This window comes from Brachypodium distachyon, chromosome 2 (genome assembly GCF_000005505.3).
Source record: "Brachypodium distachyon strain Bd21 chromosome 2, Brachypodium_distachyon_v3.0, whole genome shotgun sequence".
Lineage (NCBI taxonomy): Eukaryota > Viridiplantae > Streptophyta > Magnoliopsida > Poales > Poaceae > Brachypodium > Brachypodium distachyon.
In genome coordinates this window covers 21,961,792-22,030,997 of record NC_016132.3, presented here as the reverse complement: position 1 = coordinate 22,030,997, position 69,206 = coordinate 21,961,792, and the positions used below count along the sequence as shown (strand labels likewise).

The 69,206-nt window shown below is 46.7% G+C and overlaps 6 protein-coding genes and 1 long non-coding RNA gene across 9 annotated transcripts; 4 read left to right on the top strand and 3 right to left on the bottom strand.

Annotated features, from left to right (window-relative positions):
* Positions 1-5,556: 5,556 nt before the first annotated feature.
* Positions 5,557-10,186, top strand: LOC100837870 (protein S-acyltransferase 8). 2 transcript variants are annotated; one of them, XR_002963224.1, is made up of 6 exons: positions 5,557-5,820; positions 6,125-6,310; positions 6,412-6,705; positions 8,130-8,363; positions 8,846-9,749; positions 9,943-10,186. XR_002963224.1 is itself a non-coding variant. In XM_003568330.4 (5 exons), the coding sequence occupies exons 1-5, from the start codon at positions 5,776-5,778 to the stop codon at positions 9,365-9,367; spliced, it is 1,281 nt and encodes a 426-aa protein (XP_003568378.1). In that variant the 5' UTR covers positions 5,557-5,775; the 3' UTR covers positions 9,368-10,186. The 2 variants fall into 2 exon arrangements, 1 of the variants encoding a protein (XP_003568378.1); XM_003568330.4 differs by having other exon boundaries at positions 8,846-10,186.
* A 12,854-nt stretch (positions 10,187-23,040) lies between these two features.
* Positions 23,041-25,255, top strand: LOC100822735 (ethylene-responsive transcription factor ERF110). The gene is made up of 2 exons (XM_010233027.3): positions 23,041-23,426; positions 24,269-25,255. The coding sequence occupies exons 1-2, from the start codon at positions 23,102-23,104 to the stop codon at positions 24,979-24,981; spliced, it is 1,038 nt and encodes a 345-aa protein (XP_010231329.2). The 5' UTR covers positions 23,041-23,101; the 3' UTR covers positions 24,982-25,255.
* Positions 25,256-28,105: 2,850 nt separating this feature from the next.
* LOC100837254 (protein LIKE COV 2) lies at positions 28,106-33,307 on the top strand. Of its 2 annotated transcripts, none has more exons than XM_010233026.3 (8): positions 28,106-28,357; positions 29,378-29,430; positions 29,511-29,620; positions 30,089-30,256; positions 30,797-30,894; positions 32,488-32,614; positions 32,778-32,903; positions 33,013-33,303. In XM_010233026.3, exons 1-7 carry the CDS (start codon positions 28,238-28,240, stop codon positions 32,882-32,884), a joined length of 783 nt encoding a protein of 260 aa, XP_010231328.1. In that variant the 5' UTR covers positions 28,106-28,237; the 3' UTR covers positions 32,885-32,903; positions 33,013-33,303. The 2 variants fall into 2 exon arrangements, with proteins under 2 accessions (XP_010231328.1, XP_003568376.1); XM_003568328.4 differs by having other exon boundaries at positions 28,110-28,357; positions 33,004-33,307.
* On the bottom strand, positions 33,154-34,817 carry LOC112270819. The gene is made up of 2 exons (XR_002963294.1): positions 34,707-34,817; positions 33,154-34,489 (listed from the first exon to the last, which is right to left on the bottom strand). It is a non-coding gene; the product is annotated as an uncharacterized LOC112270819 (long non-coding RNA).
* Positions 34,818-35,487: 670 nt separating this feature from the next.
* LOC100836949 (polypyrimidine tract-binding protein homolog 3) lies at positions 35,488-41,501 on the bottom strand. Its single transcript, XM_003568327.4, has 14 exons — positions 41,106-41,501; positions 40,869-40,940; positions 40,696-40,772; positions 40,284-40,365; positions 39,448-39,580; positions 38,614-38,678; positions 38,487-38,536; positions 38,352-38,393; positions 38,095-38,146; positions 37,964-38,012; positions 37,854-37,867; positions 37,584-37,691; positions 36,329-36,472; positions 35,488-36,189 (listed from the first exon to the last, which is right to left on the bottom strand). Exons 1-14 carry the CDS (start codon positions 41,160-41,162, stop codon positions 35,800-35,802), a joined length of 1,335 nt encoding a protein of 444 aa, XP_003568375.1. The 5' UTR covers positions 41,163-41,501; the 3' UTR covers positions 35,488-35,799.
* Positions 41,502-46,833: 5,332 nt separating this feature from the next.
* LOC100836638 (protein YIPF6 homolog) lies at positions 46,834-50,057 on the bottom strand. The gene is made up of 3 exons (XM_003568326.4): positions 49,354-50,057; positions 47,485-47,559; positions 46,834-47,367 (listed from the first exon to the last, which is right to left on the bottom strand). The coding sequence occupies exons 1-3, from the start codon at positions 49,855-49,857 to the stop codon at positions 47,107-47,109; spliced, it is 840 nt and encodes a 279-aa protein (XP_003568374.1). The 5' UTR covers positions 49,858-50,057; the 3' UTR covers positions 46,834-47,106.
* Positions 50,058-51,834: 1,777 nt separating this feature from the next.
* Positions 51,835-55,524, top strand: LOC100836332 (bZIP transcription factor 12). Its single transcript, XM_003568325.4, has 4 exons — positions 51,835-52,654; positions 52,778-52,849; positions 54,054-54,083; positions 55,103-55,524. Exons 1-4 carry the CDS (start codon positions 52,094-52,096, stop codon positions 55,181-55,183), a joined length of 744 nt encoding a protein of 247 aa, XP_003568373.1. The 5' UTR covers positions 51,835-52,093; the 3' UTR covers positions 55,184-55,524.
* Positions 55,525-69,206: the final 13,682 nt, after the last annotated feature.

Genomic DNA, 69,206 nt, shown 5'->3' with positions numbered 1-69,206 from the left:
TGACTTATCTAATCCTTTATGCTTCTTGGAAGCATTGCTCGATATCTTGTTGGATAAGTCATTGTAGGGTTCATTCAAAATTGTTATGCCTTGTGGAGGTATGATCTATATCTTCTTTATGAATGAATCCTACATATCCTTGTAGAGCTTTTAGTGAAATACCTTTAATCCTTTGCAAATGAGTTATTGGTTTATAAAATCTAGGGGGAGTGTTGATCCTAGTGTATGTGCACTTTGCATGTCAAGCAAATCAAATTAGTGCATACAACTAGGGGGAACCCGTCTATATTTTATATTCCATGCATCAAGTCTTAATTGATTATTCTTTATGCAAATCTTTGTGTTGTCATAATTCACCAAAAAAGGGGAGATTGAAAGGGCATTTCTCTCCTAAGTGGTTTTGGTGGTGATGACAACGTGTTTTGTTATCTAATCTTGTGCTAAGCATTTCAAGGTTTATAAAGAACTCGACACAAGATGAATTGTGGACTCTCAAAAAGGAAAGAAGTGTAGTGGTGTTTAGCGGCTTTTTCGGTTGATTTGAGTCGCAGGACATCCGTACTATTAAGAGGGGATTCACAAGGGAAGGTAACGGGTGAATCAATTTCACGTACACATCTACACCAAATTGCACCCACTAAAAAGCCTACCCAAAAAGGTGTGAGAAGAAAACATTTTTCAGAGTGTGTTTCTGGCATCTCAGGTTTCCAGGCGGCGGAAGTTCTGGGTGAACTTCCGCACGAACCTCCGGGTGCTCTCTGTTAGTCCCGGAGGAATATGTAGAACTTCCGGTGAATATTCGGAACTTCCGGTCAGCCGGAAGTTCCGGCTATTCAGCGGAAGTTCCGGCCTACCCCGACCTATGCCTAACGGCTCGACTTTTGGGAACCCACTTATATACCCCTCGTCCCTAACGAGCCAGTTGACCGAGCAAGCAGACAAGAACACCTCAACTCACCTCAAGCTAAAATCTCCAAGATCTCCCTCCCTAGCCACTCATAACTCTTGATTCTTTGAGGATTGGAGGAGAAGATCTTGTTCTAGGGTTTCACCAAGTCAAAAGTTGATTCTCCTTGTTTTCTTTGTGGATTTTGTTTCTCTTGGGTTGTTGGGAACTCTAAACGGAAGCGGTCACCTCGAGCTCTCCCTTGGTGTGTGAGGAACTCGGGGCTTGGATTGGGAGCCTCCAATTGAGTTGTGGAGTTTTCCCCGGTCAAGTTTGTAAGGGTTCGGCGTTCGCCCTCAAGGAAGCCATTAGTGGAACTCACCTCACCTTTGTGGTGTTGTGAGAGCTCATCCCACCTCTGTGGTATGGTGAGTTGGAGAATAGAGTGAGCCTTCGTGGCGTCTCTACCTTTGTGGTAGAGCACTCCTCCAAACGGAGACGTACACCGATCCCAATAGGTGGAACTCCGATGAAATCTTCGTCTCCACGTGTGGTATTATTTTCCCCTTACATACTTGCTATCTATTGTTGCTTCGGCTATTCCATTTCATTCTAGGGTTGCATTCACTTTAGAGAATCTAGTAAACCCTAAGATTAAGTGTTTGTATCTTTCAAGAAAAAAAAAGGAAAAGCTAAAATTTGTTAGTCTCCTATTCACCCCCCCTAGTCGACCATACTGATCTTTCAGTGATGACAACATATTGTGTTATCTAATCGTGTGCTAAGTATTTCAGAGATTATAAAAGGATTGGCACAATACCTAATCGTGTGCTAAGTATTTCAGAGATTATAAGATTGGCACAATACGATGCATGGACTCTCTAAAAGGAAAGAAGCGTAGCGGTGTTAGCGACCTTTTCGTTTTGATTTGAGTCGTAGGACATCCGTACAATTAAGAGGGAATCCACAAGGGTAGGTAATGGGTGAATCAATTTCACGTACACAAACTCATGTTTTGCACCCAATAAAAATCCTACCTAAAATGAGAGAGAAGAAACAAAACTCAGAAATTCATTCCTGAACTTCCGGGTGTACATTCGGTGCTCTCGGTTACCCCTCAGGGAAATAGCGCAAGTTTCGGCTGTGAGGAAGAACTTCCGGTCGGCCGGAAGTTCCGGTTGTTTTCCAAAGTTCCGCCTTTGAGCATCCAGTGCACATCGGCTCGATTTTGAGGACCCCATATAAATACCCCTTCATCCCCAATGGGTCTTTTGCCCGATTCCAGCAAGGAAAAATCCCCTCTCTCACTCCAAGAACAAAATAGATTAAGAGTAAAATACACCACTAGTCCATGAACTCGGCAAAAATGAGCACTCTGATCCACGAACTCAGAAAACGCACACTTAAACCCCTGAACTGGGACTACTGTGTCACTTCAGTCCAAAAACAGTTCGGCGAGGCTTAAACGCGCCATGTGGCCGCCACGCCGGCCTCGGCCAGGACCTCGGGCTGCTACCCGATTTTCTTAGTTTTTTTTGGCAAAATCACCATGCCCGAGCCGCCCTAGGCGGCTGCGCCCAGACAGGGATCCTGGGGCCTTGAGAACCACGCCGTTGCCGTCGCCGTCTCGCCTAAAGTTGCTTTCAAGTCCACAATGCTCAATTATGACGAGAGGACGACGGTGAAGGGGTCGCTGAAGCCGACATGGCGGCCATGTGGCGTGTTTATGCCTCACCGAACCGTTTTTGGACTAAAGCGACACTGTTGTCCCAGTTTAGGGGTTTAAGTGTGTGTTTTTTGAGTTCGTGGACTAAAGTGTTCATTTTTGCCGAGTTTATGGACTAGTGGTGTATTTTACTCATAGATTAAATCTCCAAGATCTCCCTCCCTAGTGCTTTCCCACTCCTGATTCTTTGATGATTGGAGGAGAAGATCTTGATCTTGGGTTTCACCAAGTCAAAAGGTTGAATCCCCTTGTTGTTTTGTGTATTTCATTTCTCTTGGGTTTTTGGGAACCCTAGACGGAAGCGGTCGCCCCGTGCTCATACTTGGTATTGATGAGCTCAAGGATTGGATTGGGAGCCTACAATTGAGTTGTGGAGTGGTGTCCCGATCAAGTTTGTAAGGGTTCGGCGTTCGCCCTCAAGCAAGCCACTTAGTGGAGCTCACCTCGCCTTTGTGGTGTTGTGAGAGGATAATAGAGTGAGCATTTGTGGTGTCTCTACCTTTGTGGAACTCCGGAGAAAATCTTCGTCTCTCGTGTGGTATCATTTTCACCCCTTTACATGTTTGCAAGTTATATTGTTCATCTTGTTGCTTCGGCTATTGCACTTCATTCTAGGATTGCATTCACTTTAGATAATTTAGTTGGCCTTAGGATTAAGTGTTTGTATCTTTCAAGAAAAGAAAACGAAAAAGTTAAAATTTGTTTGTCGCCTATTCACCCCCCCCCCTCCCCTCTTGCTCTAGTCGACCATATCGATCTTTCAAGGTGTGCGCCGGCATGCCTCCTACACAACACCATGTGAGACATGGCATCCTCACGAGGGGAAGCCTCTGACACTGTTTTTATATTATTTTATTAGATGTAACATTCAAAATGTAATATATTTGAACTGAGCATAAAAATAATAGTCTATTCCCATCGTTGGGTTTTGTTGCGAGATATTTAATATTCCTCCGTCCAACAAAAGATGTCTCAACTTTGACTAAATTTGAATGCATCTATACACTAAGTCATGTCTAGATACATCCAAATTTTGACAAACTTGAGACATCTTTTGTTGGACGGAGGGAGTACTAGATTTAGCGTTGATATATTTCGGTGACTATCATTTCGTCAATTCTGTACTCTACTTTCCTTTTATTATACTACCTTAAATGTAAAAGGTGATAATGCTGCACATACAAGAACTTGTCAGGTGCGAGCATTTTCATACAAAACTTGTAAAACCTAAATTGGGCATCCACCAACTTGATAAGCGGGAGCAAATTAGTACAAAAGTGCATAGGCGCGAGAGAAGCGAATGCGGTGGTGGTGGAGATCGGACTGGCGCGCCAGATGTCGGAGCCCGAAACTCCGACACCGGGGATGTTGGACACCCCCTTTTTGGTTCGGTGGAGGGCGAAGGGGATCGCTCCGGCGATTGCCGGCGTGACCAATGACACGAAGCGTAGACAGTGAGTTTACCCAGGTTCGGGCCACCCGAAGGTGTAACACCCTACGTCCTGCTTTGTGTTGTATTCACGAGTTGGACGGCGAAGAATGTGCGTATGCGGGAGATATTGAAGCCTCTAAGGTGTCCTCCAAGTGACATCATACCCGCAAGATAGGTTTTTTTGTGTGTGGGATGATAAGAGCATTTGTGGAAAAACTTAAGGTTATTTGGGGTCGATTATGGATCCACGGGTAGTGGGGAAATCGTCAGGGGAGTGGGGAGCTAAAGTTTGAGAGACGTAGGAGGTTATGATGAATTATGCGACCCTTTTTTTATATATGAAACTGTAAGGCAGACCCCTACAGTATAATAGGAATCTAAATTCGCATCCATGAGGATTTGAACTCAGGTGTTGTGATTGTACACCCAATCCCTAAGTGTGTCATTCCATAGTGGTGCGATTTGTCTCCCAAATCGGCTTTTGTACTTATCCGTTCCTACTTGCGAAGTTGATGGATGGCTAATTCGAGTTTTACAAGTTTTTGTGTGAAAATGCTCGCACCTACCAAATTCATCTATGCGCAAGGTCATTACCTCATAATAGTAATGCCATGAGTGCATTGTTTTTGGTTGTACAAATACATAAGCAAGGCAATTTTGAGACACATGACAAGATGATAACACAAGACATGACAGACAATTGTGGTGACATATAGGTGGGATGATAACTGTGGACCATAAATGCCGAACAATTGTGCGACGGATAAAGGCAAGACTGCTGCGTGACAGATAGAGGCAAGACAGCCACATGACATAAATGTTGGACAGTTGTGCGACAGATAAAGGCAAGACAACTGCACGACGAACAGCTGCACCACAGATAAAGGCAAGACAACTACACGATGGAGGACAAAGGCAAGACAGCTGCGCGACATAGCGCAACATAAAGGTAAGACGAGAATTAGACACCCGGCCAATTGCAACAAGGCAAGGCAAACATACAAGACATGACATGAGACATAAAGTAGGATAAAAAAAATCACCGAAAAACATGGCATACATGGGATTTGAAATCAATTAGTCATCATCTCTTCAACCTTGGTCAAAATTAACTGAAACTTTAGCCATGCAACAAGGAGAGCATTTATGTTTTTTAGAATTTATAGAAACTTCAAATTTTGGGTTCAAAATTGAAAATTTTGATGCTTTGATTGCATAGTCGGCACAGCCCAAGCAGCCTCTAGAGGGGGTTATGTGAATTTTGTTCTAAAATTTATGGTAAAGTGAAGTTGAGGCAACAACGATGGGGGTTTCTTGACATTTAGTACTCGTGTAGAAAAAAATATAGGAGGACTAGCATGTTGCCCGTGTGTACCCATGAGTCGTTTCTGCAAAATCCAAGGAGTAATCTGCAAGAAGAGGACCTTCTCCCGTCTCCATTTCCCTTTGCCAGCTTGTACCTCCCAATTTCTTACCCTCTCTTAATTATTAAGAAAGAAAAAGGCAGCCGTTTTACACCTCACCACCCACCCCACGCACAAAGGCAACGCAAGCAATAGCAGCCTTTTCTCGCTCAGACTCGCCTCATCTCCCCTCTCAGTTCCTCGCCCCACCACCTCTCTCAAAATCCCCCTTTCCGTGTGCCCGTGTCGATTCCTTCGTGCTCGTCGTCGATTTGGAGGCGCTTGGATGAGGCGGCTGCACTGACCTGAGCCGAATCCACCGCCGCCCATGGCGCAACCGCAGCGAGTCTATGAAGCTTGGAAAGGGAATAATGTAAAGATCCTACTCGTTTCCTTCACTTTACTTTGTTACTCTGGCTTATACTTCCAGTTCCTGAACTGGTAATCTTTGTTTACTGTTTCTACCCGGTCCTTTCTTCGGCAATTCCACTTCCTGCTCTTTATTTTGGTGGTCTAGTGTCTGTATGTGTTTTACTCTTCCTGACGCTTCCAGGCTTGAACAGTAGATTGCTTAGGGAAATTCACTGATTTGGTTGGTTACCGTGTGTTGAAGATGCGAAAAATGCAATTCATTGTTTTGCTGTTGATGTGACATGGTTGGTTTTGGCTATCTGCAGAGGTTCTTCCTTGGAGGGAGGTTCATATTCGGACCCGATGCCAAGTCCCTGCTTGTCTCGGTTGCGCTAATTGTGGTACCGGTTTTTGTCTTCTGCGTCTTCGTCGCGCGATACCTTCTCCATCGATTCTCCGTATACAATGCGGGATACGCGATTCCTGCTGTAGCGATAGCGTTTATGATCTATGTGAGTTCATTGTAGTGATTCCTGCAGACAGTAATCAGTAATAGCGAGCATTTAGGGCACTCATCTAAGTATGGCATGTTGTCCTTGTTTGTACACTATAGGTGCTTCTGTTGCTGTTGATCACCTCAGCTCAGGATCCTGGTATTGTTCCTCGCGCATCACATCCACCGGAGGAAGAGTTTTCATATGGCAATCCATTAGCCGGGGAAACACCGGGCAGGCTGCAATTCCCCCGTGTAAAGGAAGTAATGGTTAATGGGATGCCTGTGAAAGTAAAGTATTGCGATACCTGCATGATTTACAGGCCTCCCCGGTGCTCTCACTGTTCGATATGCAACAATTGTGTTGAGCGCTTTGATCATCATTGCCCCTGGGTTGGACAATGCATTGGACAGGTACACTAGCTAGCGCAATTGTCATGAAAATAATTTGATAGTTCAGAAAAAAAAAACTCAATGATCTTGAACAGACTACTTCCAGATGGATATGCCTTGACACTTTGGAAAAGTCACATTCTGAGACACGTTATAGGCACATTATTATATATATATACTGACTGAGTTCAAAATTGCCCCTGCTTGCTAAATTCAATTTCTTTACTTTCAACAATATATGCACTAATGTACAGTAAGAAATGTCTTATATGTACAATAAGATATCTTTCCTCTGGCTATGGCTTATGAATTCGATTTCTTAATATACTTTTATAAAGTAAAACTTTAGGCAGCCTGTGTGCTGGTAAGGGAATTTCAATTTCTTGAGTGCACAACAAAGTAATGAGCAAAGTGGATGCAATTTCAAATAGTTTCAAAGAGCCGGAGCGAAAGAGAAATAACTTTATATGGATGCTGTCAGATAGTGTATGTTTCAAAGAGCCGGAGCTCAATTATTAAATGAAATGGGTTTAGATACAATAAGATCACATCATGATTGCTGACATAGGTAACACAGCACATCATGACATGGTGTGTTATTATCCATGGTGTCTAGTTATTCATGAACACTAATTATCTTCTGGTAAGAGATATAGCTCAATGCAAAGAACTACAGAAAGTATTGTTTTACTTCTGCTGAAGTGTGTGGCCACCTTAGAACTCACATGCCTTATCAATTGTGTGGAACTGCTTTGCATGCCTTATCAATTGTGTGGAACTGCTTTGCTAATGTAATCTTTGCTGAACAGTTGTGATATTTTTCCTTACCTATTCTTCAGTTAATTAAGCATGGAGCCATTCTTGATTACAATATTTGACACCACTAGGGGACAAGTTTCTGTTTGAACTTTAATATGCTCAATATAAGCCTGTTGTTTATACTTTAATTTGGTTGAATTTGGTCGTATTCCATCCTGATTTCCTCACTAGTTTTAGACTAATGCACAACCTGTTGTTATTATTTTCTCAAGGACACACATGAGGGATGAGCATTTATTTCCATTAAGGAAGGAATTGCTCCCTCTGATTAATAATAATATACTATGGACCGGAGGAAGTAATATACTAGGTTACAAATTACAATCCACACAGCCTCGAAGAGATCTGCAGCCTCCATCTTCCACGGTCTGCAGCACATTTTATAAACCACACACCATATTTGTGCTCTAGAAGAGTTTGTATAGGCTTGGCACATGCCAAAAACCACTGCTTTGCTACTTGAAAAATGTACATGAAACTAAGGGATACTCAGAATTTTGTTCTTGTAACTGTTAAAGGAAGGAATGATTCTTCAAGTATGATGGAAATTTCAATTCACTTTGATTCTTACCACTTCAGCACTTCTGTCTCCTGATCTTTTATTGTTTCATTTTTATGTTGTGCAGCGCAATTACCGATACTTCTTCCTATTTGTTTCTTCCTCGACTCTTCTTTGCATTTATGTCTTTGCCATGTCGGCATTACACATCAAGTTTCTCATGGACGGGGACTATCCTACAGTATGGAAGGCTTTCAAACACTCTCCAGCTTGCTTGGTTCTTATGATATATTGTTTCATTGCTCTCTGGTTTGTTGGAGGTCTCACTGGATTTCATTCATATCTTATTAGCACTAACCAGGTTAGTTTGCTGATACAAGATCACTTTGATAGTAATTTGTTTCAACCATGAATGCAAGATTTTGTTAGTGAATATAATTTTAGCTACAAGTGTTATAGAATGCTAAATTCTAATACGGAGTATAAATAATAGGCTTGTGATGTCTTATGCAACCTCTGGAGTAAAAGTGAGGTACTTTATGTTGTACGCTCAACAAGTTTCAGGACGGCCATTATTTCTTATCGCTTCTATGGAAAATGCAAAACAATTATGGCCTTATGAGTTTATCTAACAATCTGGTCTTATTCAGATCAACTACCCAGAATTAAAAGTTCAAAAGACAGTCAACCCAGAACTTGTTGTCAACCTCCATATATTGTAAACTGAATTAGAATGTGTCGTGAATTAGAATGACTTAATGCCATATGTTTGAGGCCTCTTTTCTGTCCAAAGCTTGTTGAAGTCACAGTGCATAACTCTGATATGATGCTTTGCTTTTCCAGACCACATATGAGAATTTTCGATACAGATCGGATAACAGGCCTAATGTCTATAATCAAGGATGTCTGAATAATTTCCTAGAAGTCTTGTGCAGCAAGGGGAAACCTTCTAAACACAGGTTCCGAGCCTATGTTCAAGAGGAAGTACGGGCTCCAGTAGTTAACTTTGGTAGGCAGATGGAAGAGGAACCAACTGGTGGCTCTCGAGCAAAAGTAGAAGATGATCTTGAGATTGGCAGTGATCTCTTGAAGATCTCTCAGCGGCGCAATTACGAGGATGTTGATGTCGAAATGGGAAACCAGGACCACAGTGAGATGGAAAGCATGGCTAATGCCAAGCTTGTGATGGGTTCGGAATCACAGATTCCTGCAGTTGTAAGTGAGGTACGAGTACGACACTCAAGCTGGGATCAGAGAAGTGGAAATTGGGACATGTCATCAGATGTAATGGGAAGGAGTGCATCAGATGTAATTGGAAGAAGTGCTTCAGTCTCTGAGGTTGCATCTCAAAGAGAAACTCACTAGCCAATTATGTGTGAATTCAGAACATGTGTGGGCTAGTTGGATTCTGTGGTTGTTTACTGATGGTGACAAACACACCTGGAGAACAAAGAAGAGCAATGACAATGATACATTTTGACTTTTGACTGCCATATTTGGTATTTTCGATCCTTTTTCATGTATGGACTTATTGTAGTCAAAGTATTGGCGGTATTGGGGGGGTCATATATTGGTATTTTGTGCCATTGTCATCTGACGGTGTCTATATCATCGTGTACATTACTAGTGCAGGATACTCATCCACCTGTCGTTCCTCTCCGTCTCTTCTTCTGTGAGAATGTAGGTAGCACTAGTGCGCATCTCAATTACCATTTGTCATGTCTTCCTCCTTCAGTTCTTCTAAGGGGTAAGGAGATACCAAATTAATTGGCATTGCTACTGGATTTGACATCATCATTCTATAGTAGGTCAAAGCACATCCACCGACATGTTGTCATCATCTCTTTGTATGCAAGCAACACAACGCACTGTTTGTTCTAGAATTAGCTGTTTGAAGGTTGACAGTTCTTTCGTTTTTTTTGTGGAACACCGTTCTGAAGGATGAGAGCATCTTCTGTTGGTTTCTGAGTGTCCGACTACTGCAAAGGACTTAACTGGAAGACTAGAGCATGAAGCCTGATAATGACAAACCAGAAGACATCAGAATTCCCAGGTCCATTCTTCAGACCAGAGCACTTGGATTGGGGACTACTAAGAAATGCTTTTGGCTTTTGCAATCAAACTTCAAAGAGTACTTTTACACATGTGTAACTCATATGATATTTGGGAAGTCAGTGCTTTTAATCATTTGTGCACCTGTTGTATTTTTCTCTGAGAATGACTTCCACAGTCCTAGACTTGCAGATCTTTTTGAGCCACTTGTAAGTCCACTCGACAGTCTTTAGATGGTATCCTTTTGATCAATCCACTTTCTGCAGTTCTGAACCGGGTCGTTGCTTACGCGCTGGTATGCTCCAAGAGCCTACTAAATGGAATGGCAGAGAGATCACATTTACCTTGTTTACCTATTGAAAATGTATGCACATTCGAATTTATCCTTGTGTGCTTGTTCTTATGCATAGTTGCCCTTGTCTGGTCCTCGTGTATATTTCTACATGTATTGTGCTTCGTTCAGGCTTCTTTCTAAAAACAAATTGTCCTTCTTTCAGGCTTTGTGCTTTTTTTTACAGCAAACTTTCAGGCTTTGTGCTATACAGCCCTGGGTAATTCACAATGCTATTACCTCACCGTTGTGGGCATTCTGTCGTGAAAAATCTCAGGGTCCCAGATACAATTTGAATCTTTCCTGCGGTTCTATTACACGTTCCAGCCGTAAGAATCTATTCACTCAATCATATTTCTCAAGTGCCTTTTCACCTTTCCTCGACGCGTTTTCGTCAACATACTGAGCTTCTTGGAGTGATCATTCCATGAATGAAAGCTACTTCCTTCAGTAAAGAAGACTTTACATGTTGGAGTACAACACTTGCAATGCATTGTTCATTTTGCATCCATGCCGTTTGGTTTGCAGTCGCACACCCAAGTTTGCAAAATTTCCATGTTTGACTGTATATATTCCGCAGAAGAGATGGGCAATATTGGTCGACATATTACCATTCCGGAGGTCATAGATAGAATAGCGTTCAATTAATGCGTCCTCCATATTTGTCCATGTAGGGGGCAAAGCTATTACCATCTTCCCTCCCGGGTCGTCTCGCGCGGGGCGACTCCGGAGGCGACTCCACCACCCAAACCCTAGCCGCCGCAGGTTGAATCCTCCCCGGCCGCTGCCGCCGCCTTGCGCTGGCGGAGGCGGCCTCGCCTGGCCGTCGAAGACGGGGGGCGACGGAGGGGCGCCCTGCCTCTCCCCTTCGCGCGAAGGCGGAGATTCTTTTGGGCGCTGCTGGTGGCAAGGAGGCGGCGGCGCTCGGCACATGGCGGTGGGAGCCGTCTGGTGGGCGGCGGCGGTCGGCTGGAGCGGCGGCGCGGCGTCGGCAGGGTCGACGGAGGCGCCCATGTGGATCTTGGCGGAGGCCGAGAGCTTTGGGCCCGCGTAGGGCCCATCTGGTCCTGGGCGGGCCTGTGGATCTTGGCGCTTCTCCAGGTGCGCGTGGAACCTGTTGTGTTGGCACCTGCACCGTGGTGGTGCCGGCGGCCGGCCAGGCAGCGGTGGGCTGGGTCCACACCGCCCAGTCCCCGTTCGGTGGCGTTGAGACGGTGCGCAGCCTCCTACTCCTCTGACGATGTGGATCTCGATTCTCTAAGGCGGCTCCTTGTTGCGTGTGTAACATTCCGATTTTCAAAACTCTCCATATGCATTGCATTTCATAAGCATCATGCCACCCTTACATTTAACCACATTTAAAAACCCTAAAATTAACCCAGAAAACCCTTTTACAAAAGTACTTTTATTTGAATTTGGCCTTTGTTCTTGCTTTTGAATAATTGCATTTTAATCCATGTGGGTTTTGACATAAAAAGGGATTTAATGTATATATATGCCTATCCCATAATTTGGCCTTTGAAATTGTTTTGAAAAACAAATTATTTTGATAGTCTAAAAGGCCTTAAAGGCTAATTTTATAGGGAAAAGGTATTTTTAAGTATTTTATTTTGAGAGAAATCTTGTCCCAAAAGTTAGATCATATGAAAATATGATTTTTACAAATTTTGTTGCAATTTATTGAGAGTGATTTGGAGCTTTGAATCAATTTTGGTGTTCAAAAACAGAAAATAGAAAAAGAAAAAGGAAAAAAAAAACCGCGGCCGGCCCGGCCAAATGGGCCGAACCGGCCTGCTAACCGACCAAACTGGACCAGCCCCGCGCGCCCGAGCCGCCTGTGCCGCTGACATGCGGCCCCGCCCGTCATCTTCTCCAACTGCCCGGCCGAAATCTCCGGCCACGACCCACGAGCACGCCCACGACTCCGCGCCGTTTCTTCCGCGCAGAGCCCCCTTCCTCAAACCTGTGCGCGTCACCTTGAAGCCCCTCTCTTCTCTCACTTTTCCCCCAACTCCCACGCTCAATTTCGCCCTCGCTTCATCGCAATTCCTCGCTGGAGAAAGCTCTCTGCCGTCGTCGTCGTCCCGGTGAGCTTTTTGCACGGCCGACCCCCTCTTCCTTCTCCTCTCTCTCTCTCTCGCGCGCACCGTGTGACGCGGTCGTTTTCTGTTTTGGACCGCCGCAGACCAGAGGCCGTCGCCGCCGGCCGCCGCCCTTCGTCGTCCTTGACGTCGCGTTCGAGCTCCCCGAGCAAAGCCGCGACCCCCGCTGGGACCGCTTCGCCGAGCCGCACCCGTTCCCCTACTTCCCCGAGCCGAACTGCCGCCCGAGTCGCCGTGCTGTCGCCGCAGCAGTCTTCCTCGTCTTCGACGAACCCTAGCGCCGCCCGGTGAGCCGTCTCCCCTCTCTGCCGTCGGATCTCCATGAACGGCTGAGATTAAAACCCTAACCGAACCGGTACCAGCCTATAGGATAGCTCCACGTGTCCCGTATAAAATTAAAATTTATTTCTCGGCCGAATTAAAAAGTAACTTTGCAAAAAAGCCCCTGAAACTTCAAACCATCATATCTCTCAAACCGTTTGGCCAAATTTGAAGTTCTATACCTTTATGGAATCCTCATAACCTGCATAATCTTTTGGCATAATATAATTTTAACTTTGAATAACTTTACCAGAAACAAATTACAGAATGCTTAATTATGGTTTAATATTCAAATGAATTATTTCAAACTAGTTTTGAGCATGTTAGCTTGCTGAAAAATAATTTGAGTATGTTCTCTGTCCATTAGGACCAGAAAGGAAATTATTTTGTAAATGATATGGCCACACAAATTTATCTTGCTCCATGCTTTACAAAAATCATATAAGCTTTTAATTAAAGCCCATCCTTGTTTCATACAAAATAAGTACCTCTTTGTTATTGTATAATCTGTCCAAATCTTTTGTGAAGCTTTTCAAAACAGAAAACTAAACATGTCACATTTAGAAGCAACCTATGTGTGCATCGTCATGACATATGCATCATAGCATGTTTTGTATTGAATGGCATGTTTATTGTGTGTGTGCTTTCTTTTATTTTAGATTGTGTGGATTGTGAACCTTGTTGTTGCGAAGAGTGCGAGAACTACCACAACCTTGGACAAGGCAAGTTCACTTTGATCATCTCCCAAATATTTTTACTATGCACTAGTTGTTTTATTAGATGCATTAGGAATATTACTCGTACCTCTATGCTAGCTATAAATCCCAGGTAGTATAGTTTACCCTTGTCATTACCCTGCTACCAAATTGCCATCGATTGTAGTTGAATGCTAGGCTATGATAGTATCGTGGGGGATATTAATACATTATGATATTATTATGCCTATGGAGAAAAGAAATGTTTTACAAGAGTAAGGCAAAACAATTAATTCAATGAACCATCCTGGGTGGGCGGCTTTGAGAATTTTGAGGATTAGCGGCGTCAGGTCCATTTCTATGGGTCCCTCTGAGTCGACTTTCCGTGGATTCGGAAAGGGATCGTCCATGGACGTATCTCCCGTGGATTCGGGGAGCGCCTACATTGCAACTGTGGAATGCCGCCTGAGGTAACTGAGACTGGACTAGTTTCCTATTTAGTAGCTTCCAGTACAACCACAATGCTATATGAGCTCTGGCGAGACAAGAGTAAGTTGTATGAACCTAGACCCAAGGAATTGTACTGAGGTAGAATGTGTAGGGGGGCATGATTCTCTCGTGGTTTAGGGAATTACCTCTGAAAATCTCGTAATCGACGCCGTTGCTACTCTACCCCGAGGACAGCAAGAGATTAACCTGTCGGTTTCTTGTGGGGAATGTGTACAAACTCTCGAGAGCGTCAAAACTAAGTACTTAGCCGTGTCCTCGGTAATGGACAAATTTTGAGCAACTGGATGTGGAGCTGTAAGGAAAATCTCACTCATTCTAATTTTCAAATAAAAGGAATGGTTTGAACTTGGGTTTAGGAGCATTGATGTGTCTACTCAATGTCCTTAGTTTAATAAGAGCATGGGTATGTCTACCCTATGTCCAATAGTGATAAAATTCTATTTGATTAAAAGATAGGACAATACAACTAAGCTTTTATGCAAATAGCCTTGAACCCCACTTTGCCACATTATGCATATACTTGGTAAATTTTGATATAACCCCTAGTGATCTTACCAATACATTCAATGTATTGACCCTAGTGGTTGCATCCTTTAATGATGCAGGAAGCTCCAACGAAGAGTAAGAGTACGCTTTGCTTGTTTGGGTTACGGGCCTATATTCCAACACGCTCTCACCATGATGTTGATGTAGCCCTTGTATCTTCCGTTTTTCCGCTGCTAAACAATTGTTTTATTTCCAGCTAACCCATGAGGTTATACGAGCTTGTAAGTACTTTTAAATTCTGGATGATGCGTTGTAATATTGAAACCTTTGTTCTATGATATTACATCTTGAAATTGTGTGTGCTGGTGAGTCGATACAGGGACTAGTACTAAAAGCACAGAGATCGAACCCGCGTACGGGGGCGGTCTCTTCAGTGTGATGGGCGTCGGGGCTGACGGCAGGGTCAGGAGAAATCCCTGCGTGATGCTGACGACGGCGACGCCCACGGGCACCGTCACCTCCTTGGAGGCGTCATCATGGCGCTGCCCGTTCTTCCCCGCCTCGAGCACCGAGGGAAACCTTTTATCCGCTCCTTGGATTAGGCGGCGGCGGCACAGCCATGTCGTTCCTTTCTTGGGGGCGTCGTCTTGGTGGCTCGTGGAGTCCTTGGTGCAACAGTTGGAGTCGGTCAGCCACCGCTCGGAGCATAAGCTTCTGGGGCGCTATGTACGCCGTCGTCGAAGCTTCTTCTGGGTCGAAGCCTCCTTTGGTCAGGTTCGGTCCCGCCGTTCTCTTGCCGACTCTTAGGCGCTTATGGGCGGGCGGTGCATTGGCTTATGCCTTCCCGGAGTTGGAGTTGGTCTCGGGAAGTTTCCCTCTTCGGTTGTGACGCGGCTTTGAAGCTCGGTGTATCGCCCCCTCGCCATTCGTGTCGGGAGACGATACAACGCGAATCCTTGCCGTCGGTTGTGGTAGGATGTGTTGTAATCCGTGTGGCGTTGCGTTTGTATCGTGTAGCCTTTTTTGCGTTGTACGGCCGTCTTGACCTCTTGGCCACTCCGTGACGTTGTAACTGGCTTTCTGGCCATCTCCTTCTTTAATTGATGATGCGCCCGCTAGGTCGCATTCTTGAAAAAAAAAATTGTCCATGTACATTGTGCGCACATGTCATTTGAACTAGCCCATGTATTTTTCCAATTTGAATTTCCATTGAGCTATTTTCTGTTACGGCATTGATGCCCCATAAAAGGTGAAAACCCCAGCAGAAGGGAGAAGAAAACAAATTGTTTCTCAATGGAAAGGCAACTGTATTGTTTGACCGGAAGACTTTTCTGTCATGTTCAAGCTCCAGATCTGTTTTCTTGCTTCGCAGATGCATCGAACTCTACAGGATGTGGTTTGATCAACAGGCTGGCGTTGAAGGCGCACTCTACATGTGCCAACGGCGGCGGCGCTGAGTCAACCCGGTCTTCCTTGGTTGATGAATGCGACATTCATCTGCAGCTTTATTCGTTTTGGAAATAGTATCAACAGTCATTTCTTTCAGTTCTTTTTCTGCTAGATATTTTCCTGTCATGTTTGTGGAATGAGACACCATTTAAGTGAAGTAATGTGTTTCAACAAGCCATGAGTTTTTTCTTTAAGCATCCAGCATCCGGACATAAGTTAGTTCAGTTTTTGTACCAGAGAATTTCTTATACAGTATATGTCACTTTGGTAAAAAGCCGCCTCATCCATTGAGCTGACCCGGAGTCTTTCCCCTTCCCCTCCCTCTTTCTACTGGTCACCAAGCTCCTCCAAGAAATCGCCTGGGGCTCGGCCCGATCTCATCCCCTCGTCGCCGGCGAGGCCGGTCTGGAAGGGGATGGGAGAGGAGTCCGGAGCCCCGTTGTATCTAGGGTTCCCTTAGAGGGTTTCGGCTTAGTGCCGGGTCGTGGCGTGATGCCGTTAGGGAGGTGGCCGTGGCCATGGTCGAGCCAAGGGCGGAGCTAGAGGGAAAGTCATCCGGGTGCACTCTTTAACGTTCACACTCCTGGGACCCATAGAAAGCTTGGCCTGGCTCACAATACCTAATAATTCCTAGTGCACTAGCTAATTGGAGGATATAATTAGCATTAGATTTTTTTTTTACCCTGGTGCATGTGACCTAGGGACACAACAAGTAGCTCCGCCCCTGGTTCGAGCAAAGGCCGGTGGCGACTAGCGGCGGGGATCCCTGTGGTGACCGGAAGTTGGCTGCTGCGAAGATGCTTGCTGGCGACTCCATTAATAAGCTCGAAGTCTCGGATTTGCAGGGGATTTGGTGGCTTTCTTCTTGTTGTTGACACCACCGTGGCGGTGGCTCTTCGGCGAGGAGAAGCCAACGGGGTGGATCATCTGCTTCGCGGTTGAGCACATCACTGTCGACTACCGTGGAGGAGCTGCGGCGCCGGCAGACGGCAGACGACTCCCACCGTGTCGCGGCATCTTCAGGCCAAAGGGCGGCCACTTCTTTTCCTCATGGCCATGGGGCAGTATAGAAGGCAGTGCTTCTTCCAACTGGTGGCCATGGAAGCTTTCCGTGGCAGCTTCGTCCTCCCAAGGGGCGTTGTCCCCGGTGATGGCAAGGTGATCGCTGGTTGGGGAAGAAGGACCCGATTGCATTCTCCAATCCATGTTCCGAGTCTTTTCTGCAAAGTTCAGGGACCTGTCTGTAATTTTAGATCTTTACTGGGTTTGGTTGTAAGCTGTGTTACAACTATTAAATAAACTCTGGATCCTTCCGGATCCTGCTTTTACAAAAAAAAAGTAAAAAGCCGCCTCTACAGAGAGCTTATTCCCTAGCCTACATACCACTAGACTCTATTTTATTTATTTATTTGTTTTAGAGTTCCCCCATGTCATCATCCACTAACTTTTATTTAGAGACACATGGGTTTCATCGTAGACGCGCTCTGACACACCCACACATATCACCACATGTATGCAACCATACAATGTCTATATAAGACTGAACTCACACATCATCTTGAGATTGACGAAGTCGCCACTAACGTCTCGCTGTCCATGGGTACGTTGGTTACAACTGAAAGGATAATCTTTTGTCAACCTTTGGTTAGTCGAGCTACATTAAGACGTGAAGAGGATATCTGTATTTAAAAAGAAAACAGCAAAATTACTCCTATCTGTTGTGCAAACTAGAAAAAAACCATTGACAAAAATCAACACTTGTGCTAAGTACTGAGTGGCACGGAGGGAGATATTCTGTTCTTCGGATCCCCTGCTAATGCTAGACTCCGCAGTTGCTAGATAGCTTCGTGCATGATCAATGGATCTTACCTTTCCGGTTTGGTCCTTTTTTATCTTGATTATAATAAATGATGTAAAAAAAAGGCTATATGCACTTTATATGCAGAGGCCAGGTAATAAAAGTTTCCATTTACTAAAAAAATAATAGGGCCTTACATAACAATTTACAAGCACAATAAAAAGGTAAAATGGTCTTTGTTCAATAATATAGTATAGAGAAAATTTGAGAATAAGACTTTTGAAAGTGACATACAGAGAGAATTGAGCTGCTTACCAACGGTATGCGTGTAAGGAATCCTCTTTTTTTCTTGTGAATTGTGAGTTCATGTCCACCCCTTGCGACTGAGTTGGCTTTTGAACTTCCGGTGTTCATGCTCTAATAGAAATGGCGTCTACAGTCTCCGTTCAAAATTTCATCAGGAGGGCCCTCACATTGAAGTTATTTTTTGACCTTAGACTTTATGCCTTGTGTGAAAGATAAATCTGCAGTACAAGGAAACATGCATAGTGTCTTTGTCAAGGAGGCAGCACGAAACTTGCTTGCAGGATAGACCATGTAATACCACGGATTGTCAAAAAAGGAATGTAAATGAAGCTTTGGTTATATTAATTTATTTGTCGGTGCCAAAAAGTCAAGTCTGAACCTGGCTTCAAAAGTTTCAACTCCCAAGTGCACTTTAACAAACCAATCATAATAAACACTCGCAGGCCATCTATTTGTCTCCCCTTTTTCTTAAGGTCCTAATTCTGCTATATATTTTGCATTGCCTTTGCTTTGCTTTCTAAAGACAAGGACAAGTAGTGCGTTTTTCGTAATATTTTTGGGGCCACATGTTCTAATTGGATTAGAACTTCATTGTTCTTGAAACCAGTTTGTCCAAAATATTTCAAAACATTATATACGGTGTGGACATTGGCATCTTGATTCTGTAATATCGGCATAGGCAATTCTCACATGTTAGGTACATACTCTCTCCATTTCACAAAGAATGACGCCCACGCTTTTCGAGGTCGAACTTTGACCAACGATTAGATCAATTGTATGTAGATTATATGTTACAAATTTTATATCGTTGGAAAGGTTTTTAAAATATGAATCTAATGATATAATTTTTGTAACACATAAGCCTCAAATCATTAGTCTAATTGTTGATCAAAACAAAATTTTGAAATGCGTGCGTGCCATTTTTTGTGAAATGGAGGGAGTATCATGTATCCAATTTTCTAAACGACATCTAGCCGATGTTTTTCCATTTTGCATCATGATGCCCTGGGAATCTTGGATGATCAAATGTCTGCAGTAAGGCGTCAAAGCTCTGTGTGCGTTTTTCTCCGTGAAATGGAGTTCTTTAACTTTTGCTCCGTACAGATCCCGATTTATTTTAGTAGAATCCTCAAATTGATTAGGCGAATTGGCCAGGAGCCTCAAAGCGTTTGACGAAATGCAGCTGCTCGCTTGGCATGGCACGCAGGCCTTCTCGAGCAAACAAACTTGACTTTCCGATCCCCATATATAACTTTGCACGCACCACGCCTGGAAGAGACGACCAGATGAGGCGTGTCAGGAGTCTTGATTAACCCGGGTTCTGATGTTTGCCTTTTAAATCGTAAACTAATACTGTCCATGAAAACTGTGACCACTGATATTCTTCCCATTTCAAAATAAATAGGCGTTTCCTTTTACCGAGTCTTTAACCGACATTTAGTCCATCAATATATTTTTGTATTCAAAACTGATATCATTGTGTTCGTATTGAAAGTAGTTGCTTATGGTTATGATTTGTATAACATAAGTCACAATATTATGGAATAAATCTTGGTCAAAGAAAATGAAAATGTACCTTATATTTAGAACGGATGTAGTATTTCCTATGTTACTTCACACTTTACATCACCAAATTTACTGATGTTTATCATAACATATTTACAAAATCAGAAAGAAGATTAGTTATGAAAAAAAATTCATAGACTCGTAGTTTTTAAGTGTCAATTCTAAGTATTTAGAGGTTTTTGGCAGTAGAGTACTCAAAAGTTTTATTTTGCCATGTGAAAACAACAATTCTAGGGAACATGAGTTTTATTTTATATTAAAAAATCATTGCATCCGGACCTTGCATAAAAAAGTTGTGCACAGCCGCAAAAGTTTATCAACATGAAGTGTAAAAAATACAAATTACATCATATATAGTTAAGAAAAACCATCTACTCCCTCCTTTCTGATATACAAGGCCAGTAAAGAATTTATGACAATTTTGATTAATTATTGGACAAATATTATTCGACATGTGTGTATAAAAATTATACCACTTGGTAATGTTTTTCAATAGGAACCTAACAATACCACATTTGCAACACAATAGCCACACACTACTAATCTAATAGCTGATCAAAGTTTGACATAAAGTTCTATGGTAGCTAGCTTTCAATATCCGGGTTGATGGAGTACCTACTCCCTCCGATCCCAAATTATTGTCGAAATATTACATGTATTTAGACGCTTTTTAAGAATAGATACATCCATATTTGGGCAAATTTGAGTCGAGAATGGATCAGAGGGAGTACTACATATGTTGGGACATAAATTCTCTACCAATTGGCTCTAATCACCAGACCCACGACCACAATCAACTGCTCAAAAGAAATTATTGTTGATTTTATTTGTATTGAAAATGAGTGTCAAACAAATGATGTTTTGGTTCGTCTTGCAAAATCCTTTCTCGGTCATTTGCAAATTCATACCATATACTCCTTCCGTTCCAAAATACATGGTATATAATTTTTATTAATGGTCCCGCTTTATAAACTTTGACCAAACTAAAATATGAACACCTAATATTTAAAATGAATTATTTATGAAAATATATCTCATGATAGATCTAGTTATCTTGATTTGGGACTTTAAGTGTTGTTGGTTTTTTCTACAAACTTGGTCAAACTTAACAAATTTGACATTCCACAAAAGTGTGGCTTAGTTTGGTCAAAGTTTAGAAAACGTGATACTATTCCTTATGTTTGGAACGGATGGAGTACTAATACTATTCATTATGTTCCATAGTGTAAAGTATATAAAGATTCGTTAAGACAAGAACTGCTACGATAGAAAGTGGTTTATATGAAACGAAATGGATAACGCTAGATTCATAATAAGAAACTAGTCTGTGCGTGCTTTGCTCCAGAATCGCCATGAAAAAATTTATAGTTAAAAACAACATGGTAGTCACGTTATGGAGCAATCAACAATGACATGAAGCGTGATGATAGGCTTTCCTGAATTTTAACTATGGACCCAGACCTATGAAGATTGAACACGAGATTCAGCGGCAGAGACTATGAAACAGAAGGTCATGTTCCAATTCATGTGTTTGCACAATCTACTTGTGAGAGGTGAGAGGTAAATAGCTGGGAAGAAATGAATGGACGACCACCAAATCCAAAATTCATAAGTAAGAAAGATACTAACTAATTAGGTTTTATATCTTACAGAACATATATTAATAGAGTATTTGTAATTAAAAATATTTCTTAACAAAAACTAATACGAGTACCATTCAGGATCACATAGTCAACATTCGGCATCGGACACCAGAAAGAGATAAATAAATAAAATATTTGTAGACAAAATAGGATACTTTTGTGTGCACGCCTTTGTTTACTCCAATTGTTTCGTCCAATGTGATCCGGGTCATCGGAGGCATGAGCTCCTCTGCGACGGTATATGTGTCTGCTGATGCTTGGTCAACCTCACTGTCGGATCGGATCAGAGATCAGGAGTGCACGAGGCCTTCAGCAAATCCCCCGCTGTAACACGAACGCATTTGTTATTTTATTTCTATATACCAGTATTATTGTACTGTACAACAGTGTATGTTGACCGGACGTGGACCAGTCCACCACCGACCACCACTAGTACGTGCGTCTGAGCTACGCTCGAAGCAGATTGGAAAAATTAGGTGCAAATTAAACCAGGTACTCCACCAATAAATTTATAATTACCAGCAAGTTGCCTTATTTTAATCATCTGTAGGCCGAAACTGTGTTTCTTCGATCAGTAAATTTATAATTACCATCTTGAACTTTATTAGTTAATTAATCAACTACCTAAGCAATATGCTTCCGTGATGCTCCTAAGACTTGATTTAAGTTTACGTGTTGCGGTAAAGCACTACTCGCCCACTTGTATGTGGCAGGTTAAGAAAGCCTCGGATTATTAGTGTACACGCACGGGGTAATAAGAGTCAAGTCGCATGCAGTCCTCCAAGACATGTATACGTGCATATATGTAACCTCTCCAGAACTTTCCGGACGGCACTGCGGCATACAGACAGAAGTACTACTGTACTAGCTAGGTAGGCGCGCGTGCCCGACAGAGCCGGAAGATCCAAGGGGCGTGCCCGGCGACGTGGAAAATCTGCCGGACAACACGTCGAGTCGACGAGAAAAGAAGGCGAATTCGGGACGTGGCCGGAGAACATTCGCATACCAAACGGGGAAACTTAACCCGGAAGGGCATCCCATGCTCATGTGCTGGAGTACCGCAGAAGCAGCCGGAGAGAAGATTTGCGTGCCAAACGGAGAGAACTTGGGCACTTCGCAGCCTCGCAGGGGCGCGCAGCATGCGCACGGCGGCGGGCTAACGAGGCCAGCGCGCGCTAGCTTGACCCGAAGAAGAAACCTTAATTTTGGGCGCATGCATGCACGCACGATTGCACGCCCTTCTTGGAGCACGTCACTCGGTCTTTAGCGACCAAGTGAAGCGGCAACTTCTGTTTTACAGACGGATGGCATACTTTGACCCACGTACGCACATATACGCGCTGGCTGGCTCGTCGGCAAAACGCACGAAAGGCTGACACATTTGGATGCATGTGAATCATAAATCGTAATCACGATCCTTGCCGTGTGCATGCAGCCAGATCGAGCCACCACGTGATCGATCGCCAAGTTTTGCCTAATTTACACTGCTAACGTTTGGATGGTACACTTGATTTAGGGAGCGTTTTAGTCTCCCGAGCCCGATGGGTCGTTGCCTACTTGCCTTAAGGAACACCGGTCAGCGCAGCGCAGAGACCCGGTCCAACATCTGAACCCCACCTTTTTTTGGCGGCGGCTGCTGTGGTTTTGAGCCAGCTCTCGCTAGCTAGCCTATCTCTCCTTGTTGCCTGCCATCCACCTCTGCATGTTCTCCTTTTCCGCCTTTGCCTTGTCTAGTCATCTGAATTCTACGTGTATATATAGCCCCAAGTCTGCCCGGCCCGTGTGGTTAATTCGGAGAGTGTGGTATGCTTTGAAGTCGAACTACGACCCGCATTGCTGTATGCGAGCGGAGGTGGCATTGCAAGCGTGGTACTACGAGATGGCGGCCGACCCTCATCGGCTTGGCGGTGGCCGCCGGCTGGCGAGGTATGATGAGGAAGATGGCGGTGGAGATGATGATCGGGGCGAGCTCGAGGCCATGGCGAGCTCAGTGCTGTCCGGGGAGTATCAGGCGCAGGAGATGTCGACGATGGTGTCGGCCCTGGCAAGGGTCGTCTCGGGCGGCGACGACGACCGCTGGGCCGGCCTCCCGTACGGATGGGCAATGGGGGGAGCTGGACGAAGCTATTCTGGGGGCGCGCCGACACCGGATCAGCTCGCAACAGGTGAGGATTGGTTCGTTGTTCTTTAGTACTACCGTACTATTTATTTTTTATTTTGTGAGAAGAGAGAATGTTTGCGTTGCGTTCTCACTTCTCAGGTCGGCGTCGTGCTTTTGCTTCTTCCTTTTCTGGGGAGAGAATTGTTTTTTCTTAATCAGCATGTGTTATTCATGCACAATCTCACGGTTTGTTGGCGCTAGCTGGTCTTAAACTGTTCATGGAGTGACGTGTTCCCAATACCAATAGCTAGTACTGTGCTCCGATATATGATATCCATCGAATAGCACTTTGCTTGTAACACGAGGAGTGCCTAGCTATTCCTCCCGATAAAGCTGGGGAGAGGAGGGGTATATAGTACTACGTCAGAACTAAAACCGTGCATGCATTACACGCAGCTAGCGACCGTTATGGACCTACTAAGCATTTCCCAAACCAAATTAATTTCAGAATAGAAAAAACCCGGAAATGGGAGGATACCAAACTACGTACGGATGTCCAGTGCACTCGTGCAACACAACAAATACACCAACCTAGCCTCCCATATCAGGAGGAGTTGAGAACGAACGGTCGGAACGCAGTCCACGTGCTTGCACGTTGTCGATTTGCTAGCTAGAGATCGATGGATCGACGCATCCTTTTGTTTTCCTCCATGGAAACCCAAAATAATAAATAAATGAAAATGCCTACGCAGCTGCAACCGTGCAGCGCTTACCCGCGCGTGCGAAACAACGGAGGAGTCAAACGTGACATGCTGCTACGTGTCGCCTCCGCCGCGCATATATATCACCTCTCCTCGTGGCCTGAGTTCCTGATTCGTTCATATATATGACCCTTGTACTACGCAGGTCTACAAGAGCGGAGGAGCCCGACGGCCATGGGGGAGGAGCAGCAGCAGTTGCCCACGTACGGCGGCGAGCCGGCGTCGGCGGAGCAGCAGCCGGGCCGGCGGTACCGGGGCGTGCGGCAGAGGCCGTGGGGCAAGTGGGCCGCGGAGATCCGCGACCCGCACAAGGCGGCCCGCGTGTGGCTCGGCACCTTCGAGACCGCCGAGGCCGCGGCCCGCGCCTACGACGAGGCCGCGCTCCGCTTCCGCGGCAGCCGCGCCAAGCTCAACTTCCCCGAGGACGCCCGCCTCACCGCGCCAACCCCAGCCCCAGCCCCTGCCGCCGCGGCAAGCTTGGCTTCTTCCCCGACGATGTCTTCTTCTGCTTCTTCGACATCAACGCCCTACGCTGCCGCCGTCTCGGACTACCTGCAGTACCAGATGCTTCTGCACGGAGGAGGAGGAGGATCAGGCGTCGGGGGTTTTCCTCCGTACTACGGCGGCAGCGTCAGTAGCTCTTCGGCGGGGGCATACTCTTTCCCTGAGTCCTCGGTCACCGTGGCCTCCGTGCCGTCCTCTGCTTCCTCTGCTTCGGGGTACGGCGCGGCAGCGGCTGCAGAGCACGGGGCAGCGCAGTGGGCGTGGCCGGAGGCTGCACCGTGGACCTACCCGGCGACCACGGGCTCTTGGTCTGCCTCCAGCCAGTATCCACCGCCACCTCATCATCCTCAATAATACGGAGTAGTTGTTTGTTTGTTTCTCGTTTCTTGTTTTAGTTTCGTCCCGGAAAAGAGTTGTTGTAACGCTGGGAAGTGTTTAGAGCTGCTTGTTTGCTCAGATGTGCAGCAACAATATGGTGTGAGTTCAACGTGCGCGCGTGCAGGGAACCAAACGAGGGTGCACGAGAGCATTGTTTGTAATCTTCGTTCTTTCGCTTTGTCGATGTCAATAACGTGGCAATCTAATCATGTTCCTTTTGCATCGGAAAGAAGGATTTTTTTTTTCACCACTAGCTCCATGCAGCCATGACTCGACCTCTCACTGGCATTGGATGCAAACTTGCGCTGGAGTAGTATGCAATTTTACCGGACATAGAGTATTGGAGTATTATTCTACCACCATGTCTTTTGAATTGTTGGGCTGCATAGTGAACCAAATGCACACTACCACATTAAAAGCCCAGTTGTGATTTACTTTGTTCTACCCATGAGCGGCCCACTGTTTCCTTGCATATTATGCGGCAGTTTTAAGCAATTCTTTGTTGTCGACGTTGACTATGTGTGTTGAAATGGTCGACATGGGAAGTGAAGGCCTAACAGAAACCCTCTAGCCGTCGTCTTCAAACTTCAATTTCCAGCGGTTTCTCTCGTTTCTCACCGTCGATCTGGCTTTAAGAGACGAGGGGAACCACGGATTAACGTCTGGCATCAAGTTTTGTTATCTTCTTTTGCTAGGTTTTTGTGTGCTTTTCGGTGCCGTCTTGGCGATGGAGATGCCGTTGTCTAGAAAATTGGTGTCATGTCTCCTTCATTGTCCTGGCATAGGCGTTGCAACCTATGCCATGAAGTCAGTGGTTCTCACGACACGTCTTTTCGGGTTGCTGGTTTTTTTCCTTGTGGATTTATCGACGGAGAAGCAGTTTTACAGCTTGTCTCGCAAAGGATATTACCCTGGCCATGGTGCGTTCATTGATCTTACGTTCTCACCGTTTGAGGTGGACGGCTCATGCGGCTTTTCAAAACTTCTGAGATTAGTTCAGCTTGTACAAGTATGATATTCTGTAATTTTGTCAACGAATACGTGGAGAAGTATCAAGTTGCAAAGGATGGATCAATAGAAGTTTACTTCGAAGGACTACAATGAAGCTTTTAATTTTGTTGAGTATCTTTGTTATCTGTGTTCGTTCGTGTATCGATCTTTTGTACTTCGTTGCTTGAATCAATAAATCCTGGTCGTTGCTCTAAAAAAAGTAATTCTTTGTTTCCTGCTTTTGCACTTATGGCTCATTCGAGCTACTACACTTACCTTAGTCCTAGATCTTACAAGTCCGTAAGCACCTCTATTTCATCTCACTCTTTTGATGCATTATAGCAATGTAATATCAATATCACCAACATTGACAAAACCAAAATGATATTACTAAGTCCGTCACTTTTATATATGGATTTTTATAAGAAAACAATATATTTCCAACGAAATTGATGGTCAAAATATCTTGTTGAAGACCGTGCCAATAAACATATTAAAGGACACATGCTGTCACATGGACATAATACCTTTCTGGCTGGGCTATAGCCTATTGTGTGATTTTCCATACCCGTTCTCGTACTCAGGTGGCCAAAAAAATATTAAAACTTTTCAAGTTGGGGACTTAATTTGTCTCCATTCATACGTTGTTGTCTACAAAAGATATACTTACTAAGAAAAGAAAGTACAAATCATTAGAATGCATGGACTTTTCGACGATATGAAAACTTCGGAATAGAACTTGTTTGAAGTCGATCTCTTTCAAATGATCTTTCTTGAAATATTGTGCAGGCCTTCAGTCCTCCAGGGTTAGAGTAGGGGCGTGGGTGGGCGGGTGGGTGGGTAGTTTGCTTAGACATTTTTTTATCCCGCATAGTCACCACACCTCACACAAGACTGTCGACAAGACCTGTTTTGGATCCGTAGCGGGAAATATATATAAATGATCTATCGAGACTATTTTCATGATTTATACTGATTTGTTTTAGGAACTAGTGAGCATTATTGAATTAAATTAAACACCATAGGAGTACAATGGTGAAACTGTGGCGCAAAAACCAGGACTTACACCCAAGCATTCAGTAGGAACCTCATTAACCCAGACATAACATGCGCACTCATGAGGCTGAATTGGTTGATGGACCAACAAAACTAACAGAAGAACTAGCAAAAGACTCACTAAACTCACTAATTTCGGTAATGGTTGCAGCACCGCGTGGTGGCTCCTCCTATCCTGCGACAACCGAACTAGCTCCAAACTATCACTCTCAAGGATGATATTGTCAAAGTGTTTGCCATGAGCAAATATTACTCGCATCCCGCATCACCAGGGGCTTCGATAATGAGAGGTTCTGTTGTGCCCTGTTACCAGTGACACCATGCTCCTCAAAATCGTGCCGAATCTCTAGCCACACCTCCTGTAACTGCACAACCATCTTCCACCCGGATTGCGCCGTCTGAATTCAATTTGATCGTCTTGGTTTTCGATCCATGCCAAGTGCACCAGAGGTCGAGGTTATTTTTCCTTTCTTCTTCTTGAGATTATTCGACATGAAAGTTTTCGAAACAAACTCAATGGAGTTAGCCAAACTAATCACCATGATTCCACTTATTTTTCGAGTCCCACATAACCGACATGATCGAATGATATTTGCTTTTTCCACTTGAGCGAAAGCTGGATCACACAAAATATGCAGAACCCATGAACCAACGCAAACACGTCTCGGAGTCAGATTTACAACCCGGACAGGTCCGTGACATGGGACCTAGTATATACGATCATGACAAGTGGACGTATTTTTTGCATTGAAAAATTTGGTAGTGAACAAACGGAGTATCATCTGAAACAGTACTCCCGGGCGAACCGAGGACGACCAACGACCGACCGCGCGCGCGACGGATTTGACCATGACCCGCTGCTCCTTTCATCCCGCGACCCCCGCCGTATCCTACGTTCTCGTCCGTCCTCCCCGCGCCTCATGCCCTCATGCCACGTGACGGCTCACGGCCCCCACGCTCTCCCCTAAACCCACTGACATCTGGTCCCACACGCTCCCCGATACGGTAGCCGGGGGGCAGTCCGGTCACTTCACGCGGCGTTTCCCCTCCGAACTCCGGCACCAACTCCAACTGCCCTTCCTTCCTTCACTAGCAAACAAGCCTTTCCGCTCGTCCTCTCCCCACACCCACCTGCCTCCCTCGCACGGCCGCACCCGCCCCACCGCGAGAAGCATCAAAGCTCGCAATGCCGGAGGAGAAGGAGTACGTGGCCGTGCCCGTCGGCCAGGCGCCGGAGGCCGCAGACCCCGAGGACCCCGTCAAGTCGCCGCCGCGGCCCAGCTCGCCGGCCACCTCCACCCGCAAGGTGCGGATCAACCTCAGTCCTTTTAACCCTGCTGTGTACCCCCCGCGGGGCGGGGCTTAAATTTGACCCTCAGTAGTTGGATCTGGCCGCGCCTGTGCTGCTGCTGTTGCCTTTTGATCGGAAGGCTTCTAGAGTACTCCTTGTCTGGAAGGGTTGACCTGGCCTGACCTCGGTCTAATTGAGGGTTTGATGGTTGCATTGTGAGTGCATCAGTGTTGATCCTATTGGAGGCTAAGATACTTGTGCTATTGCAAAGCTCCAGCTCGTGCCCAGCAGATGCTTGTGTTTGAGAAACCTCCTGTTCATGATGCATGTGTAGAATTTTTTTTACCTGGCAAAATTATCATCTGCTACACTGTAGACTGATCTCTGCCAAGTTCTGACTTCTGAGCGGATTTAGTCACTGATTTTAAACGGGGGGCTTTAATTGTCCTACAGCTAAACCATACATTGCTGTGTACTGCATACAAATTTAAAGTTTCGATGGGTCTCGGCTCGTCTAGTTGATCTCCTATAACATCTGCCAGTGCTATGTGCTTGGCTTGATCTTGATTTTGAACATGCAGTAAGCACATTTATTTTTCTCATAAATAGCGAATGCATACGATACGAGTACTAGCCCAAGAGGCTACCATTTTGTTAAGAGGATACACATCTAACAATAGGACTTTGAGAACTACAATTAGTTAACTGCCCATCAGTGGTGGTCTTTTGAAACCCAAATTCATTGGAGTGACTGGAATTTTACACCATTCACTGAAGAATCATGTTGGTTAAATATTTTGGCAATCTGGTCATATTTTCCATATTGAGTTTTTATGTAATAAACCATCGGTTATTTTAAAGTCATTTAGGTACTAGAGAAAAAAGTTTAAGCAAAGTAAACAACACTTGGACCCACCAACCAATAATGTTATATTATGTTATTGTTTTACTTTTCATTTTACCAAAATGAGCTACTTCATATGCTAGATTTTTTTAAACCCGTAATTTCATGATTAACCTGCTACACTTCAATAGGCATGCTTTGCTGTTCTTCAAAGCTGGGTGTCAAGAAAATTTATGACTGGATGGTATGTTTCAAAAGAAGAAATTTGTTGATATTGCAAGACCTATGAATTATCCTTCCCTAATATCCTCCTTTTGTTTGCAGTGTAGTTATTTTCCCTATTGCTGTTACATTCTTCATTACATGGTGGTTTATTCGATTTTTTGATGGCTTCTTCAGTCCACTCTATGCAAAACTTGGAGTCGACATATTTGGTAATTGTTTCACAAATACTTGGTCTTGCCACTTGCTAGTTATGCTAAAAATGCAGTATTACATATATGGTAATATGTATATTTACTCCTTTTGTATGTTTTAGTGGTAGAGGTTGTAAGTAGCCTACTTTTTTTTTTAATTGGATCATTGCTTGTATTTGACCAAGATTTTAATGTCTAAAAGGAACTAACAAATGCAAAATTGAGTTTAAAGAGAAGTTGGTGTGTTTTTTAATGGCGATGGTGAGGTTATTTAGGTTTTACTGCTCTCTTTGTTTGTTCGATAAAAAATTGGTATTAAGCTCCTAATGGTGCCAGTAGCTGAGATCCTTTGAAATCGTTGAGTACATAAAGCAGCTGCTGCCTCGGTTTATTGAAAAATGAAAATCCGTCCAATGCTGCTTGAATCTGCCGACAAAATTGCATGGTTTGTTCAGTGCTGAGTACTGTAATTTTTATTTATTTCAGGCCTTGGGTTTGTGACTTCCTTGGTATTCATATTTATTGTTGGAATTTTTGTGTCTTCATGGGTGGGCTCAACTGTCTTCTGGGTTGGAGAATGGTTTATAAAGAAGATGCCATTTGTAAGGCACATATATTCAGCATCAAAGCAAGTGAGCACTGCTGTTTCACCAGGTAATTCATGCTCATCTACAACTCTACGTGCTCCGGAATATTGAACATCTATATTCGTTCTTTTCTTAATTCTGTCATTTATAATTTCATTGTCAGTGCAAGACTGGTCCTTCAAAAATATTGTCAGTGCATGACTTCTATTTTAATTGGGTAAAACTTCACAAGTACAGAAGTACTAGCACTTCATAAAGAGTTTAACACAATCCATAGGCCACGAGTTCATTTCTGAAGTTACATGAGCTTATGTACTCCCTCTGATCCTAAATTCTTGACTCAAATTTGCCCAAATATGGATGTATCTATTCTTAAAAAGCGTCTAGATACATGTAATATTTCGACAACAATTTAGGATCGGAGGGAGTAGTCAGCAGGATAACCACATGTCACATGACCTTGAATCATGTGGCAAAACCATGTTCCTATTCACTATTTTTTGTGTTTCCATAATATTGACGAATTGGTATCATTTAAATTCTATAAACTTCCTTGAAATTCTGTTTGACCAAGATAAATTCTTATAATGTATTTTCCATTTGACAGATCAAAATACAGCAGCATTTAAAGAGGTGGCGATAATTAGCCATCCCCGGGTTGGTGAATACGCGTTTGGATTCATAACATCGACCATGATTCTTCAGGTAGTTGCTTATACATATCAGTTGCTACAGATGGCTTCATCGAGTAGATGGTGACTTTTGAATGCTTCATTCTAGATAGTTTCTCCATTAATATGATTTCAAGGATATTTTTTTGATGATTCTTGTAAGCTACGCAAATGATTCATCTATCATATTTTTGTGCTCTTTTCTCTGTGTTACCTCATTCCTGAAATAGTTCCCTTAATTTTAGGTAAGTGGCAGCATTTAGTCTTGATTTGCGACACCCAAGCCCCTTTTAGTTTCAAATATGCAAAGATCCACCAAAAATAGTTGAAGATTAGGTCTTGCACTCTTAGACTTGGGCTTATCTTGTCAGCCACCTTATAGCTTGTTAAATCGGTCTCTGAGATGTTTACGACAATTTGTTGCGTCAGTCCTGAGGCCAGCTAGAGCTGGCTTCAGGTTATGGGCAATAGGGGCTTTACACGTTAGATTAAGGTCCAAGAATAAACTATTTTGGCTCCATCTCAGAGAATGTTTACTGGTAACTTAAATAAGGTCAAACTAAACTTGTCCAACCAATCTGAAGAGATACCAAAATCTTTGGAACTTTAGGTCCTAACTGTGAGAGTGTATACAGCTTTCATATATTTGTTGTGTATTTTCCCCATTGTATAAGGGTTTCCTGCATAATTACCACACCTGTGCGTGTATATGTACTGGCCCTTGGGCTACAGGCTACAGGAAATACAAGTCGCATATCTCCTGACACCAACTTCTAGAAAATGATGAAAAATTCTATTTATCAAGTTACATTAGGAACAGCTGTTACAGAGAGTCAAGAGACCCATATTTGATCCATTCTTGTTATCTGTTGTTCTGTTCAGAGGGCATGTTTGGTTCATAGCCTAAGGTTGCCACATGTAACCTTAGTCATGCCACAACATCTTAGACATGTGTTTGGTTCATTGCCACACTTACCTTTTTTTTTTTTCAGAAAAGACACCCAAAGGGCATCTCATATCTTAACGACCAATAACAAACAAAAATACAAAGAAAAACATATTGCCCGTCTTTCCTAATCATATGGTCCACGTATCATCGGGTCATTTTCTTGTCAAATCTTGCCACACTTGTGGTGGCCATTGTGGGCGTGTTTGGTTCATACCCACACCGCCGAACTTTGCCACAGGTGTGGCAGCTCAGTTAGGCTGCTGTTTGTTTGACTGCTACAACTGTGACATTCAACACTTCCTTATCAGCCTGTCCCACATGTCGTAGATTCATACTTCTGCCAAATGTTATCTAACTTGTGGCAGGCAATTTCTTCGCACACTTTTTGTGGCTTGCCACTATTTAGTAGAAAAGGTGTGTCAAGGACTCAAGGTAGGGCTACCAACCAAACATGCTATTTGTCCAGCTACACTTTTTGTGGCAGCCACAATCTGCCCTAGGTTAGTTGTGGAAAGGCACTATGAGTCATGACCAAACTTGCCCAGAGTTCACATTGACAGAGGCGATGAACTATGTGATGCCTAGTTGCGTACATCCACATGCTTGCCACATTAATTTTGTATTGATGTACTTTGTTATTGTTGAATTCCAAGATGACCATCTACAATTGATTTGCAGACTGACAAAGGTGATGAAGAGCTTTGTAGTGTCTATGTGCCAACCAACCATCTATATATTGGTGATATCTTTCTTGTGAACTCTGAGGAAATTATAAGGCCCAACCTGTCCATTCGAGAAGGAATAGGTTAGTTATTTGACTATCAACCTTTAATGTGCTATGTACTTTCCACTATCCTGTACAAAAGAGAATGATTGAGCTCTCCTATAACAACTCCGTTGAATAGCATTTCTTCATGTATCATCTGATTTTCTAATATTATACTTCTGCTATTATGCTTTGTGTACAGAAATAATTGTTTCTGGAGGAATGACCATGCCACAGGTGATTACATCGCTAGGGCCAGCCCCTCATAAGATCCAGAGTACGCGGTTAAACAGAATGATGACTGCATGAGACTTAAAAACAATATCAGGTACAATCTGCAGCTGCAATCAGGGCTTAACCTATCCCCAGCCTTCCAGTAAACTTCAGTCAGGCCTTTGAATTGAGCGTGCACTGATATTCGCATTCAGCCTTTGTAGGTTTTGCCAACAGTTGCAGGAGAGGCAAAGTCGTGAACCATGCTCTGCATGTTATGTATAATCTGTAAATTAGAAGCTGGAACGACACAAAGACTGATGAAACAATAAGCCTTTGTAGATTATTAGGTGTGTCAGAAATCAAAAGTGGGTGTTGACAATCATCGTGCACCGCACCCTTTTTCTTACTTGTGGTGGTTTGCTTAGATAATTAGAATGGTCTTGTCAGTTCTTATACACGCTGCACACGCACCAAATGTATTCCAGTGTTTAGCTCTTACTCGCATTAGATCACTACTGTGTACTAACTTCGGCTGAGACGGGATGCCTTTTGCATTTTGTTGCTTCCAAAAGAAAAGAAAAAGTATTTTTTCCACTCCACTAAGCAAAAGTTTTTTTTTTTGCACTATTGTTTTTCCACCTCTCATTTGAGACACCTTTTTTTTGGCAGCATTTGTGACATCTTCCTTCCTGGGAGGAAGACCCAAAATAGCTGGTTCCCAATAGAACATGATAACACAGGCTAATAAAAAACTAAACTGTATCATTTCTTATTCCTGCACGTCTTATCGGTTGGTGAGATTTCTATTTTATTGAAATAACTGCCGGCTCAGTGTTTCGGAGGTGCTCATATGGGTAGGGTGTGCGTGTGCGTTCGTAGGGATGAGTGTATGCGCGTGTTGTGAGCGTCTGCGTTTGTACTGTGTTCTAAAAAAAAGAGAGTAGGTGTTTCATAGATTAAGTAGAGATTTTCATTGTGAATTTGTGATGTTCAATTCCCCGGGGATTGTGGCGTTCACTTGGTATCTGATTTTTATGTGTCCATGTGTAGAACAAAAATACAATTGTAGCTTAAAACTACTTTTTTTTTGCAAAAAGGCCCACCGATTTATTAATAATCATCAACAGAAGTACAAATTGCCCTAAAAGTACCTAATGGACGACATAGACTAGAACGAGCCAAAAGCGGGCCATCGTCCTCGCCCTGCCATTACTGGAACCGAGCATTGACAAAGGACAGCTTGTTGTAGTAGGCTGTGAGCCAAAGATGAGAACCGTAAATCGTAAGAGTCGGATTTGAAACCACACCAATGAACATGAAAGCCGAACATATCCCAAGGGATTTGCCGGAAATCTAGAAAAACTGACCGGATCACAAGAAAAACTATTCATTCATCTAAAAGAAATACTTCCTTCGTCCAACAAAAGATGTCTCAAGTTTGTCAAAATTTAGATGTATGTAGACATGACTTAGTGTATAGATGCATTCAAATTTAGTCAAACTTGAGACATCCTTTGTTGGACGGAGGGAGTATAAAAAACCCACTTTCCAATTGAAGCAACACACTATGATTGTGATTGGGATACATGAAGAAGACCGGAGCATGAGAGTTCGGCACACCTCATAGTCTTCTGCAACAGCAATGCAACTCCATTCCTCATCGCCGTATGCTAACATTGCATCTAGAACTTAGAAACCCTGCCCAACAGTTAACAAACGAGCACACCATAAATATAGTAGATTATGGAGTTCGAAGAGATTTCTTGTCAAAATATGATCCGTTCCTAGATATGAAGATAGCCCAACATACTACCCCTGGCCCTGCCATAAAGAAACCCTTGGAAATTTCCCCTAGCCCTGTGTGGTGGGGGGTGGGGGGTGGGGGGTGGGGGGGGGGGGGGGGTAATCACATTACCTAGATGATGAGCGCCTGCAGTCACCCAGTTTGCTGCCTCCACTTTGATTTTTTTGTCAATAATCGATGGCATGTTGACATATTGCGAAAATTCTCGCGTTTCGATGGATACAGCGTGGTCACTGCACTTCTGAGACCTCAAAATGATAACTTATTTTGAGGCTCAAGAGAACCACGTGGACTAAATTGTGCACACTGATCAATTTTAGTGATAGCAAATGAACTTCACCACAGTCACCAGCCTGTCTGAGCTGAACAAGTTCAAGCACCTTATTTTGAGGCTTAAGAGAACTACGTGGACTAAATTGTGCGCACTGATCAATTTTAGCGAAAGCAAATGAACTTCACTCAAATCTTATCATTATAACAAAAGAAATACTTAGAGTCTCTGGTTCACAAGATCTCAAAACACTTAAGGGCTCATTAAGTTAAAGTTTTTTCGTTCGTAGAAAATCTAAAAGATTGTTCCATAGAAAAGTTCATTGCAGTTGCATTCGTTTTGCAGGAAACTAGAAACATGATTTCTTAGGAATTTATTATTTACTATGTTTTAAAGAAAAAATAAACAGTATGTCCAATCTCTTTTTTCCACACGAATGAGACGAGACAATTACTTACCGAATGAGCCCTAAATATGAAATCTTTCCAACTGAATCCTCTACGAATCAAATTTCCAAAAATATTCTTTGAATTAAAGTGGCCCTTAGGATCGCCAGACCAATGTCGTCTCACCATATCACCCTAGTGAGACCAGAATGAAAAACAAATGCCACACGAAAAGTGAATCAACCAACCACACGAACAAAACCATCATTTTAACAAGCTGGAATGATTTGTACCGCACCACAGTTGAGCGTGCGGTCACTCTCTTTAGCTCACAAGTCATAACAGCACAACACGCAGTAAAATCCTTTGGTTACATAAAACCGAAATGAGAAAAAAGGGAGCATAAAACCGGTCCACATAAAACCCCTATGGTGGCCAGGCCCCAATGTCAAGGCCACAGGCATTCTGGGAGAAACAGAGCACGGAATTCACATCTTAGGGCTCAACACTTCCTAAAAAAAGCTGGTCTACCCCTGGAAAGGTGTTCCTATATACTCTGCATCTGGGAGAACGAGATCCGGATGGTATTTCCCTCCAGCGAGCTTGCATGTTTCGATACAAGGGCCTCCGTAGCCTCCTCTTCGGTCTCAAACAAGACGAGAGCCTGCCTCTTGCCGTTCACCTCGAACAGCTTTGTGCCGACAACAGAACCGTGTTCAGACACATGAGTAAGGATTGTGTCCTCAGATATATCTTGTGGGAGGGCAGAAATGTGGATCATCTTGGTCGGAGCACAGCAATGTCGGTAGTTCTTGACCACATTGCTATTGAACCTGTTAAGGCTTGAATTCGTGTATTCATGTGCGTCAGGGGCAGGTGTTATAGTGGGGTACTTTGAGTAGTTAACTTCCAGCTTGTTCCCAAATAGCATTGCCCCCTGTGGGGAAAAAAGAGGGAGCGGCATCACGAATGTAAGAGGTAGCAAACATACATGTGTAGTTGCCAAAAATAAGGCTTAATACAGACAAAATGAACAGAGAAATCTGATACATTGATGCCAGCAAAAGTGCACGTACCTTCAGATAATGCACAGCTAGCTCAGCCTGAAACCCATCAGCCATTTCTACGAGGGCATGATCTGGTTTGTTGCGCAGTACCTTGATTCGAACTATGTTCCCATATAAAGAGAAGAGATTGAAAAGCTTATCCTCATTGATTTTCTGCACAGAGATCAACAATGAAAGGTGAATATTTAGGCTTTATAACCTCGGCATAAAAATCTTAAGAAACACTTAACACCCTATAAGTTGGCTCCACTACTGTAGAATACTCTTTTGAAGGGAATTAATGATCACATTTATTCCGGAAATTTTGTTTACTGGTCAGTCTGATACTTTAGAGGAAAAGAAAGATCCATGACGATTCAACTTTAAAAGACATAACATGCTGAAAATACTACTTTTATCAAGCGAACCAACAATTCAAAACTCGGTGCAACTAGACCAAAACAAAGGATCTCACCAGCGTTCACTCTGCCTCCTGTACTCTAGCTTCAAGACAAACAAATACCAACTAACAAAGCACTGGGACCCCAGAGGGGCAAAAGACTTCTAGTTTCAACCCTTGCTAACAGTGTAAGAATACACAAAAGCTGAGTAGGACCCAACAACCATGTTTTCTTTACATAATCAGAGAGGCGAAGGGTGTGTTTGATTTAAGCCCAAGTACAAACCACTGAAAATTTGTCTAGCCAATATTTTGGTTAAGGTTTTGGTTGCCCACGTTTTGGCCAATGTTGGCAAGAAAAATGAAGAGTTAGCTAAGGGGAATAGACATACCAAAATTTTGGTAACCATCCAAGCAAAATCCAGAATTCGGTCATGACCATCGGTGTGGGTTAATGTTGGTCATGAACCAAACATAACAGAGTAACCTATTTTGCCCATGTGTTCCAATGAGCTAATACTTCCTGAGATTGGATCAACTAGATCAAGAGTTCAAGATAGAGCATCTCACCAACATCCACACCTTTTTACGTTAGCTTGATCATAATAAGTAACTTCTTAACATCCAGCTAGTCTAGTTGACAGCATGTCAACTGGGATTAGGTCCTTAGGCCCAAAGTCTAAAAACATAAGGATCTAGTTGGCCTTTCAAAACATAAAGAACAAAGGCGACCTTAAAACTTCAGGGACCAAAGTGCCCATTAACCCTTGAAGAGCAAAGGATTAGAAATCCAGGCACAAAGAACCAACTTCCTTGCACTACCTTAAGCTAAGTGATGAAGGTAAGAAAGGAGCCTACAAAGGTTCAAAACAGGTGAGAACTTACATCTGTGTTCAAATTACTGACTATCAATGTGCACCGTTCATTGGTACCAGTCACTCCAGGCGGTAATGTTCCACCAAATGCAGCTGCAATCATCGCAGCTCTTCCCATCTGTTATGAACCAAAAGCAAATGCTTTTGCATGAGAACTCCCAGGGTTACTTACTTAAACAAGATGTGACAAGTAGTACAAGTAGTAAACATGTATATACAGCTAATAATTTTTTCTGCAAATTAAACAGAGAACACCATTTGAAGACAACCAAACACCGACCTGTGCGTATGGAGCTGTACACCAAAAAGGAAAGTAAATTAAGACATTTTTCAATGATCAACAATCGGTTATCAATTTAAACCACAATAAAGCATGTAGTTAAATGCTACCTCCAGGTTGTTGGAAGGCATAGAGACCACCGGGATCTGGATAACCTTGCTGTTCCAATAAAAAAAAACTGTTTAGCTTTAGAGCATTAATATGTCCGTATAACAAGTCAGATGGCAGAGAATCGCTCAACCTGAGAGGACCTTGGACGTTGTTCTGTAGGTAATGATGGATTTGTGAAATCCCTGGTGCAAAAAAAGGAATTCACAGCAAGTGACTTTCATGTCTTGAAAATGATTAAAATAAGTTTGGAGAAAGATCAAGCTGTACACTCAAGCTACATGACAACCCTACAAGACGTTACAAACCCTCAAAGCGCACTGACATGCACACACATTATTATCTAAAAATATCACTTGTAGGGATGAGAATTGAGAAGTCAAATCTTACCTAGACCGATCATTGTTGTAATGGACTTGCAATTCACTGAGACTGAGATATTCACGCAAAGCAAACAAAAGAAAGTCATATATAACAATTGAAGAAAAAAAACACATTGCAACTAAGATTAGTCACAGCTCATACTTTGAATACTGGATGTCTAGCTGACAGCAACCATCATATATGTTCCTTCCCTGTAGCATTGTAGGTTTGTAAGAATAAATCAGAATTGTGTGTAAATTAGGACATTAAAGGAGCCGTAAATAATTACATGCAAAGCACCAAATGCTTCCACAGCTTCTTGACGTGATTGATACTGGATAAGAGCTTGAAAACCTGCACCACACAGGCATAATGTATAGAACAATCTTTTTCTGGAATTAAAGAGAATCAACTATTTATCCGCAGCAGAAGAGGAATATGCAAAAGTGACTGAGAGCAGAAAATGGCACTCCCTCCATTTCATAATATAAGGCATATTATGATGCCTTAGGGAGAAGGGTTTGACCAAGAATTACTCTATTAATATGCAATTTATGTGACATAAAAGTTACGCCATTGGATTGGCATTCAAACATACTTATGATTACAATTTGGTATCACATAAACTACATATTAACAGAGTAATGGTTGGTTAAACCCTTGTCTTAACGAATCATAACACACCTGATATTATGAAACGGAGTAGTGCAACAGAAGCTCTAGGCCTATATCCAGGGGCCAAAATGTGAATTTGCATCCACTTCTTCTGTATAACTAGCATATAAACTTCAACAAATTGGATGACAGGTGTAAATCTGGACCAACCATGCCCATGAGACTAATTCTGTTTTGTTGCTACAATTATTAGCACACACGTCTTTCGATTGTGCCAAGTTGCCAACATATAGCTACAGAATGTTATATCTAAGGAAATCAATTTCTATGTCATACAACAGTTGTTATACACTTGCTAATTTGTATCGACATTATATATTAGAAATAACAAGCAGGACGTTGATAAATCAACATTACTATTCACACCCAATCTGGAAAGTGAATCTGAGCATTCATATGCAGTGCAAGTGTGTACGTGGGTAAGAGAGAAGGAGAGGCGGAGTCTGACCAGCTGACTTGTTAAATGTGACAATCTTCTCCACATATCCATAAGCTTTGAAAACTTGATGTAGAACCTCCACCGTTATAGGATATATCATGTGGTGAATAGTAGCTAAGAGGATTCGGTTGGGTTCTGAGTCCTGAGGGCCAGCAGCAAACGAGCACCGAGACAGAAGAACGGGAGAAAGAAAAGAATAAATAGAGAGGAATAGGGTATATCTAGTTGGAAAAATAAGAGCCAGTACAATATAGTATGCAATTTAACTCAGCCATCTGAAAAGAAATGATGGGAATATATTAAATATAGCTAACCGTCCGTCCAATTTCGATATACAATCTTGTGTACCTACCATCTAGTGGCATCTTTATACATTTCTATGGTAAAATAGTAATTCAAATTTACACTATCATATCTCAAACTTTTAGGCGACTTTTGGAAATATGGCAACACACCGAACCATTTGATCCAACTGAGGGAATTAGATAGCCCATTGAATAAACCAAGAAAACAAAAAGGAGAGTTCCTGGATGCAGTTGAGGTCACAAACAGGTCAAAGGTAGTGTTTGATAACTTAAGAAAGCATGTCATTATTTCAATCTTTGGTCCACAACCTGAACATAGGAGATCTAAAAACCCATTTTTCTTAAGTCAATGTTCAACTGCTACCACAACTAAGTGTGAGTTGTAGTATCATATAACTGATTGCCAAATTGGAATCTACAAGATAACAACTGACAGGATATAATGAATAATCCATGTGCAGATTTCATAGTTAATTAATGATATTGAACATCTTAAAAAAGAAATCTTTAAAAGTTGGCTGTGTGATAGGACAGGCATACCTGGTCAGAATTCCGTCCATGAGAGCTCTGGTCAGTGGTAAGTTCTTGGTGAGATGAGAATTGCATGTAAATATTCCTTCCCCTAAAATGGCATAAAAGGGTGAGAACATGTGCACAAGCGAATAAGAACGTAACTAAATGAGAGATCAAAGTCAATGAGAAGTATGGTTGTCTTTTAGGTAAATAAGAATGTAGCATATAAATGTGTTGTGTGTTATGTTTTGACATAGAAAAGCACAGCACAAAGCGCAAACCCTACCACTAAGTAACCAGTATCGGGAAGGAGCAGTAACTATGCACTAACAGCTAACGTGGCAGAAACAACATGAAATACACAACTGTGAAGTAGCAGCCGTAAGTAACTATTGAGCTCCTGGCCTTAAAAAAGCATCACAGCCAAGAACCACATCACCTTACGCTAGGTTGGACCGTCGTGTAGTATTGTAGCGCGCTCACAGAGGAATGAATGTCTTGCATCTGGAGAAGCGCCTGCACCGCCAAAACGACCGCAATGCAACTTTAGCAACAACATGTCTGCTTCATTGCTCAAAACATACAAGTGACCAAAGGAAGAAAATAGCTCACCTGATTCTTGGCACGCAGCATGACGATCTTGGAGACCGCGCCGAACGGCTGCAGCAGCTGAAGCAGATCAGCCTGCGAGAAAACAACGATAAGAAAAGGCACGCAGTGAGTGAATAGTTAGTAAAAACGAAATATTTCCCCAGGAAATGAACCCGCCCGATTAATAACAGGAAAAACATACGATACATGACACGAAATTGAAGTAGAAAAGGCTCAATATTTAACCCCGCTTCTCACCTCGGCGATCTCGTGCCCGACGTTCCGGATGTGGATCACTTTGGACGCCTCCGCCATCCCGCACCACCACGGGCGGAGGACCCAGTAGGGCAAGGTAGGGCGGCCGCCCTACCTTGATTTTTGCCTCAGTTACGGATTGGGGAAGATTATGAAACGGGGAGCTAAAGGGCGGAATCCGTTCGTGGGGTGATGGGAGGAGAAACGGTCGGGAGCGAGAGAATCGAAGGGGAGATCAACCTGCGGTGGAGGCGCTCGCGGAGGAGGAAGACGATGGGCGCTCGGCAGCGGGATGGGTGGCGGCGCTCGGCCGAGGAGGAAGAAGATCCAGAGAGCGAGGTCGGCGGCTGGGTCGCTCGGCAGAGGGAGGAGGGGGTATAGTTAGCCAACTAGCCAGGCCGAGGGTGCCAGGTAGTAAACCAGCTCACTTACACGCGGTAAATTAACACATGAACATCGTTAAAAAACATAGCGCGCAAAAGTTTTCATCGGTGGTAAAACAACACATGAACATAGTTAAAAAAAACATAGCTTACAAAAGCTCTCGTCGGTGGGAAAACACTTCGCTCAGACCCTGTTTGGTTCGGATTAAAACCGTTTTTTGACCTTTGGCTTTTAAGCCACAAAAGCACATATTTATATTTAGATGCTTTCGGTTTTAATTTTTGACATTTACTTGATATTTTAGATGATGATATAAGCAAAAATCCTAAGTCAAAATCAACTAGATAGGAAAAACACCTAAATATGTGCTTTTGTGACTTATAAGCCAAAAAGAAAAAAAAACAGTTTTAAACCCAACCAAATAAGAACTGAAATCCTAAGCAGTTACTTAAGGGCTGATAAGGTTCATTAGCACAATTCTCTATCGCAGGGGCGGCTTCTCTCTCTCCCGCCTGATTCCCACCAAGGACCCCTCCAATTTTTTCAATTCGCTTTTTTTCTTCAAGTATCCCGCCAATTTTCCCTGGGCAAGTAACAAAATCCCGCCAATTTCTCCAATTCCCCTGGATTCCCCTAAGGATCCCGCCAATTTCTCCCCGGCGAGCAACACTATCTCTCAAATTCTCCAATTCTCCTTGATTTTCTCCAAGAATCCCGCCAACTTCTCGAAAACAGAGTCCGTACGAAACGCTTATTCTTCAATTCCTCCACCGCTCGCTTAGCGCTTAGTGCTTTTTTGAACCATGGTTCACAAACTTATAAAACGCAAAAACAACGTATTAAACTAGGATTCGTGATACTGTTTAAGAATACATGATAGTTGAAACCGAATGAGCACCTAGTGTTAAGCTCTCACGTTCTCCTTTGTAACAAGGATCATTTAACCGACATTCTTGTTAATAATCATGAGTATTTCTTTGTGATCTTCTCCCCCCTTTTTTAACCACATTGTAGATTGGGCTGAAGTGATATGCCATAAAGTGCGGTTGAGGCGATTAGTAAAGAAGTGGTGAAGTAGCAAAAGACATCGTAAGATCTCAGCTGAATTGTTTGCAAAATCTGGTAAGATTCACTGTGGTGGTCATGCTGCTTAAAATGTGTTCAAATTATGTTGTGAATACAGATGTTCTATCATATTTATGTAGGGGGGGGGTGAAAAATGAGAGGTGAATTGAGTCATGCGTGAAGAGACATTTGACATGGTATAGTTTGAAGTTTCTCATATCATATGATGCCGGCTTGTTAAATTTATGTGTTATTAATACGTTCTAATATATAGGACATCAAATTATTCTAATGTTTCATTTCACTATTCTAGCGGCACGTCGTGATCTTCTATCTATTATTTTAGATTTTACATTATGTAACATCTTAATAGTATAAATTTTGTGTTGCTCTTAGTAATGATTATCTCCTACCATATTCACTCCTCGTAAAGAGGGCAAAGTAGTTGCACTTGAAAGTAGCATTTAGTGTTAGCCCGCTTTATACTGCAAAGATCGTTCGTAACTTACTAAAATTATAACATGACCTAGACAACTATAATAAATAGTTTGGATCCACTATGTTTTGCAAATAATTGACACATTTTTTTTACTACTCTTTTACGCAAAACCACTATGAATTGTTTAGAGTGGATGCTTCGCCAAATTCAAATGACTCATTAAGGAGTTCTCAACATGCCTACCAGTCACCTTGCATCATAAGCAACAACTTCGCGAAAAACTCCATTCTTTTTATTTATTTATAAGACATGCTTATTCCAGATTGTCAACTTGACCAACAAAAAATGTTTGTACAAAAAGTTTACACTTTTTTGGCATATAACTCACATGTTGTTGGTCAAATTAATGATAAAGAATTCATGTGTGCCTTATAAACTGAAAAAAGAAGGAGTATTGTGTACTCACTCCATTCCAAAATACACCGCGTATAGATTTTTCCCGGAAATTTCACAAAACACCTCGTTTTCTGCCTTGATTCCCGCAACATTGATTGCTTACTACTATCGATGGGAGTCAACAGACACGGCGCGCGGCAGAAAATTTCAGGAGTACGTGTAGAGAAGAGCGGAGTACCGGTTGGCGTGCAAATTTGGCTGAAAAAAGAATCCGAATCGTCATGCAGGAATTAATACCATGCTGCAAACCAGAAGCAGGTGCTCCTTGGAGTACCCAGAAGGGTTGTGCCTTGGTCCAAGTACATGAAACCATACGAGATGTATTTTGGAATGGAGTGAGTATTTGATAAAGAAAAGAAGCTTTGTACTAGAATTTCAAGGATAAGATGGAAGTGCTCTTTCTTTTCGACAAAACGCTGACTGACACAAACACACCCCTTATGCACAGGCACCCACTCACACAATGCCTGCAGATGATTGGAGCTACAAAGCCTCAAGATTGACGAAGTCAGCACCTTGCCATGAAGAGGTATGCCGCCTACCGGACAATTCACATGTTATAAGACACACAAGATGTGAAATCGGATTTGATCTTCGATGGGTTGTAGATACAACAACTAAGCAACCACCATGTTGGTTTTCAACGTGTCTGTATTTAGTCACACACATACATGCGCTTATGTACGTTACGTGTATACTTTTTATTTAGAAAAAAACTAAAAGAGACTAAAATCGCTTTTCAAGAGTTAAACTTTACCTTTTTTTGCTTATTTTGTAGAGTATTCACTATGCTCTAAAAAAAGATATTCTAGTTTTGTCCTGAGGGCCTCCATAATGGTAGAATCGGCATTGACTCTCCACGTCATTTAGACTCGACGACAAAATAATGCACGTAATAGATTGTGTTTTTGGAGTTGCTAAATAATTTGTTAGCATTAAATGCGATGATGTACAAAGATAAATAGATTGACTCTCGACTGACTCTTAGGCCTTCTCCAGTGTTGCATTTCACCGGTTCATAAAGCTTACTTGTAAAAGAGTTTACATCGGTGTATCACACTGTGGAGGTGGAGCAAACTTTAGAAATTGAAAGATCGGTGCATGTATATGAACGGGTGCAAACTATTAAACAAATGAAGGAAATGGAAAAAGGAGATGGCAGCGAATGAATGGAGAGCATGCAATCCTGACACGAAGGTTTCTTTCCTTTCTTTTAATAGGGGTGGGTCCCACTAGAAGAGATGGAGGAGAAGCATAGCACCGGAGCAAAAACCACAAACTTGGATCCGTGCAAACTTAGGTTGATGTGATGTATTATGAACCACCCACACTGCGGAATGCCTTAGGGCGTCCGCAAAGGCTGACTTTTAACCGACCCTTATTTGATACTTGTGTGGAGGAAAGAGAAACATGAGAGAGAAGATAACTGACTCTTCGTGAAGAGTCAACCTCTTAAGTAAAGAATCGACTAAGAGCCAGTTAAGAGTCGACCTTTTTACCATTATATAAATGAATTAAAATTTCATTTAATGCTAACAAATCATGAGTCAGCTTAAAAAACACAAAATTTCATCTAATCGGGTCACGGGGCGGACGGCCGGGTCCGGGTCTGGTATGGCCTGACCCGGCCCCGAACCCGGCGGGTGCCATCTACAGTCCTACAGCCCACACGATCGAGCCAACCTTTTCCACGCAAGCATGCGTGTTGCTACCAGTATATCTGGCAAGAACATCGATGATCCATATGCTCCGATCCGGTCTACGTACATGCTCTCCTAATCAATCCTTCGGTCGACTTACCAATCTCCTCGCCTTGCACGCCGCAACGGGGACCGCCTCGCCGGCCGTCGTTCCATCCGCGGCAGGCCTCCTCTTCCCATCATTCCTCCTCTTCCCGTCCTCACGGGCCGCCGCCTCCTCGCGGGGGCAGCAGCGCACGCCGCCCACCCTCCTCGTCTCCCTGTAAATCGCCGCCAGCGACCAGAACCTCGGCCTCCTCCTCCTCTCGCCCCCGCCGATGACGGCTTCCTCTTCGTTGACTCCGCCGCTGCCGTCAACGACGATGCCGCCACCCTTCTCCGGGCCAGACTTTCCGGGTCTCGGCCTCGAGCTGCTGCTCGACTCCACCTCCACGGCCGGCGCCCCCTCCTTGTTGCCATCATCTCCCTGCCGCGGCAGCGGCTTCGGCCCGCCGGCCTTGACGCTGTCCGCGCTCTTGCAACTCTCCGAGCCCTCGCCGTTGCCGTCGTCGTCGCCGCCGCCGCTCAGCTGGATGAGCTGCTCCGCCGCCTCCATCTCCACGCAGTCGGGCTCCTCCGACGCCACCCCGCCCATGCCCTCCTGCAGCTCCACCCCGAAGAAACGCACGCGCGTTGTTTACAAATAGCTCTCTGCGGCTGCTAGCTACCCTGTCGGTCGCGGGTGGCTGCGAGAGGCCCGCGCTCGCATGCTTAAATATAGAAGAGACCCACCGCGTATCTCATTGGGATTGGGAGGGGTTTGGGACTTGGGAGGGGGCGCCAAGAAAAGACCCGGGATCGGAAGGAGGCAGGAAGGAGGATGTGGGATTCAGAACACGTATTTAGAAGACATTGTTCAGTTGTTCCCGGTTAGATTTAGAGCGCGTAATTGGACTCTTGCGTTTGCCTCGGCGGCTAAGTTTAGGATCCTCCTGTGCAGCTCCTGCAACGCAACACTACCTTCGAAACTTGACTCCGTCCGTCCGGTTTATTTCTGGCCTTATACTACTACTCCCTCCTCCTCCGTTACTAAATACTTGTTGTGTTTTTAGTACGGAGGGAGTACGTACGCACGCTGATGTTGATAGGTCGGCCTACCGGGAGATCGATGAACACATTGTTAATTACAGATCCCGCGTGACCGACAGGGAAATTAGTCAAGAAGATTGCGTATCTGACGGGTCTGACGCGTCGACGTTTATGGACAGGGTTGATGATATTTTACGTAGGACCACCGGGTAGTGAAATTAAAATCAATCAGGACAGAAGCACGACTTGGGTCAGGATGGTCACGATGCAGGGTACACACTACACAGTACACACGAAGAGAGACTACGATGGCATCAGTTGCCAGTAGACTAGAAATAACGGAGCAACTCATGTCGCCAGTCAATCCACTTCCACAACTCCGATTGCAAACTTCAATTGTTTGAGTCATCGCCGTGGTTGTTTCACCACTGTGAGGACCACCGAATACGCAGTTACCACTTACCAGATACATCAACGACAACTTCCAGGAAGCGGTCTTGCGTACAATCTTGTTTGTGACAACAATAACCAGGCAAGCTTTGCTATCCTGCTATACACGGCCCTGGTGACACGGCAGAGATGGCACAACTAGAACCAGGCACACAAGTACACAGCATGATGTGCTAACGGCATGGCATGCCCAAGCTCATTCAGCAGCCTGCAGATTATCTAGAAGGGTGCCAAAAAGAAAGGTTCCTTTACAAACACGTATAATTTTCAGACTACATCCTATAGCCCTACAACCTTTCATTATGTACGTACTAAAGAAAAGAAATCAAAATAGCTGGCAAAGGATAGGAAATAAACCAGTCAGATCAAACCTATATGCATTCTGCTGGTTCGCTGGGAAAATCTTAGGACTAACGACGGCACGATAGCAATCATCCCACCCTTAATTTATTGCAATTATGAGGAAGCCAACAGAAACATACATGAGGAAGACAGGATAAAGCGCCAGAGCCTTTCTCCTTGGGTTGACGGCAGTGCTCATGAGTGGATAAGCTGCCCAGGAGCTCCATGCTATTGTTACTGCTACCACAACTATCTTTAGTACCACGTTGTCCTTCATCAAGCAAATTAGAGCTCCAACATCCAAAGGGAACAGGCAGTATCCAAGAAGACTGAGGCTCTGGAAGAAGATGATGTGTCCGCCCTGCAGTGAAAAATTGTGGTCATTGGCCTGAAAGAACTGGTGTAGCAGTTGGTGTGTTATAGGTAGTGTGCAGACACACACAAGCACATGCTGTCAAGAGAGGAATGGAGTAAGTACCAGAAGCAGCACATTCAGCGTGAGGATTATAGCACCAGCAGCTAGTACAGCAAAAGCAACAGCAAATACTTCGGACTACAAAAAACAAAAACATGTCATCAAAATCAGTGTGCGACACACCATGTCACATGAAAGAATTAAAGAAGAGCAACTGCGACCATAGGAAGAACCAAAGTGTTCATGGAGATTACTCAATGTATAAGGATACCGGCAGATAGATCAATGCTCCATTGAAATGAGTATCCGATTTTTTTCTAATAAAATAAATTACTTGATGTGGGGCAATTTTCTGCACTATATGAATAAGAATAACATCTAAACTACAGTAGGATCTATTTACTCGTAGGATGTAGTCTACCAACAGAGCAAGCAAGGTTGTGAAGCAGCTGGATAGTACACAACACGAGCAAACAGGAGAAAAAGAAATCCAACCACCGAAAATGCAGATAAAAACTACCAAAGAAGGGAGTGTCCGTACTAAGACACGTAAAACGACCAAAGAGCATTGGCAGACAGTTCTAAAAACTTGCCACCTAACGAGACAGAGCACATCAAGCACTATATATAAAGCTCCTGCCCTGCTAAACAGTATAGCCCCGCCTTAAAAGCGAGCCAAAATCATTCCACCAATAAAAGAAAAGCAACAATGGACCCCACAAAACATGCACAGGAACATGCCTATGTGGCAGCAGCCATGTGAGCCATGCCTATTAGTTTTTGTGATTAGTTCAATGAGAGATATAGTTTGGGTTGTGTGATAGACTGACAGTACATCTTACCCAAAACTTGCGGTTATGTGATACAATTATCAAAAATTGGGGTTTTGTGAAACTAGTGCCCAAAATATTTGAGTTCCTTGATATTTAGTCTAATATGCCAAACATGCTCCCAAAATGGAGATGATGTAAAACAGCGGAATACCCATGGCCATCTGTCATGGTTCGGAGGTTAACGTAGAAAGTCCAACACCTTCTATCACAAGGTAAAACATAGTTGCCATTCTAAAAATGCACTGCCCTGAAAAATTTGCCAATAAGATCAAGAGACTGACACGATCGACGATCATGAGTCCATGCTAATAGTATGCAGTTAAATGAATTCTTATGCTCTTATTTTTTATATAAATGCACTTGCGATTTGATATGCATAGTAAATTGTAGAGCTCATGTTACAAATAGGAATATGGCTGAAAATGTCTACCAATCTAGACGTTAACGCTGTCCGATCTTTAATCAATTCCTGCAGCAGCTACGACACATACAACACCAATGAGGAAGTAAGGCAGTTTGCCTGCCCTTGAGATAAATTGAACCTGATGAACTGGTAGTGCATTATCATCGGTGCTACCCATCACCCATGCAACTGACAAGCGCTACATGTGATTATCAAGGCCTAACCTCCAAGAGAAAACCAAGGCAAGGGCTCACTCATAGACATATACATAGATGCTACTGTGTATACACATCAATACATCATGACCGCAATCCAGGCCATAGCATTGATACTCTTCAGATGTTGGTGGTGGGTAGGCTACCAGAGATAGACAGCAGCAGCCGCATACATTAGGTCAATGAGTGGCATCAGAGATATCTGCAACGAAGCACCAATACTCCAACTAATGCACGCCGATCATACTGTCATTGCAATTTTTTCATGGAACATTCCTTGTTTAGTCTACATATATTTTCACCTGATCAATGTATCTCAAATACATAGATGACTAAGATCCTTGGAAGGTTTGTATTGGGGGAAAATATCACGTGAAAACCACCCTTACTGAGGCCGACCACAACAGCTAAGATCATTGGATTTTTTTTTTGACAGTGATAAATTTGGATTTCACATAACCGAAGGAAATGCAGCGGCTACCTTCTTAACTGAGGCCGACCACGACAGGGTGAGGCCGAGGAAGACGATGAAGAAGAAGGGGCCCCAGAGATCCCAATCGCGTAGCGCCTTGCCAGGGTCCTCGCGGAATGGGTTGGGGAAGACGACGAGCTTGAGGTTGCTGACGATGCGGGAGAGGTCGCGCTGGACGGTGTCCCAGACGGGCTCGGTGAGCGTGTTGGGCGGGGCTCCGAACCCGTCGGCGGCGATGGGAATGGTGACGGAGGCGGAGCGGGGCGGCGCGGAGGACGATGACACTGCGGAAGAGAACGGGGGAACGGGCTGGGGCTTGGAGCTGGTCGGGGCGGCGACGGGAGGGGAGTTGGAGATGGGGATCGACGCGCGCGGAGGGGAGGAGGGCCGCGCGGGGAGAACGGCGGCGGCGGTGGGGGCGGCGTGGATGAGGCTCTCGATCTCGTCCATGTCGGACTGCGCCGACGAGGGGTGGAGCGGGACGGTGTCGCCCTGGGGGTGGGGGTGCGACATCGCGGCTGCCGCGGGTTAGGGCTCCGGCGTGCGGCGAGATGTCGCGGTCGCGGGACGGCGGGCGCCGGGCGGGAGTGCTGCGGATCAGCGAGCGAAACGAGGAGCGGACGGACATCAAACGAGGGGAAGAAGAAGAAGAAGAAGAAGGAGCACGCGGCGCGGGTCAGACTTGACCGATCAATCCGGCTCGGCGAATGTTGAATGGTAGCATAGTCGTATCGTATGACGTACTCCGTAGTCACGTAGTGTCGTTGGGTTTGGCGTGTTGGCACGGCACTTGGCAGATCGGGACGGGACGGGATATGCTCAAACTGGTTTGATGCCATTGAGGCATTGACCGTCGAAGCTTTGGCTCGTTGTGTCTGGTTCGTGGCTGAACAAAACTTCGTTGAAAAAAACATATCCCATATTAACCGGTGAAATATTGCATATATCTAAATGCTTTTTTTAATACATTCGGACAAATTTAAGTCACTTAATATGAGACGGAAGGAGTGCCAAAAGTGCGTGAATAATTCTGGATATCTTGAAATAAAACAAATATCACATACTCCCTCCGACCCATATTATTTGTCTCTAATTTGCCCAAATATGGATATATTTATGTTTAAAAAACGTCTAGATAGATGGAATATTTTGACAAGTAATTCCGGCCGAAAAGAGTAATACTTTTAGTCATGCCTCATGTGGTAGCGTTGCTCCACCGATGACACAAAAACAATTGAGTTGCACAATGTTCGACGCTTTTTTGCATCCATATTGCTCCACCACTAACAAAAAATTGAGTTGCACAATGTTCGGCGTGCTATTCTGCATCTGTATATCACTTGCCGAACATTGTTTGTCTCATGCGTGCCGCATCTCTAAGATATTCACTCGCTAGGATTCAAAAATTGAGAACACAAAAACCTCCGTGTTCGAGTAATCAAGTTAGGAAATATGCAATCAGAATTAGCGATCCAACAACTCGTAGAAGGAAATAAATACATCAGTACAAGTAGGTGACGTAAGGAGACGCCGATCTGGACATGAGACATCTAGGCTTAGGTGTGCACCTTTTATTTGTTTGTTTGTTTGTTTAGGATTTTTGTCCGAGTTATATGACGATATATATGGGTTGTTGGCAAAGTCGTGGGAAGATAGACTTCATGACCACCTCGTAGCTTTGACAGTGGTTCAAGCGATACATCTTGCCGTCTTGGCATCTCTTGCGTGGTTTTCTTGTGCACTTCCAATAACATGCAACATTTTCATCCCTAAAGTTCTTATTTTGCAAAGGATGATGACATTCTGTTCTTACCATATTCTCTTGAAGGGTTGATCAAAAGCCACACACTGTAAGGATCACAAGGAGCTCTCTCTCCTTGTTTTCACGCCGCCGCTCTCTCCAACAGCTGATGTTGTTTGTTTAATGCTTTAGCGAATGTGTTTTTAATTTTGTACTCTCTTCGATCCATAATAATTGTCGCTGATTTAGTGCAAAGTTATACTAGGCTTGATTTAAAATCGCGACACTTATTTTGGACTGGAGGGACTAACACGTAGTTCCTCCGTTCCAGAAAATATAAAATGTATTTTTTTTGACCAATCTTTGATCAATAATTAATTTATGAATATTTTTTTGACATGAAGTTGATATGAGTGCATTCATATTCAAAAGTACTTTCCAATTGTTATTGTTATGATTTGTATCACACAATTTACATGTTCATAGAGTAAATTTGGATCAGAGCGTGGTTAAGAGTATTTTAAAGATGTACGGAATGGTATATGAGTTCAGCACAGCACATTGCATCATAATAACCGTAGTTCAGCAACCATGAAACGAGATCGAGATAGCGTTTTCTTTTTTCGCTGGTGAGTACGGACTAGCAAAGCCTGGAAAAAGCGAGGCAAAAGGCAGTAAACTCAGCCATCAAGCTCGCGTGGAAAGCAGCACTACGCCGCGCACCACGGGGCAAAAGCACGGAGAGCCTCCATAGACAGTCGCAGTCTCACTCACAGAACCCACCCAACAGCCAGCTGCTCCGGCTTCGATCGTTTCCCCACGTCTCGCCTCGAGAGCTTTCGTTCCCTTTCCTTTCCGCTCCTCCCCTTCTTCCTCTTCCCCCGAAACCTTCGAGCCCCCGAGAGCCGAAAAAATAAAAAAATCAAGCCTAGGGAGGACAGGGAGACGACAGCGACAGCCTCGCGGCGCCGGCCGCCGGGTCGTGGCCGGGAAGTGGGCCGCAAGCGCATGGCATCGTCCCGGGTGATGGCGGCGTCGTCGCAGCCGCCGCGCTCCGGCTCCTCCGATCTCGCGAGGTTCAGGAGCGCCAGCGGCATCGGATCCATGAATATGGACGACATCCTCCGCAACATATACGGCGAGACGCCCCCGGCGGGCGCCGGAGGCGCCTCCGGGGAGCCCTCCCCCGCGCCGGAGGCCGCCGCCCGGCGGACGGCGGAGGAGGTGTGGAAGGAGATCTCCGCCACCGGGGGTCTCTCTGCTCCCGTCCCCGCTCCTGCTCCCGCCGGCGCTGGAGGCGGCGACGGGGGTGGCGCGTCCGTGATGACCCTGGAGGATTTCCTGGCCAGGGAGGAGGATGCTAGGGTTACGGCGGTGGAGGGGAATATGGAGGTGGGGTTCCCTGATGGGGCGGAGGGCGTGGTTGGAGGGCGACGACGAGGAGGCGGTGGTGGTGGGAGGGGAAGGAAGAGGGCGCCGATGGATCCAATGGACCGCGCGGCCACGCAGCGGCAGAAGCGTATGATCAAGAACCGTGAGTCTGCGGCGAGGTCCAGGGAGAGGAAACAGGTTTGAGTGAAATTGTTTCCGAGGGGAGGAGAATTTAATGCATTTTGTACGGTTTGACCTGTTTCAGTTTACACAAATACAGTTAAGTAGATAATTTGAGCTTTTCTTTGGTTTCACATGTAGGCCTACATCGCAGAGCTGGAAGCACAGGTCACTCAGCTCGAGGAGGAACATGCAGAACTGCTGAGAGAACAGGTATATTCTTAGTTCTGCCTTAGTTTGGAATGAGGTTATGAATTGTTGGGATTGAGTATTCATGCCGTAATAGCCCATGTTTGTTTCCCATAGTTTACTGGCTGAACAAGTTAGTACTTAGATAGTGGTAAATATTTATATTCACCCACTTGGATCTCCTCCCTATATTGTCTCTCCTCCTTTCTCACTCTAAAAGGCTATGTGGAAAAAGTTCATGGATGTTTACAATGCTATAGATGCATGCTTGCAAAATTTGGTGCTAAAATATAAGTGCATGTGCCCTACACAAAAAGAACAAATTGTGCATGGTGAATAGTATGCTGCTCATTTTTAGGATGTATCAATTTGATTATTTTGTAATTTAACTCATGTTTCTATTTTAGCACCACATTTTGTAGGTGTACATCATATAGCATTAAACAACATCCATGATTTTTTTTGTAATTTGTTATAGTGGAAAAAAGGAGTGAATATAAGGAGGATGTCCAAGCGGGTTGACAAAATCCGCTTTAGTTTGATAGTGATTCCATATATGTTTTAGATAGAGTATGCGGGTGCACCTCATTCATAGAAAATGGGAAAGAAGGAAAGGTAACTGTAAAATCATGTGCAAACTAGGCTGCTTTTGTATTCAGAACAAAAAAACTGCATAAGCTTCTCGTGGTTGGTGGTATGCAATGCTAACTTTGTTGATGGGCAATGCCGAATCGACAAATCTAGAATCATTCTAAAAGGAACATGTTTATAATCACATAGAAAAATGATATTTTTTTTTGCATAAGTACATGAAGCTGATTTATTTTCTTTGTTTCTGAAAATATTTATGATGCGAAGTGACAGATAAGCTTAAAAGGATGGTCAGTCCTTCTGTCTGGCACTATGTATGTATTTCTTGGGAGTGTCACCTTCTGGGTCTGGCACTTCATAATGCATTTTTTTGGTAGTTCCAGGCATTATGTTGCAAGCTCATATGTTTGTTCACTATTTTGGGCTTCTTATTCCTAGCTATGTCACACTGTCATCACCAGGATGACCGACCAAAATTATGTGCCAAAAGTATCTGTATGAAAAACTAGAGTGAGGGCTAATTACCTAGTAGTAACCAGCAACTTTTGCACGCACCTGTCTGTTTACATGTTCCTGCCTCTTAAATTTTAGTCATATTACCTTCTGCTCAATCGTTGTTGTTGTTATTGTGTTGCAGGAGGAGCAAAATGAGAAGAGGCTTAATGAGGTAGGTTTTGTTGGCAAACACAATTCTTAAAAATATATTCAGACTTAGTGACTTGCTTTAATATGTATGGAGCACAGTAACTACTATGTGTCAATAGATTTTATTTTACTTCTATGCGTGAACTCACAATGTGGCTCCCTTTGATATTAAGTATTAACGAGAAACAAACAATTCTGTAATATGCAAAATATAGTTCTTTCTTCCATCACTGGAAAGCATAAACTGCAGAGCAGTTTGAGCTGCTTGAAAAGGTTTTATTATGTTAAACTTTACATTTGGCGGTTTATTGAAAATGTTTTTTTGAGGATGGCCAACATGTTCATAGGTTTTTTCTCAATTAATATTGAAGTGATTAGGTGGATGTGATTGTTGTCACAGCAATATATGTCAAGTAGTTTGTATTCCCAATGATCCATAATAAGTGTCGCTGATTTAGTACACAGTTGCACTCTATACACAGTTGTACTAAATCAGCGAAACTTATTATGGATAGGAGGGAGTATCATTTATTCCATGTCTTGTACTCTCCATATACAAGTGTATACCTTTGTTATTTAATAAATGGCTGAGAACTATTTTGCACCACAATACTGGTCAAAATGAAGCATCATAATACTATCTGTTGTCACCTTGTGTTTTGGGCCGGTTTGCGACAATCTAGACTGTTGATTTTGGTGGTGTTGTGGTGGAACTTCAGGCGTAATTGTAAGCTGGTTTCCCCAGCCAAAACATCGTAGCTTCCTAATAAAGCTGGGCCAAAAGGCCTTTATTCCAATTTTTTTTAATAATTTCTGCGGTACAGGCCACAGGCTGCTTTTCTGAATGGTTCATGTGTACAGGCAGATAAATAACGATAACAAATTGATATTACATCCTCTACTGTTGAAATCCATGCATGTTAAAGCCTTGAAATAACCAATTTGGACATGAAGTAGTCTCCATGTTAGTTGATTGATATTTAAAGATGCAACTGTAGTTTATTCTATTTCATTTCTTATGAGTGTTATCTGTTTACGCAGCTCAAGGAACAAGCATTCCAGGTTGTCATAAGGAAAAAACCATCACAAGATCTTAGGAGAACCAATTCAATGGAATGGTAGAAGTAACCCAAGCTCTGTTGTTATTCTCTTACAGTTACAGAGTTTCTTCTTTTGCTTTCTGTTACCCTAGTTGTCAGTGGGCGATGTTAGAAACAGTGAGACTTATTAGGTGAAGGACTCTCGCTCAGAAAGAGAACAGAAATGTAGAGAAGGGGCCGTGCGTGATCAAAAAGTCACGCCATTCAGAATTGGTGTGGATCAGCTATTTAATTTTGTTGTGAATTGTGGCTCGTATGTATGTACAAACAAGAATAAGCAGGTTTGCATGAAAGTAGACTAAAGTGGCCTCATTACAATTACATTTGTAGAGAATTAAGCCAAAGCTGTTATGTTTGTGTTCAGTTTTCAGTCTCGTACGATTTGAGTTCGACATATTCTGCAATTAGTACATCATCGTTTGAAAATTTTGAAATCATCACATTTGTGACGTGTAGAATTCAAAATTTTGTTTTACTCGTGGCTGCCATTTGTCAAACAATAGATCACATCTCTGTTGACAGCAAAATTCCACTCACGAGATTCAGCAAAAGGCGGAACATTAATTTGCTGACAGTGCAAGCTTTTTTCTTGTGAAAATGGGACGGCCGTGAAAATGATAGTGCTCCTAGCCTCCTAGGTATAACTCGTAAGCGCCAATTGGCCTGTGCAGAATTCCTGTGTAGTCAAACTTGCGCTGTTCTAGTCAAAACTCATAAAAAATCAGAATTCGTGTGTAGTCAAACTTGCGCTGTTAACAAAACATTGGGATGGGTGCAAGGGAGACCAAATACCTTCTTAGTGTTGGTTTCATTGAGTTTGGTATCGCTTTTGCAAACGTGATTGCAGCGCATGTGCTGGCGACGTTTGGCTTAGGCTTATCAAGTCAGATTAGAATTATTAGTTATGATCAATTATGATTAATTATTAGTTAATTAATAGTTAATTAGGCAGTTAAACTCGTAACCGTTCGCCTCCCAATTTTATGTGACGCGAGCGCCAAAACTTAGGATACCAATGCATGTATTGGTGTCCTTTTCCCTTTATATATATGATCATCATTCAATGAAAAACACAATGAAAAACACACAGATTCATTCTCATTTATTCATTCATTTCACAACAGGTTATCAGCCACGCAAGATCAAAGCAAGAACAGAGAAGAACAAAAAAGTGAGAAACATGGAGATCTACGATCTACCCAAAATCTTCTCTGGCCCTTTTGAGTCCCTACACCATGGAGCATCTCGCCGTCGGCGAACTTACCGTGGTCGACGCCGCTCGACTCCTAGTCGCCGCCGGCGGGTGGAGCCCGTGCTCGCCACGGACACCAGAAAGCCGCCATGGAGTCTCGCATCCGCCAAGGAATTGCGCCGACACCGGAACCACCGGCTTCGCTGCTCACCTCGCCGTCAATGGCATGGCTTCTCCATGGGCCTGCGGCCCCTTGGGGTTCTCCACGCCCCACGCCGACACCGGCATACGACCTCGACGCCGCCGAGGCATGGTTGGCTGCCAACACCGACCCCATGCACATCAACGTCATGAAGGATTGGATGGATGCCATCCCCATCGGCCCGCCTCCTCCGTCTCTAGCCATGGTGGCCCTCGGCCTTTCCTCCTCCAACGAGGGCCCCCCCACCTCTCTGTAGACGCGGTGGCGCATGGTGGCACGCGATATCAGAAGGAACCAGGGAGGAGGCTGCCGTCGGGCGTGGGGATCGACAGGGGAAACCCCTAACCGCCCCACCCCATCCCCTTTAACCCCGTCCTGCCTCCTTCCCCCGACCTGGGCTGGCCGAAAGGCCCCCGAGGCCCAGGCCCAGGATGCCGCCTTCAGCCCCAGCGGCCAGCGCGCCCCCCTACACAGGCAAAGGCTCTTTTGTAGAAAAGCCCAGAACTCCTGGTTATTTGCGATTTGTTCCTAAAGTCTGTTTAATAGTACAAGTAACTATTATTTATAGGTCCCTGGATTTATATTTAATTAGATTCCAGTAGTTTTCTGTTGGATATCTATTCAAAGATATATTCCTATGTAAATGTCAATGTAAATATTGTCGTGTTCAATGTGTTTGTATTATATACATCTCCTATTACATGTGATATTTATGCCTTTGCAATTGAGATCTTTATTTCCTGCATATTTGAGAGTTTTGTTTCATCGATTAAGTCCCAAATGGCATCAAAATGTCCAAATTAGACTTGATTCAAGAAAAATTTCCATTCGTGATAAGAAAAAATTATCACTACGTGACTACCTCAATTTAATATATGTGAATCACAAGGTACTATAGACTTTCAATAACGGTAAAATGCTAAATGGCGTTGAATGTTCCGTGGGAACATACACCTTATTGAAAGCGGCGAATTATTTCGTGTAGTGCTGAGAGGTCTACATTGTGTCGGATGTATAATGACTACCTTCAACGTGCTCTTCCAATATTAAATTAAAAAATAACACAAGGTGCTACAGCTTTTCAATAACGGTAAAATGCTAAATGGCGTTGAATGTTCCGTGGGAACATACACGTTATTAAAAGCAGCGAATTTTTCGCGTAGAGCTGAGAGATCTACACCACTAATTGGTGATTATCTTCAAAGTGTTATTTGAGGTCTACACCATATGAATTTAACGTCGCTTAAATTTCATACATTTTTGCAATTTTATTTACAACAATTACCACAACGGTTTTGCTTTACCCACTAGTATTTGACAAAACCCATGGTTTTTCAACCCCATGTAGGACAAAATGCCCGGGAAAGAGTTCGATGAACTCGCCCTCGACGGCCGTAACTATCCAACCTGGGCAATGGACGTAAAAGTAAGCCTTGCGACCCGCAATCTTTCAACGGCCATCCAACCCCCTCCAGAGGGACAAGTGCCCATTGCAGATTTATACAAATATAATGCCTTATACATTATAAGGAACCACATCCATATTGATCTCAAATTAGAGTATCTTATGGAATAAGATCCGTATATATTATGGCTCGCCCTTCAAACTAGATATGAACGGCAGAAGGCTGTAATTTTTCCTGAAGACACACAGGAATGGACTCAACTCCGCCTACAAGATTTTAAATCCATTGGAGAATACAATCATGCTGTTCATAAAATTTGTTCGAAGTTGCAATTTTGCGAGAAGGAACCCTCTTGTCGTACCAGTGGCCCACGGGGTCCCACTGATACGGGACGCATGGGTCGCCAGTGACGAAGCCCCGTCAGGAAGGCCACCTGGGAATCGGCGAGTCCGGGAAGCCTGCCTCGAGGAGACGGCCTTTGGCAAAGTTAAAGCTAAGGGCCGAGTACAAGATGCTACCGGGAACCCCGGTCCCGGGAAGCCGAAGGAACGCCTCCCGGCAATTAGCAGGTGCGCTAGCCAGGAGGGTGCACCCCAGCAACCCGCGCTGGGCATGCAGGCGGGACCCGTAGAACAGTGAAGACAGGACAAGACGGCGGACGTAGTGCATTAATGCACCGACTGGAGTCTTATCAGCAGGCTTAGGCTTGCTCAGCAAGGCTAGGGCGACCACCCTGAGAACCATTTTTTCTACCGTGTACAGTGGACTGGACGCTGCATGGCGTCCAGCATGGATGAGCAAAAGTGTATTCCTTGTGGCTGTGACAACGTGTCACGCTGTATGCATTGGCACCTGTGGTATCCCCTTGTCTATAAATGGAGGACCAATGCCACCGGTCAAAGGGTTCCAACCCGAGTGATTAGAACATAGCACAACATTCACCTAAGTAGCCAACTCGGGAACTCCCTGGGTGATCTGTACGCACTCAAACTTGTGAATACAACTCAAAGCAGGACGTAGGGTATTACACCTCCGGGTGGCCCGAACCTGGGTAAAACTCGTGTGTCTACACTTCGTGTCCATCGCCACGCCGGCAATCGTCGGAGCGATCACCTCGCCCTTCACCGAACCAAAAAGGGGGTGCTCGGCATCCCCGGTGCCGGAGACCGTGCTCCGACATCTGGCGCGCCAGGTAGGGGAGTGTGCAGAAAGCTTCGGTTGACCGCCGGCGTCATCGTCGTCAACACCAGCTTCTTCACCTACGACATCTTCAACGACTAGCTTTCCATGCCACCCAAGAAGGCAGACGAGCCCCGGGTCGACTTGCGCGACACTCTCGCCATGCGCACTCGGTCCCATGACGCTGCGTGCGCGTCGCAAGCACAAGGGGACCAGGAGCCCCCTCCACGGAAGCAACAACAGTCGCAGTTGCCACCTCCACCTCCTCAGCCGTCGGCAGACAACCGGCCAAGGGGGCCTGCGGCTCCTAGCGCCGGAGCTAGCCGCGCGAGCGGCCACAATTCCGCACGCCGGTCAGCGAGTCCACTCGCGGGCCAAAGGCGCACAGCGGCAGCTGCGCCATGAGCACAGCGCGTCGCGTGCGACGCCGACGGAGTCTCGCCCCACTCACCCGAGGGCACCGGGTGACAGGGCGGAGGGCAGCCGGTCGGAGAATAGGCAGCCTCCCGCCCAGACCCCGGCGGAAGCCATCATAGCCGCGCGTGTCATGGTGCGCTACGAGCCACCGCAAGGCACGCCGGCACATGAAGTATGGAGTGCGGAGCTAGACGCGCTCCTTGCACTCGCCGCCCAGCAGCCGCAAGGCGAGGGCGCCCCGACTGGTTCAGGCCGGGGGCAGAACCCGGGACGCGGAGACGCGCCCCCCATCTCAGGACACGGAGAACACCCTCCCCCGGCAGGAGGGCAAGGAGGCGAGGATCCCGTAGGGTCCTTGGGTTCGTCACCGACCGTTACGTGGGGTGACGCGCGAGGCGTCTTAAACGCCCGCCAGCAGGAAGACCTCCGCTAGCGCTTGGAGCGCCGGTGTCGGCGTGAAGCAAAACGCCAGCGCCTAGAGGAGCAGGAAGATGCTCCCATGGGCGCGGAGGACGGCTGCACCGCGTTCACTCGCGAGCTGCGCCGGGTGACGTGGCCCCGCAAGTTCTGAGCGCCGACGCTCGGGACATACGACGGGACCGTGAATCCCAAGGATTTTCTCCTGACCTACACGTTGGGCATGCACGCCATTGACGCCGACGACAAGGTCAGGGCCAACTGGTTCCTGATGGTCCTCAAAGGATCAGTGAGGTCTTGGTTGCTCAACCTGCCCGCCGGGTCCATAGCCTCCTGGTCAGACCTGCACGAGCAGTTCATGAACGAACTCCAGGGCGGCTACAAGCGCCCGGGAACCATGGCGTAACTGCACACAGTCGTGTAGAAACCGGGGGAAACGTTGTGGAACTTCACCAACAGGTTCTCCAACCTCTCCTACTCCATCCCTGAGGCGGAAGCGGCCGCCATCATCAACACGTACACCATCAACGTCCGGGACCCGAAGATGCGTGAGAAGCTCAACACACACCGGATCCGGACCACATGCGTGAGAAGCTCTCGTGCACAAGTGCGCGATGGCCGAGGAAGGGCGCTTGGCGCCCGAGCTTGCCGCCAAAGCAGCGGCAAACGCACCAGAGGGATCCGGGAAGAAGAGCTCCTGGAAACGCGGCGGGAAGTAAGTGCTTGCCGCGGAGCCGGGGGCTCCCGAGAGGCCCACCAAGAAGGTGGCGTCGGCGGGGGCATCGGGTAGCAAGCTGGCAGCGGCCGCGCGCTGCCCCACGACGCGCAGGACTGCCTCACTCTCCAGACCATCAAGCGCGAGCAGCGCCACGAGGAGCACCGCGCTGCCGGGGCTTGCTTCAACTGCGGGGACATCGAACACCTCTCCCGGGACTGCCCGAACAAACCCCGCGGTGGGGCAGGCAGGGGCGCAGCCGGCGGCGACAAAGGACAACCCGCAGGGGGTCGCGGTTAGGCCCGCGGCGGCACGGACCGGCCTCCCCGGGGATGCGACAAGCCTCGCGCTGAGCAGCACGAGGATGTCTACAGCGACGCCGACGCCGACGAACCCGGCTTCCAGGAGCTTCGAGACATCGCCTGCATCCATGGGGGAGCGTATGCTCTCACGTCTCACGCCGCCGTGAAGCGGCTCACGCGTGAGGTTTGCGCCCTCCTCCCCAGCGTTGTCGCACCAGTGGCACCCGGGGTACCATCGCTGCGCGACGCGTGGACCCCTCCCCGGGTTCCCGGGAAGGTCTCATCCCGGGGAGCGCCGACGAGCTTCCCGGCAAGCTACCAGCCCAAAAGGGGCTAGCGGGGCTACAGGGAATATTCCCGCTTAGGCACCTCCCGGGAAGCTGCTTCCCGGGAGGAGGTTCCCGGGTGCGCTGGTCCCGGGTGCTTCCTGGGCCGACTTGCGGGAACTGGGGGTTCTCGGACGCATGCCCCCGCCTCGGGTCGTGGGGCCCACTGGACAGCGCCGCGCGGGCGCGTGGCGGGTGCGGAACGCGCGGTCCCACCATGGCAAGGAGTAAGGCGCGCGGCTCAGTAAACAAGCCGACCGACGGGTTAGTTACCCGTCCGATCCAAGGAACAGTGGTTGTCCAATCCTACCCTAGGGTCTTAGGCCCCTAGCAGCGGAAGTGGCACCCATGCATGCCACCAGCTCACCGGGAAGAGTTGCGTGCCTCCCCGTTGGACACTTGTAGCCCATGCACCGTGGCACATGTGGCATCCCCTTGTGTATAAAAGGAGGACCCATATCAACGGTCAAGGGGGTTAGACGGTTGATGGATCAGACAGTTGGGAGGGTAGTGAGTTGGTCAGTGGGTTCCGGTGGACAGCAAGCGGAGAATAGTAAGGAGTACTTAGCCATTGAGAGGAAGCCCGGGAACTGGCCCGGCAAAAAACTTGTAAATGCTTGATCCGCGATCAATATCAGTTCAGACAGGCAGGACGTAGGGTTTTACACCTCCGGGTGGCCCGAACGTGGGTAAAAAACGGGTGCGCATTTGTTCTAGTACTAGCGCGCCCTCTTGGCTCTTGGTCTCACCGGCCCCCTAGGGCCTAATCGGCCGTGCCGGCGATAACCGGGTCTCCGCCCCAGACGCCCCTACCGAACCTAAAAGGGGGACGTGGCTGCACGCCCCCGGTGTCGGAGCACCGAGCGACGACATCTGGCGCGCCAGGTAGGGGGCGCGGGAGTGGACAATGCCGGAGATCACCGGCAGCAGAAGTTCCCATCGGCATCGGCTTCACTTTTCTTCGTCGACGAGCCTAGTCACCATGCCCCCCAAGCGGGCTGGTGATTCCCGCATAGACCCGCGTGAGGCCCCAATGGCGCACACGCGGTCGCACGACGTGCGACCCGAGTCAGGAGCTCAAGAGAATCCCGAGCCCTCGAGGGTGCAGCAAACGCAGCTGCGTCCACCGCCTCCCCGATTGTCGACCGACAATCGGCCGAGGGGACCGGCTGCCCCCAGCACCGCGGGCAGTCGGGCGAGCACGCATGGCGTCGCCCGGGTCAGCCAACGGGTTGAGTCGCGACCCGAGGATGCCCCGCGGCAGCGGCACCCGGAGCACGCCGCGTCACGGGCAACCCCTGGAGGTTCGCACCCTGCGCACCCGGAGGCGTCTGGGGCCAGGGCGGGAAGCAGCCGTTCAGGAAACTGGTTGCCCCCCGTGCGAACCTCGGCAGAAGCCATCATCGCCACGCGCGTCATGGTGCGGTACGAGCCGCAGCAGGGCACGCCGGCGCACGAGACGTGGGGCGAGGAGTTGGAAGCGCTTCTCGGCCTGGCCGCCCAGCAGCCGCAAGGCGAGGGCGCCCCGGTAGGCTCCGGCCACGGGCCGAACTCAGAGCGCGAAGGCGCGCCGCCCGCCTCGCGACAGGGGGAGAACCCTCCCCCTCCTCAGTGGGGCCTGGTAGACGGGGGCCCGGAGAGGTCCTCGAATTCATCGCCCACCGTCCCGGAGGGCGATGCGCGTGGCATCTTGAATGCCCGACAACAGGTGGATCTGCGCCGGCGCTTGGAGCACCAGCGCAGGCGCGAGGTGGAGCGCCAGCGCCCACTGGAGCAAGAAGACGCTCCTATGGGCCCAGACGACGGCTGCACCGCGTTCACACGCGAGCTGCGGCAGGTGATGTGGCCCCGTAAGTTCCGAGCGCCTGCGCTCGGTACGTACGACGGGACCGCTAACCCCAAAGATTTTCTCCTGACCTATACGCTGGGCATGCATGCCATCGGCGCCGACGACAAGGTCAGGGCGAACTGGTTTCTGATGGTCTTGAAGGGATCAGCGCGAACCTGGTTGCTTAACCTGCCCACCGGATCCGTCGCCACCTGGGCAGAGCTGCGCGAGCAGTTCGTGAGCGCGTTCCAGGGCGGCTATAAGTCCGGGAACCATGGCGGAGCTGCACACCATCGTGCAGAAACCAGGAGAGACGTTGCGGGCCTTCGTCAACCGCTTCTCCAATCTCTCCTATTTTATCCCGGAGGTGGAGGCGGCCGCCATCATCAGCACCTTCGCCATCAACGTCCGCAATCCCAAGATGTGTGAGAAGCTGAGCACGCATCGGATCCGGACGACGCAGGACTTGTACGCCTTGGCGCACAAGTGCGCCATGGCCGAGGAGGGGCGCCTAGCGCCCGAGCTGGCAGCCCAGGCTGCCGCGAGCCTTGGTGAGGGCTCGCAGAAGAAGGGTTCCCGTAAGCGCAGCGGGAAGCAGGTCCTCGCTGCGGACTCGGGGGCTCCTGCCACGAGGCCCACGAAGAAGGCCTCGCCGGGGGGAGAGTCTGGCGGGAAGCAGGGCGACGCACCCCGCTGCCCTATCCACAACAACTCCACCCACGACGCGCAGAGTTGCCGCGTCCTGCAAGGGATCAAGCAACGGCGGGAGCAGCGCCACGAGGAACGCCGCGCCGCCGGCGCCTGCTTCAATTGTGGCGACATCGGGCATCTCTCCCGAGATTGCCCGAACAACCCCAGAGCGGGTCCGAGGCCGACTGGCGGTGATGCCGGCAGGGTTGAACCCCAAGGGGGGCGCCGCCAGCCCCTCGCTGCGCGGGAACGCCCTCCTCGGGGGCGTGACAGGGCGCGCGCCGAGGAGCAGCGCGAGTCCGACTATTCCGGCGGCGACGAGCCGGGCTTCCAGGAGCCTCGCGGCGTCGCCTGCATCCATCCCACGCTCTCCCATCCCACGCCGCGGTGAAGCGCCTCACCCGCGACGTGGGCGCGCTGTTGCCGGATGCGGAGCCGCAACAGCCGCTGAGGTGGTCGCACATGCCGATCACCTTCAGCGCCGACGATCACCCGGCGCGACAGTTGGGTTTCGGGGTAATATCCTTTGTCGTCTCGCCGATCATTAGCAATATGACGGTGACCAAGGTGCTGGTGGACAACGGAGCGGGGCTTAACCTCCTGTCCGCCAGGCTGGTGCAAAAGCTCCAGCTGCCAATGGAGCAGCTGAAGCCCACCGAACCGTTCCGGGGGGTGAACCCTGGGATCGTGCGCCCGCTGGGACGCACCACGCTGCCGGTCACCTTCGGGTCCCGGGAAGCGTTCAGGACCGAGCACATAGTGTTTGACGTGGCGCATACCCCGTTGCCCTACAACGGGATCCTTGGTCGGCCGGTGCTGATCAAGTTCATGGCAGCTACGCATTGCGCCTACGGCGTGATGAAGATACCGTCCGTCTACGGAGTCCTCTCCATCGGGTGCGATCTCAAAGACGCAGCTTGGTGCGTTGGCGAGGTTGTTCGGGCCGCTGCTGCAGCTGACGCCGGTGACGAAGGTGTTGTCGAGGACGACGCCTTACCGGGTGATGCCCCGGCAACGAAGAAGGCCCGCGCCACCCCGCAAGGTCTAGCCGGAGGAAGCGCAGGCTTGAGCTCGCGCCTCGGCAAGGGGCAGGGACTCCGGGAGGAGGCCGCCAAGGTGAAGAAGCTGCCTCTCCAAGCCGGCGACAAGGAGCGCACCGTTACCGTCGGTGCGAACCTGACCGCCGAATTGGAAAGCGCCCTCGTCACCTTCCTCCGGGAAAACATCGACGTGTTCGCCTGGGAACCGTCGGACCTTCCCGGAGTCCCCAGGGAGGTGATTGAGCATCGGCTCGCGGTGCGCCCGGACGCGCACCCCGTCAAGCAGAAGATCCGGCGGCAGGCACAAGAGCGGAAAGATTTCATCAAGCAAGAGGTGGGCAAGCTCAGGGTTGCCGGGGCGATCAGGGAAGTTTTGTACCCCACTTGGCTAGCTAACCCTGTAGTAGTGCCCAAAGCAGGGAATAAGCTTCGCATGTGTGTAGATTTTACCGATCTTAATCGTGCGTGCCCCAAGGATCCCTTCCCTGTACCCCGTATCGACCAGATAGTTGATTCTACCGCTGGTTGTGACCTGTTGAGTTTTCTGGATGCTTTCTCCGGCTACCATCAAATCAAGATGGCGGTCGAGGATGAGGAAAAGACAGCGTTTATCACCCCGGTTGGCTGCTATTGCCATGCATGCCTTTCGGGTTGAAGAACGCGGGCTCTACATTCCAGCGCGCCCTGCGCGAATGTTTGGGGCCCCAGCTAGGCCGCAACGCGGAGGCCTACATGGATGACATCGTCATCAAATCAAAGTGTAGGGACTCGCTGATTGATGACCTGAGGGAAACGTTTGACAACCTCCGGAGGGTCAAGCTCAAGCTGAACCCTGATAAGTGCACCTTCGGTGTCAACTCCGGGCAGCTTCTGGGTTTCTTGGTTTCACACCGGGGGATACAGGCCAACCCGACCAAGATAGAAGCCATCGAGAAGATGGAGGCCCCCCGCAAGGTGAAAGATGTCCAGCGCCTCAACGGCTGCGTTGCCGCACTGGGACGCTTCATCTCCAGGCTGGGCGAGCGTGCCCTGCCTTTCTTCCGGGTAATGAAGAAGAAGGGTCCAGTTGACTGGACTGCCGAGGCCGAGGCGGCGCTCTAGGAACTCAAGCGATACCTGAGGTCACTACCCATCCTCGTCGCCCCCAAGTTGGGCGAGCCGTTGCTACTCTACTTAGCGGCGACTGACCAGGTGGTCAGCTCGGTGCTGGTTGCCAAAAGGGAGGAAGACGTCCCGGGGACTTAGGCTGCGAGGCAGGGGGCTGAGCGGCCTCTTGCAACCGCCTCAAACCCGAGGACCGCCCCCGAGCCGGCAACCTCGGCGCCGCGGAAGCGGTTGGTGCAGCGCCCGGTGTACTTCGTTAGTACGGTACTACGCGACGCGCGGGCAAGGTACCCGCAAGTATAGAAGCTCCTTCTTGGGATACTCCTTGCATCCCGCAAGCTGCGCCACTACTGCACCGCGTAACGGTGGTGTCCGGGTTCTGCCTCGAGCGGGCCCTCACCAACCGTGAAGCCACCGGGAGGGTGACCGAATGGAGGATGGAGCTGTCGGAGTTTGACCTCCACTTTGCCAACTCCAAAAGCATCAAGAGCACGGCCCTGGCGGACTTCGTCGCGGAGTGGACGTCCACGGGCGTAGAAGAAAGTGAGTCGGAGACCGGCCTTCCCGGCAAGCTGGACGAGGGCCACGGGGTCCTCTACTTCGACGGTGCGTTCAGTCTCCAGGGAGCGGGGGCCGGGTCGTCATCGAGTCACCCACAGGGGACCAGCTGCGGTTCACCGTCCAACTCGACTTCGCTAACTCCACCAACAACACGGCGGAGTACGAAGGCCTGCTTGCCGGGCTGCGGGCAGCGGTCGCCCTCGATATTAAGTGCCTGGTTGTTCGCGGTGATTCTCAGCTTGTGATCAACCAGGTGAACAAGGACTATGATTGCCCTCAAATGGCGCCGTACGTGGAAGAGGTCCGCAAGTTGGAACGGAAGTTCAAGGGTTTGCGCTTCGGACACGTCAAGCGGAAGGACAACTTCGCTGCTGACGAGCTGGCCAAGATGGCAGCAGAGCGCCGGAAGCCTCCGGCGGGGGTGTTCTGTCAGAAGCAACTGGCTCCTTCAGTCGCCCCCCAGCTGGCTGCCGGAGGATGGGGAGGCTCTCCCGGAGGATGACGTTGCCGCGGAGGGCATAGCACGGCAAGCCAAAATGTACACGGTGATAGACGGCAGCATCTACCGCAGGCGTGCGAATGGTGTCAAACTCATCTGCGTGCTGCAGGAAGAAGGGTGTGTACTGTTGGAGGACATACATTGAGGCACATGTTCACACCATGTGGCCTCTCGGGCTTTGGCCGGCAAAGTTTTCCGGCATGGCTTCTACTGGCCCACGGCCCTGGCCGACGCAGAGCGGCTGGTGAGGACGTGTGAAGCGTGCCAGTTCCACTCAAAGAAGAGCAACCAACCATCCCAGGCCCTGCATGTCATCCCGTCCTCATGGCCGTTCGCGGTCTGGGGACTGGACATCGTCGGCAAGCTACCAAGGGTGGTTGGCGGTTACGAATAATTGTTTGTGGCCATCGACAAGTTCTCCAAATGGGTGGAGGTGGAACCAGTGCGTAAGGTGACCATCCAGGCGGCCATCAAGTTCCTTAAGGGCATTGTGTGCCGGTTTGGTGTTCCTAACAGCATCATCACCAACAACGGCACGCAATTCACGAGCGCGGCGTTTCACGCCTACTGCGAAGACATGGGCACTAAGCTGCGCTTCGCGTCCGTCGCTCACCCGAGGAGTAACGGACAGGCGGAGCGAGCCAACGGAGAGGTTCTGCGGGGGCTCAAGACGAGAACCATTGACAAGCTCAAAGGCCACGGGAAGCACTGGATCGAAGAACTCCAGCCCGTGCTGTGGTCCATCCGGACCACACCTAGTCGGGCAACGGGCGAAACTCCTTTCGCCCTTGTCTACGGGGTAGAAGCGGTGCTGCTCCTCGAGCTCAAGTACGGATCTCCCCGAGTACGCGCGTACGGCGACACCAGCCAACACGAGCAAAGGGTCGACGATCTAAACTTCATCGAAGAACTTCGATGCCGGGCTGCTGTGCGAGCCGCGTGCTACCAGCAGGGACTCCGTCGTTATCACGACAGACGAGTCCGTCCCCGGGGGCTCGAGAACGGAGACCTTGTCCTGCGCCGGATACAAGGAACGAAGGCCGTGAACAAGTTGACTCCGAAATGGGAGGGCCCCTTCCGGGTAGTACAGGTGACCTGGCCGAGGGCTGTCCGCCTGGAAACTGAAGACGGCTTGCCGGTGCCCAATAGCTGGAATATTGAACACTTGCGCAAGTTCTACCCGTGAAGCGGCGGAGCCCGACCCTCAGGTGATGCCTCCGATGCATACCTCTCGAACTAGTGTAACCGGGCAGCCCCCGTGTGGAAACCGCTAGTTAATCGTGAATAAAGATAAGTGTTTCACCCCTGAGCTTTGTTTTTGCCTTGTTCATTCGTGAGTTTTCCCCCTCTTGCCTCCTGCTTTAAGTGCACAAAGGTGTCTTTCCATACTTGGTTGTGACCAAGGGGCTGCCGTGGCCCTGGAACGAAAACCCGTTGCCGGATCGTTCCGGCACGGGCCATGCCGTTGTCGGGTTTCCCGCAACGTGCATCACTGGTCGTGCCGTTGGCGGGCTTCCCGCAACGTGCATCACTAGGCGTGCAGTTGCTCGGCCTCCCGCAGCATGCACCGCGCAATCGCTGCGCCTGGGAAAAGAAATGCTCGCTTCCAAGTTTGTCATCGACCCCTTTGTGCCGGGGGCTGGGAAGCAGGGGAAATTTATTTATCTGATCTACCTGCGTTACTTGTTTTCGTAAGTTTCGAAATTTTTTGCAGCACCCCGGACCTGGTAAGAGTCTAACCTGCAGGAAAGGGAGGAATCCTGGTAAGAGTCTAACCTGCAGGAAAGGGAGGAATCTTGTACACTGTGGTGCCCGTGAGCTGCCCACGGTCGCACCATACACCGGTGCCTTGTGGTGAGGGAGGACCGCAACAAAAGGGGTTCACCGCACTCCGAGGCTTCTGAGTTGATGGCTAGCCGCCACGTGTGCTGAGGTTACCCGGTAAGCATGGCGGTGGAAACTGCGCCGCGTTCGAGGAAAAGGCGCCACGGTGCCATGCGGATCCGTCGCGCGCGGTGGCAAGCCTCCCTCCCGCGTCTATAAAAGGCACGCCCCAACCATGGAATTACTCAGAGCGAAGCCCGGTTCGGGGCCGTGAAAGCAGGTGGTGCGACGGAGGCGCGGAGGTGGTGCTTCCCACCGGCGCCTAGCGCCGGTGGGTGCGCCG

Bases quoted from the DNA above. Each gene is read 5' to 3' on its own strand.
- LOC100837870 (XM_003568330.4), top strand. From the start codon at position 5,776: ATGGCGCAACCGCAGCGAGTCTATGAAGCTTGGAAAGGGAATAAT. The intron at 5,821-6,124 runs GTAAAGATCCTA...GGCTATCTGCAG, and splicing joins AAGCTTGGAAAGGGAATAAT to AGGTTCTTCCTTGGAGGGAG. The intron at 8,364-8,845 runs GTTAGTTTGCTG...TTGCTTTTCCAG, and splicing joins ATCTTATTAGCACTAACCAG to ACCACATATGAGAATTTTCG.
- LOC100822735 (XM_010233027.3), top strand. From the start codon at position 23,102: ATGCGAGCGGAGGTGGCATTGCAAGCGTGGTACTACGAGATGGCGGCC. The intron at 23,427-24,268 runs GTGAGGATTGGT...TGTACTACGCAG, and splicing joins ACCGGATCAGCTCGCAACAG to GTCTACAAGAGCGGAGGAGC.
- LOC100837254 (XM_003568328.4), top strand. From the start codon at position 28,238: ATGCCGGAGGAGAAGGAGTACGTGGCCGTGCCCGTCGGCCAGGCGCCG. The intron at 30,257-30,796 runs GTAATTCATGCT...TCCATTTGACAG, and splicing joins GAGCACTGCTGTTTCACCAG to ATCAAAATACAGCAGCATTT. The intron at 30,895-32,487 runs GTAGTTGCTTAT...ATTGATTTGCAG, and splicing joins CATCGACCATGATTCTTCAG to ACTGACAAAGGTGATGAAGA.
- LOC100836949 (XM_003568327.4), bottom strand. From the start codon at position 41,162: ATGGCGGAGGCGTCCAAAGTGATCCACATCCGGAACGTCGGGCACGAG. The intron at 40,941-41,105 runs GTGAGAAGCGGG...GTTTTCTCGCAG, and splicing joins TCGGGCACGAGATCGCCGAG to GCTGATCTGCTTCAGCTGCT. The intron at 38,147-38,351 runs GTAAGATTTGAC...TTTTTGCACCAG, and splicing joins TACAACAATGATCGGTCTAG to GGATTTCACAAATCCATCAT.
- LOC100836638 (XM_003568326.4), bottom strand. From the start codon at position 49,857: ATGTCGCACCCCCACCCCCAGGGCGACACCGTCCCGCTCCACCCCTCG. The intron at 47,560-49,353 runs GTAGCCGCTGCA...TGTTTTTTGTAG, and splicing joins GGTCGGCCTCAGTTAAGAAG to TCCGAAGTATTTGCTGTTGC. The intron at 47,368-47,484 runs GTACTTACTCCA...TTTTCACTGCAG, and splicing joins CGCTGAATGTGCTGCTTCTG to GGCGGACACATCATCTTCTT.
- LOC100836332 (XM_003568325.4), top strand. From the start codon at position 52,094: ATGGCATCGTCCCGGGTGATGGCGGCGTCGTCGCAGCCGCCGCGCTCC. The intron at 52,655-52,777 runs GTTTGAGTGAAA...TTTCACATGTAG, and splicing joins GGTCCAGGGAGAGGAAACAG to GCCTACATCGCAGAGCTGGA. The intron at 54,084-55,102 runs GTAGGTTTTGTT...CTGTTTACGCAG, and splicing joins ATGAGAAGAGGCTTAATGAG to CTCAAGGAACAAGCATTCCA.